The sequence below is a fragment of the Haliaeetus leucocephalus genome, unplaced genomic scaffold (genome assembly GCF_000737465.1).
Source record: "Haliaeetus leucocephalus isolate CR32 unplaced genomic scaffold, Haliaeetus_leucocephalus-4.0 Scaffold206, whole genome shotgun sequence".
NCBI lineage: Eukaryota > Metazoa > Chordata > Aves > Accipitriformes > Accipitridae > Haliaeetus > Haliaeetus leucocephalus.
In genome coordinates this window covers 6,910,274-6,966,467 of record NW_010972642.1, presented here as the reverse complement: position 1 = coordinate 6,966,467, position 56,194 = coordinate 6,910,274, and the positions used below count along the sequence as shown (strand labels likewise).

Below are 56,194 nucleotides of genomic sequence, written 5' to 3'. Positions count from 1 at the left end.
GATTCTAGGTGGAAGCAGAGTGGCAAGATGTAGGAGCTGGAGTATTTGTGTGAACCTGTTTGCACATAGACTCAAATGTGATCCCACCACTTGCTTCAGTAAAAAGACAGCACAAGTAATTTATGGACACACCAGTCAGATATGTACTTGCCACCTGAGAAGTTTAAATTAGAAACAACATACTGAGAACCAGCAATAACCAGGCTGGCAGGAGAGAAGGGATGTGAGCTGGGTAGTTACAGAAATGGAAGACCAGGAGGTGAATTTGGTATGTCAAACAAACATGTCCTCTCTTTTCCAGCAGGTTGCATGTCACAGGCAGGGACTGAGGGCATGGACAGAGGTCTGTGGGGTAAAGCTAATGCTTTCATCTTTCCCCTGCTATATTGCTCCTGCCAATCCCATTGTTTCTAAGGAAGGATTCTTTTGGAGAATGCATTGGAAGCCAAGGAAGCAGAAGAACTAAGCAGTTTGTTATATTAAGCTATCTGGGACGCCACAAGGAGGTGGCTGGGAACAGTATCATCATTGTCTGTAATTTAGCTATCTTTGTGGCCATGTCTGTCATATTTTGCAAAAGACAAAGGTGATAAGCTTCACATTTCAGAGTGACGGAAAGTGTGGCAGGGCCTTTGGAAGAATCTGAAACACTATGACAAGTCAGGAGACTTAGCTTTACTGCTTATGTCTGGTTTAGAAGCTGCAAAAATATTTTTAAAAGGAGATGATCCCGTTTGAGCCCTGGGTCTCTGCAGCAGCACTGAGAACAGACCTCTAAGTGCTGTTCCACGGACTTGGAGACAGAGTGATTTTATGCCATCTGAGGATTCAGCCTGCTTTACCTCCCCCGCTCTTCTTCTCCTGTTTTTGTCTTCTTTTCCATTCCCCTAGTGCTTTCCCCCCTTGACACTGTGTCTCTTTTTAGTGACTCCTTTTCATTGATGAAGGTCAGTGTGTTCAAAATTGGCTGTTGATTTGTGCTACCTATGACAAGTCAAGGGCCTCCCTAGAGGTATCTTAAAAGGATATAATTTTCAGAGGTGCTGAGCAGCTCTTACTGGGTTCCAATGCTGTGTTAAGTGCACAACACCCCTGAAAACCAGGCTCCTTACAAATGTTTCTAGGCAAGGGACCCAAGAACAAGTCACTCAAGATTAGTGAGCAGTTTTGGAAGTTTGATCTAGGATTTCTTCTTTTGGATGAATTCTTTTGCCTTTCTTATCTAATAAACACATTTTTAGCCTTTTGTTTTCCTGTTTTGCTCAGGTTTGTTGCTTCTTATGGTTTTGGTTTTCTTTGCTGTGATTTCTTCCTCTCATCATGATCTCAGCCTCCCTACTTGTGCTTGTCTTGTCAGTTTTCCGCTACTCTTTCTGGTAATGCCCAGTGCTGATGTGCTGAGGCCATTTCTGTGCTCTAGAGAGGTTTCAGGAGAAATGTCTGCAGAGTTAATTTAGCCACTGTCAACAAAAAATCAACTTCTTTGCATTACAATGTATAGAAAACATATCTAAGGAAACACGTCTAAGGAGGTGTTTCTGTCCCAAAAGAAATAAAAGTTAAGAGACAGGCAAACGTGTTTTTCCTTAGATGTATGGGATCATGAGACAGATATTGATAGAAGGAAAACTTTTTATTTGGGTGCTTTTGTCCCCTTCTCTAGCTTGACATCAGCAGCAGGACAGGTAAGGTAGGGGAATAGAATTGTCAGCCCCCTTCTCTCCTGCTGCCCACCACCTCGGAGTGCAAAACGTTCATGTAATAATCAGATTTCTCTTTCAGCATCACTGGAAGTCACTTTTCCCTTGGAACAGCCCTGGGAAAGGCATTCTCCCTTGAGATTTCCGCTGAGTGAGCTGAACACTGACCTGCTTGGTTTGTTTTTTCTTACAGGAATGAAACTGTTTTACACCAGTTCTGTTGCCCAGCAGCTGATGCAGAGCAGAAGCCTTCATCTCCAGACTCCTCACCAAGGTGGGAAATTGCTGCCAGAAAGACCTTTTCTTTTCCATCCCCTATTTCCTTATCATCCATCATTCAACTTACTGCCCCAGAAAAAGCTCATATATTATACACACCCATCCTCCTCCATTCTCCCTTATATCCCATGTCCCCAGCACAGCTGTCCCTCTTTTCCCTCCCAGAGATTACTGTTCATACTGTTGTGTAATTACTCACAAACCCCCTCTGGCCTCCACTCACACACACCCATGCACCTCTAAAAACATATTTTCAGGCTCTCTTCAAACAACTACTTCTATCAATCCACATTCACACTTGTACCTTTTTTTACCCTTCTGTATCACTTTGACACTGACATGCTTCACTCTTCTCCTTCAAATTAGTTATCCCACTTTATAAGGTGCCTGGACACACACCAGTGTAGACCCATAACCTTTAAGCTACAGCAGAAGTCATCAAACAAACTCCGGGTTCAGTCCCACACCCTGAGACAGGGTGTGGGGCACAGTTTTACATGTGTTGAAATGGTCTGAGCTTGCCAATGAAGGAGAGTTCTAGACAGGTACTATTAACTATTACCAACTTGTATCCAGTGCAGCCAGGTGTGGGTACACCGGCAATTGTCATAGCTCTCCCTCATCAGTAAATGACATCAGTGCCAAGACCAAGGGGTCCAAGGAACTTCAAAAATACTTGAGATGCACATACTGCGTATAGCTTCCATGCTCGGCCTTGTCCTTCTGTTCTTGCTATCTCCTTCTCTCACAAATTCATACACCTCCATCTCACAGACCTACTCCATTTTCTCACACCTCATCACCCTTCTGTCAACAGCAAATAGGTTTCTCTTTAAAGATTTCCCTCATCACACTGCTAGACTTTTACATCTGACCTTTGGCATCTGTATAAGAAGCTTGAGTTACTAGGGAGGGCTCTGGACAGAATTGGGCAGCTGAATTGCAGTAGTAAGGCTACAGCATTTTTAAAATTATAGTTCCTTTGTTTGTTCTACTCACTGGAGCAGACTGTGGTTTCTGATTTCCTTCCAAGGAAAAATGTGAGTGCTGGACAACTGTGAAGAGAACGTGGAGGGAGTGTGTGTGTATGTTCAAAAGTAGGGTTCAGCCACACTTGGAAACAGGGTAAAGAAGCAGGACCCCTCCTGCCCATTTGTATATGAAGATGGAAGGGTTAACCCCCATGATGTCTGTGCTGAGGGCTTTCAAGTATTGGTAAAGTTTGCTTGACAGCCCAGTGGAATATCTGCAGTGCACCTCCATGGCAGATGGGGAGATGCTGCAAGGAAGAGGAGGAGACAGCAGAGGTTTCTGTGGTAGGGACAGCCACCTCTCCCTTGCATTTCTGGAGAGAGAGAGTTTTGGTTATGTGCTATATTTTGTCTGAACCAAGGCTTAATTTTTCCATAGTGTTCTATCTTCATACCCTGATCCTTGACCCTGCCCCATTCTTGTCCCAGCCTCCATCTTATTTCTGATCAGTTCCCTTAGTTTCTAGCATTTTCTTATCCTACAAGGCTGTCACTCCTACAGTGTCTTAAGCTCTAGGGTCGTTTTTGTCATGATCTTTGTCAGGCCTTGTCAGGCCTTCCTTTTGTCCCAGTGACCCCCAAAGGCCCTATCCATCCCTTGAGCCTCAGTTTACCTGTCCTCCTTGTGCTGGGAACCACCAAATTTCTCACCTGGGGTTTGGCAAGTAAAGTGAAGAGGAAGCAATCATTTGTTTTAGTAGTTTAGCAGCTTTGGCAAGTTGCATCCAAAGATGAGTCTGAGCCAGGAAAGTCAGAAGTGGGGATGAATGACAATGACCCCTACAGCATGTTACATCTGGGCTTCTTCTCATACTGATCTATGCCTGTCCATTTTATGTCTTTTGTAGCCTGTCCCACTCTGCAGGCATTCTGCTTTCCTTACTTTTTCCCCAAGGCTTTCTCTTGTCCTCTCCATTTCTAATGCCCCCAGACCCCCAATAGCAGTCTTGAATCTGTCTGTGTGTGACACAGTATTCTATGTAGAGATAGAGATGGTTGAAGCCACCATGGCTATTTGAAGGTGAGAAACAGGCACACAGAAATTTTGCTTATTGAAACAGAGCAGCTTTTATATGTGATCTCTCTATGTGACTGATTTAGGTGAGAAAAGCATCCCTACTTCCCACACTGTGCCAGAAGAAAGGCAGAGCACATGCAGGACTATTAAACTCATTGGTCAGCTTTATGGTGACCAGAAGACACCTCCTAGCCTCTGCCAGGTCCTGCAGTCAGCCATGGGCTTCCTTCATATCTGAAGTTGCATATACAATGCAGTGAGGAGGGCAAAAAAATGACAGAGGGAAAAACACGGTCACCGTGGAGCTATGTCTATAGCTAATAGCTATGCTGCTCTGGAATGGCTCAATACACTGCTGGGAGATGCTCATCAGATCATTTACAGAGCCTGTCACCCTGCTCAAACCATGAACAGGCTCCCCATTGAACCAAAGCAGAACAAAAGTCAATCAAGACTGAAATGTGTGGGTCAGACAGCCTGAATAGGCAATCAGTTCCTGGGTGAGCCAGACATATCCCTAAATAAGCTCATCAGGGCTTCTGATGGGAGAGCCTGGGACACAGGGGCTCCCTGTGCAGCTCTCCTGAGCCCTGCTGAATGGACAGCCAGTCATAAGTGGTGCTGTGGTGAATTTGATAAAACCAGCTTGGGTTTATTCTTTCTTTTCTCCCTCCATGATCAGGCATTTCCCTAAATGAGATAAATCCTGTCAGAACTGATGCCACTAATAACCATCAGCCGTCTAGTTTTAATTAGAGTTTGCTTCATTAATGCCCCAACTCCTCTCTGCGCAGCAGATTAAATAATGTACTTGCAGCTCATTTACACAAACCCCCAAACTGCAGGGCTGAGCTGCAATCCTTTAATTAAACAGCCCGGCTGATCCCTACCGCTGCCTCGGCTCATCAGTCTAAGCCGATTAAAGAGAATAGGGACTAATAAAGAGCATAAACAGGGAAGTGACTCTCATCTCTTCAAGGGACTTGGAGACTCCAGTGGTGATCAACTGCTTTCTCCTCCTCTACCAGGAAACTTACCTCAGCCTACATCACTGCATTCTGGGACCTGCAAGAAAGGTCCTGCTTTCAGCAGGAAACCAGCCTTATCTTGTGGGACAGAAATCCTTTGGGAAACTGAGGGAACATGGGCAGCAGGAGGCTGATGCAGCAGAGAAGGTGAAGGTAAAGAGGGGCATCAAGGCAGTAAGAAGAGTGACTGCCTGACTGCAGGAAAGACCAGCAAGAGCAGCCATATAGCTCAAGTGTGGGGCAGCAGGAGAAGGAAACGAAGAGTGTAACAGTAGGAGGTTGGCTGTTAGGAACAGTCTAGGACAAAAGTTTGTCTCTGCTTGTGGTTTGTGATGGCCATTGTTGCTTTTGTGTCGTCTCCCCTAATGTTTGTCCTGCAAGATTTCTGACTCTTTCTTTGCTACCTGTCCAGCTAAAAATGCCCTGGCTTTACCTAGGTGAGAATGATTAGGAACATGTCAGTGTCTAACCACTCAACAGAAGCCAACTTGATGAGGTGGTTGCGATTATTCCCACTTGTATTGTTCTGCTTTGCTTCACTGACTGCCACAAGCAATGTTAGCCCCCTTCTCTCCTCCAGCATGTGAATTCCTTGTGGGGGGGTTACAGCTCCATGTGTTTAGCAATGTGAATTTCCCACCTGGCTGCTTAGCTGGGTTGCACCAGCAATCAGCAAGACTGGTGCTGTAGGCCATGAATATTAGGAGACAGATTTGATCCCAGCATCTGCCCCCAATTAGCTCAGAGCCGAAGTACAGTATGAGGTGATGGCAGCAGCAGGCAAATTTCTGTTGCTGAACTCTTAGGGCGTCCCCATTTCAAAGTACAGTGTAAATCCTCGACATGGACCACCATTGCCTCCATGGGACTTGTAAACCACTGGCTTCATGACCAGAACTCATCCTGCAAGTTGGGCGTCCACTGGGGATGCCAAAGATCAGGTTGAGGGGAATGATGAAGTACCATGGATGGCAGTAGGAGCTAACCCTGCTCCTTTACTGAGGTGCTGATTAGAATCTGATTTAGCCAAACCCTGTAATTTCATAGAGCAACTGCTCTTTTTCTTGCTGGCTTCTGTCTGTTAACAGCAGGGTTTCATTCTAGGGATTTGAATAGCCTAGTAATTGCATTTCCCACTTCTCCCAGTCTCACACAGTGGAGACTGGCATCCCAGAACAATGACCTTAAAATGTGTCCAGCAGCAGCCCAGCTCTAACAGGATTACATACCATTTTCCTTTGTGTGAGGTAATAGGGCTGAGATGAGAAAGATTTGTTTCTATTAGAGTAATGAGAGGAAATGATGGAGTCACAATTGGAGGGAACAGTATATTCATTCAGTTGCCTTTCATAGACTTTTTGGAGCCTGCCTCTGGCTCGCCTGCAGTGCTGAATAGGAAATCAGCAGAAAATCACCTCTGCTCCAGTGATGGGAAAAGTTCTAAATAAAACTTTAAGCGCCTGGGGCAGGTCCACTTTGGCAATGGACATGGGGATAGCACTGGAGGGCTGAAGGATCATGTCACAAAGGAGACTGGATGGGATCTGGGTACATTTGTGTGAAGGACAGGATCAGATAGCCCTTTGGGAAAGGAGGATGTTCCACCTGCATTTGTGTGAGAGAGAAGGTCCTTCCTATCTGGAAGAAGTGCAAATGAGACCTGACCTGGTTTTAAGGCAAAGGAGGCAAAGAGTCCTCCCAGGAAGAGGAGAGGTTGGGGATCTGAACACAGTCTTCCGGAAGGGCTTGGATGTGTACTGAGCAGAATGGCTAGGGTCTGAAACATCTGTGGAAACATCTATGGAAGAATAGGGCAAACTCTGCTCATATTTTCCCATAATATTTTCTCAATTTTCAGTAGGGAGGCTGCTGCTTAGATCAGGGTTGAAACACGCTTAGTGCAACTGGAAAGTGTTTACTTCATGATTATGGACCAATTAAATTGTAACTCAATATAGTTTAGACTTCAAACAGCTGTGTACTCATTTCTAAAGTGCCTGATGGATTAGTCACCATCACAGATTGGTTACTGCCTGGCATCACAGCACCAATTAGTGGTGAGGAGACATGTAAGCCATTGGCTACATCTCCAAGCCAGCCTTCCTTGCAGTTTTGGTGAAATTCCCTCTTGCCCCACTTCTGCCTTACCAGAATACTCAAATAGAAATATGTGTTCTTGCTAGAAGAGGTCCTTTGTGCTTGTTGCTCCATTTTTGTATGTGGAAGGGTGAAAAGCGGATGGACAGATTTTGGACAGTTCTTTGAAATCAAACCTTCAAAGCATTTGACACTGTCCCACATTACATCCTTGTCTCTAAATTGGAAAGACATGGATTTGACAGATGGAGCACTCAGTGGATAAGGAATTGGCTGGATGGTTGCCTTCAGAGAATTGCAGTCAATGGCTTGATGTCCAAGTGGAGAGCAGTGATGAGTGGCATTCCTCAGGGGTCAGTATTGGGACCGGCACTGTTTAACATCTTTGTTGGCGACATGGGCAGTGGGATTGAGTGTACCCTCAGCAAGTTTGCTGACAACACCAAGCTGTGCGGTGTGGTCAACACAGATGCCATCCAGAGGGACCTTGACAGGCTTGAGAGGTGGGCCTCTGCGAACCTCATGAAGTTCAACAAGGCCAAGTGCAAGGTCCTGCACATGGGTTGGGGCAATCCCCAGTACAAATACAGGCTGGGTAGAGAATGGATTGAGAGCAGCCCTGAGGAGAAGGACTTGGGGGTGTTGGTTGATGAGAAGCTCAACATGACCTGGCAATGTGTGCTTGCAGCCCAGAAAGCCAACTATATCCTGGGCTGCATCAAAAGAAGCATGACAAGCAGGTCAAGGGAGGTGATTCTCCCCCTCTACTCCACTCTCTTGAGATCCCACCTGGAGTACTGTGTTCAGCTCTGGGGCCCCCAACATAAGAAGGACATGGACCTGTTGGAGTGAGTCCAGAGGAGGACCACCAAGATGATCAGAGGGCTGGAGCACCTGTCCTATGAAAACAGGCTGAGAGACTTGGGGTTGTTCAGCCTGGAGAAGAGAAGGCTCTGGGGGGACCTTACAGCGGCCTTCCAGTACCTAAAGGGGGCCTACAAGAAAGCTGGAGAGGGACTTTTTACAAGGGCATGTAGTGACAGGACAAGGGGTAATGGCTTTAAACTGAAAGAGTGTAAATTTAGATCATATGTAAGGAAGAAGTTCTTTGCTGTGAGGGTGGTGAGGCACTGGAAGATGTTGCCCAGAGAAGTTGTGGATGCCCCATACCTGGAAGTGTTCAAGGCCAGGCTGGATGGGGCTTTGAGCAATCTGGTCTAGTGGAAGGTGTCCCTGTCCATAGCAGTGGGGGTGGAACTAGATGATCTTTGAGGTCCCTTCCAACCCAAACTATTCTGTGATTCTATGATCTTTCTTCCCAGCTCTCTGAGCTGCATAAAAGTATGCTACACCCTAAGCAGCACATGGTTAAAAAACAAAATCTGATTTAATTTACCTCTGGAGGTGTTCTGTCTCTGACTCTCCATGTCTCTTTACCTGAACTCTCTGTTTCCATTGAACATGCATTTGTTCATTGTTTATGAAGTCATGCGGGAAGACATTGGCACAAAAGAGCCATGAATATTATTCACTGCACAGTCACAGCATCATGTCCCTCTTTGGCTCCTCACTGCTGTAGCGCAGGAGCATCCCTCCTCCCAGTACAGCTCTCACTTTGCCCTTGGGTCACTCTAGGTCCTCTGACAGTTAGATCCTCCTGAGAAATTCACAAGACTTTGTTTGGATTGTGAATGCAATACCCTTTAAGGCTGAGGTCTGTGAAGTTGATGAGAACTGAACCGCTCTCTAAGTTGATTCTCCTTTTAGATACCACTGAAGCATCTTGATAAGCAGGTGGGGAATGATGATTTTCCACCAGTATCCATTACTCTAAGCATTACAGAAAAACAACTAAGCTACCCAGCATTTTGTCTGAACTTGTAAAAGATTGACCTTGCCTGACAGAAAGAATGCAAATCTAGTTTATGAAATGGGAAATTAGCCCTTCTGGTTTAGGATTGCTGACAGGATACTGGATATATAATCTGGAGGTCAGTGCTTCCTCTCAGCTCAGAGGTACTCAGTGGCTCTGGCCCAGGTGTGAAACATGATAATGATTCTAGTCTGTATCAAATCAGATCTATAACCTACCACACAAAACAGCATAACAACTCTGACTAATTGGCCCCCAGCTGGCAGTGTCAAGTGCAAGCTCCTACAATTAGTGGACCATGGAGGCTGAATTCTTCTCTGATTCTTAATGGAGAACACTCCAGGTCAGGCTTACAGCGCCTGGACATGCCAGTGCAAATCAAGCTTCTACGCTCATGGTCTGTGCCTTGTGTGCTCTAAGGGTGAACGACTTCATATACAAAGCTCTTCAGTCTGACTTTCATTTGTGCTGAAGTCCTCCACAGGACTGTTTTTGAAAACACACAGAAGTTTGAGCAACATTTCTGCTTTGTTAGCACATCCTGTTTGTACTTCTTTTCTAATTTCTTTTCCTTATTGAGGTCACAGGCATGAAGAGAGGATTTCTTCTGCTTCTTACAGCTCATCTACTTCTTATTCTTTCCTCCCTGTAGACTTAATAATCCTGTTCAAGGTATTACAATTGGAGGTTGTGGGGATGCTGCAAACAGGCAGGGATGGGTCAGCAAAGTTCACATAAATATTCCTCAGGCTCACAGTTGTCAGAGTTTTGATTTTAGTCTGACACAGAGATGTGGGCGAGGAGTAATGTCTAGACCCAGATTTGAACTCTTCCTAAACTTGGGAGTGAGTGGATTCCTTGCTTTTTATGGGTGTTTTGTACAGTCAGGACTAGCAGCTTTCATTGCTTTGCAGGAGCCTAGGTCCAGAACCACGAAGGTACTTAGTGCATGTAGATTTAGGGGAAATATGGGAACACTTACAATTATAAGCAAAAAATGTTTAGAGAACATCCTTAACATCATAGTTACCAACAACCTTGGGAATCTCTTGCAGGGAGGTATAGTTGGCAATTCTTCTGGTACTAGGACCTGGGAGGAATGGCTCTTTCTGGAAGCATCCAAAGAAACAGGAGGTGAGTTTCAGATGCAGTGTCTCAGTCCTGTAAAGGAGATCCACCAGGACATTTTGGCACTATCATCTCCCACACAGGCATTTCTCTGCTCCTTCTCTCCAACAGCTGGTGCAGCCACTTTCAGGCAAGTTTGGAGAACGTGAAGGTGTGGAAGTAAAGCAAGGAATAGATGGAAGCTATTCCTCTTCAACAGGATTTCTGGCAGAAACTGGAGTCTCCCTGTCACATTGGTTGCTTTGCCTCTATCAACACCTTTCTTCAGGAAGGCAGAAGATGGCTGGAGAGAAAGGCCAAAGAAAACCTGTCTGAAGTATTCTCTTTTGAAACTGCAAAGATACCCATCAGACATGTGTTTTCTGAGAGCCTGAAGCTGTATCCAGCCATTGCCTGGCCACATGTTCTTCCAGTCCTTCCTTTTCCCCTGTTGTTTCTGTTGCTTACATGGGTCCTGCCCTAGAGGAATTTGGACTTGGATTCAGGTACTCTTCTCCCACATGTGACAGTGCTTGCCATTTCTTGGGCTACAGCAACGCTAATGTCAGTGAAAGAGAATTGATCATAGCCAACCTTATAGTTGTGAGAACCACTTTCAACATCTATTGAGATCAGTTAGTTGCTTTAATACTAGGTAATTCCCTCATGGCTTGCAGATGATCCCCATGATCTCTCTCCTATATTGCAAAGAATTTCCTGCCCATAACATGCCAACTTCTTGGTACCAGTGGAATGCAACATTAACACCTGCTGTATCCTGTGTTTTCTGTGTGAGGTGCATGAGAAGAGGCTATGACAATTTTGGAAATAGTCCTGTATCTAGCACTGGAAAACAGGCACAGACTGTTAATAAAGTAATAGCAGATGGACTGTGTGGAGCTCACACCATTCATTCTAATCGTCTGCTGATATCATCTGACCTGATCTGCATCAGTCAAGATGCACCCACCCCCAAAATTGGGCCATTCCAGATCTTTTGTACACTAAGGTGTGTTCTGTTGAACTTGACAGATAGTTTCTGTGGACCCTCTGTCCACACACTTGTTCATGGCTTACAAGGCAGAGACAGATGAGGCAAAGAGATGGAAAAAAAAGCCAGTGAGAAAGAAAGAGATGCAGACTCACCCCAACAAATATAACAGTGCTACTGCAAGGAAAATGGATGGCAAACATGCTATACAGAGAAGAATGACAGGAGGGAAGGAGAAGGAAAAGCAGGAAGTTAAAAAATAGTATAAATGAAAGAAGAAACTGGAGGGAACAAGAACATAAGAATGGGAGATAAATGAGCAGGTCCCTTGGCTGGAATATTCCTGTTCATGCATGCATTCTTTGGCAGTGACAGCAATGAGGCTGTGGCCTTTTATTACACATTTTCTTGTAGTGTGATGTCAATCCAAATGCTTTTGTCTTTTCTGTGCGCTGCAACACTAACTCACTCCTATGTAGGTTTATCTTCTCACCACCCCCATGGGGCAGGCTCTGTATTCAAATGTAATAAGCTCTCCTTTTGGAAAAACATATCTGCTCCAAAGTTCCTTCTTCTGCATGTGGCCCTGGCAGGCTTTCATATGTTCCAGGAAGAACTGAAGAGTCTGAGATACTGAAGAGGAGCACACTGTACAGCTGCTCAGGCCACTCTATTTGGGCTCTGCAAACAGCTAGATAGCTGAGGCAGAGGGGTAAAAAAGTTGGAGATTTTTGGGACTGTCACCTGGCCTGTTAAAAAATGGCAGAAGAGCTGGAGATCACTCCGTCTTCTGTGAGGAAACATCATCATGAAGAAAAGCATCAAGACAGGAGCTGAGTTCAGTGAGATTTTTCTTTTGAGACTGAGGAACCTAACTCTGGCCACACCATTTGGAAGTGTGTTCTAATAGCTTTTAACCATCTCTGGTTGGCACCTTGGTTCTTTCCACACACAGATTGTACCATCATCCCACCAGGAACTGTATTTGCCTAGGGACTAGAGCCATGTGTCACCTTTGTCATGTCCCACACTGGTATGTTGCTGCTTTCCTGTAAACAGGTTATGATGCTGTAATTATTGCCTGCGTATCTGGGTTGACTGCAATCTGTCTCATTCCATCTTTTGGGGAAAGAGGGAAGATGGGGATAGGCTACCCTATGTGCACGTTGCTGGTACTTTTTTGCACATGTCTTCTGTGGTGACTGGCAAAATATAACAGGTGCCTGTCATTTCCCAGAATACACTAATATGAGAGTGGTAGGTCAAGATGCACAAAAATGGGTGGTGCAGAATGGCGTTGTGAAAAGGATTGCTGTGCTGTTACAGCACAACTGGCTCTGATAAGCATGTTACAGATTGTCTTAAAATACAGCATATTGGGCTAGATCCTCCACTGACTTTGGTGCAATCCACTGGCATAATGCCATTTAGCACCAGCCATAGTTCTGCTCAACATCACAGTAGGATTGGTTGTGTCAAAGCAAACTCCTATTTTTCTTAATGATCTTGCCCCAAAAGGTCTGTGTCTGAGTACAAAGTGTAGGGATGGGAATCATTTTCACTCCTCATAGGGAAGAAAAGTTTAAGTGGCCCTAGGGGAATACGAGCTTGTATGACCAAGTGTGTAAGCTGCTAAGTCATCCCATTTTTCAAAAGGGAATGAAGGGAAATAGAAAAGGGAATAAGGCCTCAGGGATGAGAAGTGACATGAAGTGGATCAGAGTGTGAGTGAAGCAGCAGTGACAAAATAGGTTAGAACTTGGAAAAGTGGAGCTTTGTGCCTGCTGCATAAGGCCATGGGGGTGGTCACTAGGTTGGGGAAAGGAGGAAGGGATGCTAACCATGCTGTTTCTGTCTTGGTCTTCAGCCATAGGCCAACCCAAACCCCTCAATCTGAACACACTGGCAAAGTTAAAATCTGGATCATATCTGATTTCCTATAGCTGGTGAATGGTGTTTGGACTGTCTGTAACACTGGCTGTGTTACTCTTTACGTTGACCGGGCTTCCTTCACCTTGGTTTGACACAAGCAGTGGCCTTCTACTGGGCTGCAGTGATCACAAGAGACGAAATAGCTGAGGTACTTGAGAACAGAAATAAAATTTATCATCTGGGTTATACAAAGATCTTCCTGTGAAGCGGCTCACTCACTGCCTTCAGAAATCAGTTACCCTGATCCTTTAGGAAGGAACCCAGAGGTGGCAGTCCAACCTAGGGTCTGTCACAATGGGTGGAAAAAGAAGACCACAGAAGCCCTTGCCTAGGTCTATAAACACCAAGAGTTGCGTCCCTCACCCAGCTCACAGGCAGCTGGAATAGGAGAGCAACGGGCTGAGGGATATGCAAGGTTTCCTTGCCTTGTAGAGGCTCTGCTGCCTCCCAGCCCTGAATTCATCTCATTTTAGCAGTGAAATTCTATCATCTTCTGCATGATTGCACCGGCAGGCTTTTGTCAGCGAATTTGGTGATGTTCAAACCTGCCTCAGGGCTGAGGAGCCAAGAGATCTGAGTCGAAGTGGCAGAAAGACTGCTGCTGAGAAGCCAAGTTTCTCTTTCCTGGGGTGCTGAGCGGGCAGTTACACTAATGCAGGATGCCATCTGTTTTTTCCTTCTCTAAAAGGTCGTGTTTACCAAACATTGCAGAGGCAAGAGAGGTCTGGGGTTAAAGTAAAAGAAATTAAACCCTGCAGAGCAGGGACCCCCTACGCCTTCACTGTCCACTTGGTGCTTTTCACACCTCAGTGATAAGCACAGGTGCCCTGTTTGACACAGCCACAAGTAACCCCCTCTTCAGTGACAGGGTGTGGGACCTCCTCCTAGTTTAACCTGCAGAGATGGCACAGCAACGAGCCTTCGGCATCAAGCACAGAGGTGTGACGGGCAGCTGAGAAAGGGGCTGTACTTCCTAAGCTGAGCCCTGTGCTCCTGCAGCTGGTGAAACAGGAGGCATGGCTGGGAAGGGAGGAGGAAAGAGAGTTACAGCAGAGAGGTGGCCCAAGTGTCAGTCTGAGGTGTCACGCAGACACATAATAGGAACTAAAAAAAAAACTGCATGCCAGCCACACCACCCAGAACAGCCAGCCTTGCACCATAAACACCACTTCTCATACAGTGGGAGCTGTCTTAGCTGTTCCAAGTAGCCTTCTGGAAGAGCCTGTCTGTCTCCATGAAAAAGCAGAGATCCTAGTCCTCAGGTGACTGAAGTTAGTCATTGAGAGCTGGCCCTCAGACAGGCAGCCAGCCCAGACTGACACCTGGACAATCATCTTTGTACCCACAAGAGCATGGGGTGCATCAGAAAAGTTTAGCTCCTGCAATGCTATTCAGTAACAAAAGGCACAACAGTACAACAAGATGGGAATTACACAGCACATGGGGATCATGTTTAAATATGAAATCTGAAATGGAGCCCCCGACTTTGGCATGTTGGACCCTGTGGGACATGAGGTATTTGCTAGTATGATTACATTTTCTGTCTGCTTAATATACATCTCACCGAAACCACTTTAAGCAATGTTGAAAAGATGTTGCCTGGTTCAGTCTGTGCTAAAAGATGTTAAATTTAATTGATTTCCAATATATTTGCCATACTGTACTGTCAAATCTATTTTACAGGTGTGTGTGCCAGCCTTTTTATGAAAAAAGTAATATATTCTGGGATGGGTAATAAGCTTGGCTAATTATCATTAATTCCTCTTGGGTAAAACTAGCGTGAGAAGATGGCTTGATGCCACTACTTTGCAAGGTGTTATGTGAATGTAGACAAAATCAGAATCTTGTTCCTATATTTGTCTGTGTTGGGGGAGACTGTCTGAGAAAGCTGCAGCTTGGCTGGCAGGGGATGATTTGCCAAGATCAAGTTCCAAGTTCCCTGCCTCTCTGGCAGGAGAGACTTTTGCCTTCCATCATTTTCAGCATGCTCCCAGAGAGCATTGCCTCCAAGTCACCCTAAAACCTGAACTTAAAAGCAAATCAGAAGCAATTTTTTTGCACTCAGACCCCCAGCATGTCAGAAATCTCTGAACTTTGAAAAGATCCCATAATATATTACCAAGACTGTCTCAGCCATTTTTTTCACTGAATTCTGATCAATCCACTCACCATATGTTATGGGTGTCCTCAGGGAACACTGAAATGAAATAAACTGAAAAGGCACTTTGGACCCTGCTAACTCAGCAATTTATTTTTATATTTCTGACCAAGGAGAGGTGAGAGGACAGGGGAAATGCTGAAATGTCTTAAGACAGAGTGAGCACAGGTTCTTGCAGACTTGGGGTCTGGACTCTGTTCTTTTGGCATTAGCTAGTGACCTCTTTTTCTAATTCTCCATATGGCACTTTGTAAGGGTTTTTTATTCTGACATCTCTGAAGCTTTGAAGTCTCATATGGCTCTCAGGCCATGATAATACTAATCGCTTACAGCACTTCAGAGCAGCATATATACAATAACCAACTGATCCTCATAAGGAGCTCTGTGAAATGGATTCATAAATTTTTGTGGTCCTTCACAACTAGTCCATGTAGTCTTTGCTTCAGTTACAGGTCACAATTCTGCACATTGACCTTTAGTACCACAAAGAAGGTGTTTGGTAAGTTACACACGGGAAACAGCAGTGTGGTATTCTCCTGGAGTGACAGAGGGACACAAAGAGGAGGTGAGATCAGTGTCCATTGTACTTTTGTAACACCTCACACCCATAGCTTCCTCCTGTCCAATTAGCTAGATCTTTTTTGCATAACCACTATACCTGCCAACAGGGCATCTGAGCATCCTCTTCTTGAGTGACTGGTTTCTTACACTGCTGTCCAAGTCCAGAAGAGCCATTGTTATTTTTGTTACTCTGTTATTGCCCTTATTTATCTGCAATAATTTTTCTTCTTGTAGGAGAGGAGCAAAGAAAGAGATGAGTTTTGTGTCTTGACCACCTGGGAGCTGTGTAGCTCTGGAGTCATCAGTGAGAAAGCTCAGTTTTAATTTCTTACAGGACTAACATTACCATCCTTGAGAAGAGTAGCTCTCCTGTCCCTAGAGCCCTGTTTAGTCACCCAGCTACCCTGTAAACACCTTTCTGAGAGCTCTGAAAATTACTCTTAGGCCATCAACTGTTTCTGGTATTTGACAGTGGTGCAACGGAATGTAGCGTCTGGAGCATCCAACTTCTGTGTTCCTGCCTACAGGTCTAGATTGAAATGGTCTTGAAATATTTGGGGGGAATGGGCTGCATGTTCTTCCTCAAGTCATCAGGTATGGGAAAGTTGAAGCCTGACAGTCAAGATCCAACAGATAACCATGGTTCAGCTCCACAGCTGGCAGTTAGAAGCACAGATCCTTGCCAAGCTGGAATGTGTTTCCAGCAGCAAGGAGGTGGTGGGGAGTATGCAAGGAAGTGCACTATCCTGATGCTGTAGGAACTGAAAAGCAGTCAAGTCTCTCCCAGGACAGAGTATGATGCAACAGCTCTGTACAGACATGGGGAGCTGATTCTACTAGGAATGGGCAGATGGGCTTCTCTGGTTTGATAATTTAGTATCACTGATTTGGGCTTTAGGTTTCCAAAATACCAGGATGGGAGAAAAAAGGAAGTCATAAAAAAACCTCTACATAATACCATTTTTCCTCTATCATCTCCCTACGTCCTTCCTTCGGTGTACTCCTTATAGAAAATCTTCCTGAGAAATCTCCACATAGAAGCTAAATATCATAAGTCTTGGTTACCTGTGCTAGACAAAAATATTTAAGGGTGCCCAGATGAATTGACTCAGTGAGAGGTTTTTCACCATCCTGCTTTCTTGAAACAAATACCAGAACCCTGATATCCCTGTTTTGAAATGCTAGACTAGCTATAGTATTTCATAAAAGCCCTGAGTCAGATTGTCTGCAGTCACCATCTTTGTTAACAAAACTGGTTTCTGTATGCAGTGGGCATATACAAGTCAGCAGTGCAAAAGTAGCAGGAGATACCTGAAAAATGAAAGCTGTTTTCTACAGCAGATGAAATCTATTTGTAATAATGACTAAGCTAGTTGCTGTGGGTCATAAAAGTCATGTAGGAACATCGAGGAAGAACAGAACAGCTGAATTTGTAGTCTTCCTTTTTTATCTGATTGCAGGTGATTTACATTAATATTACAATTTTCAATCAAACAGAATTCAAAGACATTACAAACCTTCCCTACCTGATTGCATGACTAGCAGAAAATTGCTTCAATTATCATGCAAGAGTAGCTATAAAAACTGTGAAAGATAGTGGTATATGATACTTCAGGACAGCAAGTAAAGAACACTGATTACAGTTGAAACTGCAGGGGTGATGCTGGGATACAGAACTAAATTAACCTAGTTGGAGTTTGGCCAGGACATTGGGATTCACACCTTAGACTCTGCATGGGACTTTTAATTATTACAAGTGGTTAGAAAAATTTTCTCATCCAAGAAACAGAATATGCAATAGCTCCATTCCCTTCCTTCATCCCACAGCCAGCGAGGCTGATTGCTCACTGGCCAAGGGAAAGCAAGTAGATCCCCATAATGTACTTAATATTTTTTCCCCAGAGATCTTCCATGGTGTAGTGTCTATCCTTGCCCTGCTTACTTTTCTTACTGTTGGGGTCTTTTGTTACTATGATTATAATAGCTCCTGAGCCTTCACTTACTAACAAAAACTGTGCTCTATCAATGCAATCAACTGTGTAACTCAGGACAGAGGTAAAAAATCAGGATTGTTAAGGTTTTAGCCTATATTTCACTGCAGCATCAGTTTAGATCTTTAGCAGTGTGTTTTGTCTCTCATATGGGGGGTTCATCAGTCACTGCTACTGGACAACAGAGAATAGGCCTCTCCACAACACTTCCTCAGAAACAGGTTCAAGATGGGAGTAAACCTGGGAGGAATACAGGGTGGTAAGTGGAACCATAAGGCTGCAAGGCTAACATTCAGGCTACTAAACAAACTCTGTCTTTACCCCTTTTTTCCATTGCTTATAAGTCACTGAAGTTTACCAGCTGAAGCTGAAATTTCCCAGGTTTGATCTCTTGCCCAAAGGTGAAGTAGGTTTGTCTTTTTGGGGGGAGAGATTTTTTTTCCCACTAAGTAAAAGTGATTCAGCCTTTTTTTTTCCACCAAAGAACATATAGAAACTATTCCCACTTCGGCAAGAGTATTTGCTATTGCTTTCTGAACAGCCCAACAGCCAAACCAGCAGGGGGTTAAAAATTTTATATTTAGCATAAAAACATCTAGCTGAAAAATGCCTTTGAGTGCTTCAGTGGAATCTGATTTTGATTTGACCGAGTTTTGACCCTCAGAAAATTCCACGCATAAGCACAATACATTCTGTATGGGTGTATTCACTGGGCTCAGAGCATGCATGGAGGAGGAAGGCAAGGTTATACATGTAGTTAGCTTACGTCCTTATCCTACAACAGTGTCTTTAGGGGCTTCAGTTATGCACTGTGAGCAGGAGCACTGAGCTTGGTGGTGCTTCTCACACATCTGCGACTGAATACGTGCACTCAGTGCTCAGTCTTAGGGCCCTCCTGTGTCTTTAGTAATAACCTAAATGCCTAATGAGGTTAAAGGGGGCTTCTGAGCATTTTGGGTTGGTCCAATGCCCTCTGCCTCATTGGCCAGGGTAGGAATCAGGTCCAGTGATGGTACCTAGGGTCAGACACAGCCCAGTCATCAATGAGTAGGTCCATGGTGATGAGGCAGGTCCAAGGTCAAGCTGGGGAGTCAGTCTGCACGTCAGAGTCCAGCCCAAGTGGGTTCATGGCCATGGAAAGGCGAAGGCTGTATCAGAACTGGAGATCAGCACTCTTAAAGTGTTGCTGGGGCAGTGACTGACTGCACCGGGCTGGGCTGAAAAGGGACAAGTGTGCAGGGGATATTTGAGGAGGCCCCCGGTGAGGCTGGTCAGGCCGTTAAGGTCTACTAGAGCACTAAGGGCCCTGACGAGGCTCTCCAGAGAGCCTGGGGAATCTTCATGTCTGGAGATACTCAAGAGTTGACTGGAGAAGGCCCAGATCAACCTTCTCTGTCTTTGAAAACAGCCCTGCTTTAAGCAGAGAGTTGGAATAGAGACCTCCAGCCATCCCTCGCTGCCTAGCTTATTCTGTGATTCTACAAAGCCTGCTGGTTTTTCTTCTACATTAGCACTGCATGCAGGATATCCTGTCACTATGAATGTTACTCACTCAGACTCTAAACTGTGTGAGACAGAAAACCAAATAGGTAGCATACACTAGAGATGATGTACAGCCTTACAGAGCAATGGGCCCGAATGCTGCAAACTCTTATGCACACACTTCACGTTCTACCACGAGCAGTCAGTGGAGGTCCTCAGAAAAATAGAGTTAAGCATATGTGAGAGTGTTTAGAGGACCATCACGTCAGGGAATATTTGCTGGCATTTAGAGTCCATTCATGCTCCAAGGGAAGTCAACTAGCTCTCTGGTCTACTGCCTCGGGCCCTGATCTGCCCTAAAGAAAGTCTGCATAGCACACTGTGCACTGTGGCCTTGACTCAGCAGAGCAATTTGGGATACGTGTCTTGCTGAATCAGATCTTAGCATCTAGCTGAAATTGCTTTATTGGGGACAGTCCGGTTCCCACTGAAATACTTGTGAGGCTTTTGGCACACACTTCAATGAAAACGTGATCGAATCTATGTTCACCTAGTCATCCCTTGAGCTGAGGATAAAAATTACTGCTCTGCTGGTTAAAATGAGAATGGATAGAACAGAGGCTACCAATAAAAATGTTACAGTGAGAGCTGTAAGGGAAAAGCCTTTTATTAATGTTTCCTGCAATGTGGATGGACAGAGAACAGAAGCAGTTAAAATGGGTACATACTTTACATGTACATCTTTAGGTGTAGAAAAAGAGTGTTCAATTATATAGTATCAGGAATAGAACAAGGAAAGATTTTATAAGGTGTACAACCTAAAAGGACAGTTTTATGCCTCATTTTAATGGTGGTATTTCCCGATTGATGAATATGCAGATATGTCATTTTAATATGCTTTGCCAAAGTTGGTTATATAGCGTTTATATAAGAGACTGGTTTCTTCTGTGAATTTATTTTTTAAGTCTAACTGGTGACTACATGCATGAGTATAAAAGAAGAAAGTTTCTACCTTTAAATCCTTCATCCTTAGTTCTGAAGTTGTGGTACTGTCTTTGGCTCATCAGATTTGGAGCCCTTTTAGAAACTGTGGGAATATTTCTAAATTTGATTGTTAAATCTACTGAACAGAAGAGCTGCCATTGGAGAGAATAAACTTCCTTCTAAAGCACTAGTAAGTATGCAAAAGTGCTCCGAGGCTTAGGAGGCAAAGTCTATTTACAGTTAGAAGACTTGGGCTCTTAAGTGCTTACAGCACTTTTGAAAATGAGACTTAAATGCTTCTAAGTAATTTGGGCACTACAGAAAATCATATCTAATTTCCCTGATTTTGCTCTGACATCAACACCAATCATAAAATGATTTGTTATCTAGATGACAGCAGAACTGGTCGTATGTGGAGCAAATCCAAGAGAAAGAAATACGATTCAGAAGTGAATTAAATAATTTAATGGTGTTTAAATATGGGAGGCAGTACACATCCTTGGTTTCAATGGAATTAAATGCATTGGTTCTGTAGTAATTATTTCTAAACTAGATGTTGCTCTCAGCTAAATACTTGTCCCCTGGAAACCAGTGGAGCTGATGTACAGCTGATGTGCAGTAGAACCCAGAGTTCATGTGGACTGGCCTGCACACTCCTGGAAATCATAAATTATTCCTCTGTAGCCACTGGAAGGAGACTAATGTAGCAACAAACAAACACTCTCATGGTTCAAACAGTCCCCCAGAATACCAAAACCTTGTTTGAATTTGGATGATTTTGGAAAATATTTGGGAAGAGAGGTTAACAATAGACTTCCTCAGTACTTCAATGGATCAGACATATGCTAATCCCCCCCTGTCTGGAGCAACATGTCAGCTCTCTTAGAGTGCACTGTTGTCAGCCCCTGGTTTCACACAATTACTGCTGTGGCTGACAGGAAAAAAGTGTTTCCCTTTCTCCATGAGATCTCAGTGGCACAGCAATCTGTGGGTCAGAAAAAAATGGCTTCTTTCATGGAAGCTCTGCAGTCTGCTATGGCTGTATTGCAGACATGCTTTAAAGAGTCAGGATCTCAAGGCTGGCTGGCTCTGTTGCATCTTTATACTCTCAACTCTCCAAGAGTTCCTCTGGAAACTCTGCAATATGCAGCTGCCCCTGCCCCATTTCCCACATCCCCTTAGAAACTCCAGTGGAAAACTGGATCCTTGGGATCCAGGCTCCATGCCAGATGGGACTCTGGGATGCTGAGCAACAGGCAGCAAGGGCACAGGGGTGACTGCCAGCTGCTAGCTGCTCCAGAGAGCGGTAGAGGTGTCCGTAGGCCATGACACCCTTCTTGGCCCCTCACCTCCAACTGCAGCACCTCAAGCAGAGGCAGCGGGGCAGCTCCAGGAGTCACAGGACTGGTTCATACAGTGTATGCAGCACAGGTGCCTGCTCCTAGGGAGGGAGGGATCAGAGCTTTGGCTGCATCCACCTAAAGTCCTGATTCGTCACTGAGAGAGACCGCTCGCAGCCCAGGCTCCCTAAACACTTAAAATGCAGCTCAGTGAATGAGTATAGCGAACAACGATAAACTTAATCATAAATAAAATATAATAAAAACAAATAAAAAAAGCGAAACGTTGCGTTTTGTTCACAGTGACGATCCCAGCGGTTCCACAAGCAAGAAAGCCGGGTGTGAAACGGAGGATCCGAAGGAGGCCGGCAGACAGAGTGGCCAGGAAGGCAGGTCCGACACCCTGACGCTAAAAGCCCAGCATGCGGAGCTCCAAGAAGAGCAGGCAGCGGGGTGTTCCCCTCTGGTGCAGAAGGCGAGCCTCCACCACACGGGCTCCCCAGTGAGAGTGCAGCGCAGCAAAGGGACGGCCTCGTGTTCCCATGCAGCTGCCTCCGATTATGAGCTCTCCCTTGACCTAAAGAATAAACAGGTACAGAGGCTTCCTCCTCAGGCTGTGGGAGAAGGGGACGGGGTGGGTGGGACTGCATTGGCACTGTGGTGGGACGTCTTGCAGCAAATACTTTAGCCTTTTGTTCACCTGGAGCTTTTGCCCTGCCTGAGCAGGCGTGGCCCTTTGGCTACATGGGGCTGATGGAGGAAGTAGCTTCCCCACCTCTGACTGCAACACCCCTTCACCCAAACCTGCTGGGCTCTGCTCTTTGTTGCCTGGGTTCTGTGGTCCAAAATGGACCCAGATACTCAGTTCTGGCTGTAGGCTTTAGAGTCAGGTTGCAGGCAGCCAAGAGCTGCAGCATCCAGAGATACTGCCTTGCTCACAAGCGTACAGTGCCTGTAGGGCTCGCAGCAGCTGATTGTCCCAAAAGACCTCCCTCATGGGAGAGGTCTCCAAGGGCCATCTTGCCCTCTTGGATCACGCTGGGCAGGCCCCCAGTGCATTTCCACATTAGCCTCTTCAAAGACTGTCCTGCACAGTGCCTACCACGATGGTTGTGTATTGCTACCATCACTGCCTTCAATCCAGCGATGGATGCTGAAGAGTCAGGCAGGTTTACCAGGCTGAGAGAAAATGATTCAGTTCTTGAAGTTGCAAGCTTTGCCTCAGGCTACAGCCTAGCTCCGGAGCACAAGTGTACCCATCTCTAGCTGCATCTCCTGATGGGCTCCCAGCAGGGGATAGCGGGACAGGGGCTAATAGCAGCTGGCCTCCTTACTCAAAAGCAATGAGGTGGAACGTGCCCCCCTCTCCCTATGTCTCTGCAGATTACAGCCCAGGAGAGCTGTTTTGCAAAACAAAACCTAAGGTATCCTTTCTGACTTTTCCCTGGGAGGCAGCTCAACCAGAGGCTGTTTGATATGCAGACCCTGCAGTGTGTGAGATGAGGAGGACAAGCAAACGCTAGTGAGTGTCCAGATCACCTTCAGTGGGAGAATTCAGTGGGAGCTGTGCTATTGCAGGTGAAGGGTCTCAGCTAATGAGGTTCCCACAGAAGAAGCTACTGCTTCTGGGCCATCTCTCTGCCACTTCCCTCAAGGCTTTGCTGGTGTCCCTAAACATACATGTCAGATCAATGGCCCAATAAATTCCTTAGCAGAAAAGAGACCTTGGCTCTTTAGCTCTGTCTTTCTCAAAATACCGCATAGTCAGACAGAATTCTTGCTTCACACCAGGAAAAGAAACAAGAGAGACTAATTAACTGGCTTCACAACATAATGTGACATATCCTCAGGGTGGGCCAGATCTTGGCTGCTATATATGGGCTTAGCCTCCTAGATGTCCTAGAGCTGCTCTGATTTGTCCTGGGGAGTGTCTGTCCTGTGTTATTTTAGCTTTAAGGTCATGTTGTGCTATCGCTGTTCTTGCAGCAGAGGCCAGAGCTGCCCTGGATCCATGTGAGACAGGGAGACATTAGCCACTTGTTCATTCGATTCTGGTGCCTCACAGTACTGACCTTGCAGGGACCTAGCTCATCTCATAGGTGAAACCGCTTTTCTCACAGCAAAGGGGGCTTACAATATGTGTGCTCCTCCACCCTGATGGATGTCCTCAGTGGATTGCCTCCAGTTCTGGAAAGGGAGATTTTTAGGGAGTGAAGAGTATTAATTCTTACAGTCTTGCACTCTAGTATGTGTTCTCGTAGGTATTCCTATCAATTTACTTGTCGGGTAGTTCTCTTGAATGGGAATAAGGGTGATAGGAACCTCACAGCACTGTCCCAGTAGTTCCCTAGTCATAGCACAAATTGTAATACATTAATGGAACTTACTTACAGTAAGAAAAACAGGTGGAAGGAGACATTTTTAGTTTCACAGTGCAGTGGAAGTCACATTTACCTTTTGGGAGAGGACTGAGCGCTGGTAAGAAGGGACAGTAGCGTACAGCCTCCTCTGCAGGGCTTAGAGGTGCAGGTCATCTACCAGGTCGACCATCTGCAGGTCATTGCCCCTCAGCATCATACTACAGGGTTGGTGAGTGGGGTCATGGCTCTCCTTGCTCTCTATCCCATGAAACAGAGCATGCTGACAGTGTGCAGAGCAGAAGTACACTATGCTGGGAGGCTGGAAAGGAAACCCAAGTGCTAAAGTTCCCCTATGTTTAGACTCCATTGTAACATTGGGAAAATGGAGGGGATCACAGGAGAGAGGAACATGCTTTCAGTTGTACATACTCTTCCGCTGTGCTGAAGGGCAGCAGATGTCCTATGGATAAAGGAAAACGTCCCATTAACACATGTCTCTTATAGTAATGTCCTTCCACTGTGAAAGGTTGGTGGGAGGGAGAGGCATTAAGAATGGGTGATAGAGAACGTATGCTCTGTATGTCTTTTTTTTATTTTTTACAATGCATGCATTGACTTGAGTGACTCAGATTCTGTTACTGAGCGTGATTCTCTTCTTGCTAACGTGATGGCATATCCCCATGCTCAGTGGCAACCTGGGTGGAAAACCAGTGCTAACTGAGAATAAGATCAGGCCTGTTCTCCTGGCAGATTTATGAATTTATGCCTATGGGCAACAAAGCCATGGGGTGTGCATCTCAAATGTTTGGCCATATCCAGGCCTGGCACTTTGGCTTGCCTTAGGCTGACCTTGTTAAAGCTCCGTTCATGTGCAATCCCTCATGGCAATGGATATTTCCCAGCATTTCTAATTCAGCCACAAGGCCTGAATTGCTCAGACTGAGTGTTCATATTGAGGCCCAGAAATGTATTAAGCTAATTATTCTTTGAAATCCCCACCAACCCCCCTCCTGCTTTTCCCTTCCTTTGGCGCCGGTTGTCGGATCATTCCCCAGAGAAGAGTAGCTTTAAGTAGGCAATTACTTGTGATTCATAGGGTTTATTAGGAGTGAGAGAAGGCCAATCATGTCTGGCCTTTCTTGCCTCTCAGATGGGAAGAGAAGGTTCCTCCAGCAAGCCAGACATACATCTCCATTACCTGTGACTGCTGTGGTGCTAATGGATGCCCTTTCCTCCTCTTGAGAGGGAGAAAACAGGCCACAGCTGCGTGAAATCCTTAATTCCTCTGAAGTGTCAGTTAGCTTGACCTGATAGCAAATGTGAATGTCTCAGACATCAGTAAACAGTAAATGACTGGGCTACATCAAGGAGAGAGACACAGAGACCCACTCCTACCACGCAAGGGTGGGGACAGCACTTCTCTATGGGGGTGCTGCTTCTGGCTTTGCCAGTCTTCTAAAGCATCCTTTGGACCAGTCCTCGGTCCTTGTTACCCCAGATGCCAGACACTGTAGGACCCCCCTTGCTTTGGGCAGGGCTGGATGGCAGTGGACCACATGCAGAACCTGTCCTTGCACACCTGGTATGAGCTGGAGAACAGACTAGGTTGGGAGTCCTCTCACTTTACATCTTGTTCTGCTCCTTAATGCCTTAGCCCTTTGGGAAGACTGAGATAATGGACTGCAAAAAGCTGGTGATATTTTATCAAGGTACTGACAGCTTGCACCATTCCTTTAAACTTTTAGAAGGATCTCTCCTCTTAGTAGTTGTTAAAGTCAGCCTTTTCGGGAACTGTCCTTGCGTGAGATAAACTGGCCTTTTACTTCAGATGAGCAATGACATTGTGTCTTGGCCTCTAATAAGATCAGAGCATATGAATTTCATGTTTTCAGAATTGCTGTCACCTCCTTGGAAACCTCAGATAATTGTAAGGCTCTTGCTTCTGCCTTATTTTGCATTTTACTATTATTCTGTCCCTCAGATAGCTGTGTCTGTCCCTCCCATGTGTTCCTCTTTCCCTCCCAACACAATTAGCTCTACATTTTCATTAACCAGACCGTTATATTAAGTGCTCATGGTCAGTTGTCAGTAATAACTGTCTGGGTTGGGCCTGTGCAGGTTATTAGTTTAATTTGCATTTATCTGCATGAGCCTTCCTCCTGAAGGGAAAGGCCAAGGGATAGCTCAGTCTCTTTCCAGGGAGGCCAACTTTGAAGAGATGTGGCAGGAGTGCTGGTTTTATGGTGGGATTAAGATGGTCATTTTGGAAAGAAGGACGAAGAACCCCAGCAAAACCCTTCTGCCTGCTACCCAGAATCTCTTTTTGTCCCTATATTCCTCTTTCCTGCCATATCAAACTCTGGGGGTAAGCAGAGACCTTGTTTATCCAAAAAGCCTACTGACAGGTCTTGGGGTGAATGAACCTGAATCCATGGTCATTGTGTGGGTGATTTGTAGCACCAGTTCTGCAGACCCTTTCTGGGAGGGCAGCAGGGCAAGTATTAGGCCAATGTTTTTTAAATCAGGGGTAAGCAGAACTCTGAGGCAGCTGCCTCTACAACTGCAGTGGCCAACCCCATTGCTAAGCAAATTGCTAGTATTTCTCAGTGCTGGGCTTTGATGTTTGCTTTGGACAGATGTGAATTCAAGGGCAAGGCAAACAGAAAACAGAAGCCCACCTTATGTTTGAGCACAAGGCAAAGGGTCCTTACTTCATTTCCAGAGAGGGAAATATGAAAGGATATGCCCCCCTCCGCCTGCTCCCCTGCAGAAATGGCAACCTCCCATCCAGTGCAGCAGGATCCCTAGACCTGTTGCTGCCTGGGGTGCCAGTGGGCAAGGCCTTCCGTACTTAGTCCAGCAGCCAGGATACCAGTGCAGGGACAGAATGGCTGGGGTCATGTTGTTCCTCTCTTCCTGTCATCTCCCCAGGTCATATCGTCTTCCCCTGCTTCCAGAGTAATTAGTATTGGAAAGATGCCAGAGGTGATTTAGACTTCTCACAGCTGTCATTCCAGGCTTTCAGTTGTACCTAGATCCGTTACTGATGGTTTTATCTGCAACTTACGTAGTGTTACAAAAAGGAATAGAAGAAGGAAGCAGATGACATGACATGACTCTGTGAGCTGAGGCTCATGCCTCAGTCTTGCTTTGAATACAAAACCTGTTTGCACTTAAACTCAGATCTTCTGTGAGCTCAGTCCTTCATCCTGTTAGTACTGGGCCAGCAAGGCATGGTGAGGGGCAAGTTGTGTCTGTCTGGGGATAAGGATGCAGTCAGTAAAACTCATCCTTTGGATCTGCTAATAAGCTCATACTCACCACATGAATGATGTAGTGAATCCTCTGTTAATTCAGGACTGATTTTACCAGCTCTCCCAGTCCTGCGCTTCACCTTTTTTTGGCTTTCCCACATGTACAAACACACATATAAACACTACAGTCTGCACTTGCACTCTGCCCTGTGAAATGCTGACAATGTAGAGTTTAGCTTATAGTTCAGCCAAAACCTCAGTGAAAGTAGTTCAAGTTCATCATTTTTTCTTCAATCCCATCATCCACCATCATCTTCACACTATCCCACTTGTCCTCCATCAGTCACTCACTGGAACCAGGTGTTCTAACATTCTCCTGTAGCATGTTAGTCAAGGCCCAGCTGCAGAGGAAGAGTGAGGGGATTACCAGGAAGTATAAATACTAGACTACAGAAAAGAAATTACCATACATACTTGCTTTGTTGAAGCCTGTTGAGATGACACTTAGCTGTGTGTTTATGTATTTACAAGTGTGTTTGTTGTTACCAGCTCAGGAAGGAGTAAATCCTCCTTCTACTTGTTCTTAATACCTTGTCTCAACATTTAAAATCAGAATTTTTTACCTTTCAAAACTGAGAGTCTTTCTTGTCTTGGGTAGTTTTCATTCCACTGCTGGCTGACACCTGAAAAACTCAGGTATCAGGAAGGAAGACACTTTGGGATTCAGAATGCTTTTTAAAAGACACTGAACAAACCCAGCCTCCACTAACTTCTGTGGAACCTGATATTTCTCACTAGCTCCTATGATCAAACCAGCATTTTCTGCATTTAAAAATTAACTTTTCTTTCCTTTTTCTGAAGTGTTTCTCCTTTCCCTGAGAGTATTTCCTAAGGTGACCAAGGAGGGAAGGAGCATTAGTAACACTCTGAGACAAGGGATGATGCTTGACATTACTAGAGCACTGCTGAGCAGGAAGACATATTGCTGGAACACTGTATTTGCTGTGATGAGCTTGCCCTAAAAGTCATCAGAAGTGGGTCTGCAAGGGAAGGGCACACCCGGTTTGTATGGCTGGCACTGTAAGAAGAGGCATGATCATGTTACAGCTGTGTGGAAGCTCACAGTACTGATGCTTCAGCCAGCCATGCCCAAAGGCTGTTGAAATCAACTTCTCTTTGAAATCAGGGGCACGGCAGTGCAGGAAAAAGCTAATTCAGTGTTAGAAGTTCCTCTGACAGTCATTACAGACTAATCAGTGTAGAAACTGGAGTAACAGAAAGCCATCAGAAGTCAATTAGCAAAAGATAACGTCTCCTGTTTCTGTGTCTTTCAGATCGAAATGTTAGAGCACAAATATGGCGGTCACCTGGTATCTCGCAGGGCAGCCTGCACCATCCAGACTGCTTTCCGGCAGTACCAACTCAGCAAGAACTTCGAGAAGATCCGCAACTCACTGCTGGAGAGCCGCATGCCACGCCGCATCTCTCTGAGGAAAGTCCGGGTCCAGAACTCAGAGAGCTTCTCCGCTGAGAAAGCCCTGGTGGAGGGATACAACTTTGTGGGCATCCCATTGGTGAGGTCCCCATCTTTGCCAGCCACCATCAGTGGGGCTCTGACCGAGCTGGAAGACTCCTTCACGGAACAAGTTCAGTCCCTGGCCAAGTCTATTGATGATGCCCTCAGCACCTGGAGCCTGAAGACCATGTGCTCACTGCAAGATGGGGGCTCATACCAGATAAGGGAGACCTTCAGTGCTAGCTCAATGCAGCCAAACCAAGACTTAGAAGCTGAGCTGCAGGACGAGGAGAAGGAGGAAGGGCTCCTGCCAGATACCCTACCCAAGAGCAGCAGCACTCTCATGATGGCTTTTCGAGATGTCACAGTCCAGATTGACAATAAGAACATCTCTGTTTCATCGTCTACCTCGGTGTCCATGGCAAACTGCCTCAGCAGCAATGCCCAGGCTGGGCTCTCTCAAGCTACCAAGGCTGAAGAAAGCCCAGGAGAAGGAGAGGGAGAAGCCAGTGAACCACCGGCTGCCCCAGAGAGCTTACCTGAGTCCAGAGCTTTCCAGAACAGCCACACTTCCACCGAGGTGAATGTCAGTACTAATGGCACGGAAGACAGCGGTGCTGAGCCTGGGCAGATGGCAGTGCAGAAGCTCCAGTTTGATGCTAGCAATGAGACAGGGCAAAGCAAAGGCTCTGAGTCTGAGAATGCAGACAACTCAGAGCAGCTGAGCAGCAGCAGCACCTCCACTTCAGCCAAGTCAGCCTCTGAGGTGTCCTCGAAAGAAGCACTGCAGGCCATGATTCTCAGCCTCCCAAGGTACCACTGCGAGAACCCAGCGAGCTGCAAGTCCCCCACACTTTCCACAGACACCATGAGGAAGCGCCTCTACCGCATTGGGCTGAACCTCTTTAATATGTAAGTGACTTCCTCTTTTGTGTTTCCCAGCCTATTTCATGCCTCACAGGAACAGATGATGGCAGGCTCTTGGTCTAGATCCATCTCTCGCGAAGTTCTTTCTTATTCAAGGGCATCTGGGTATGCAATGCAGACCACAGGTTGGCTGCCCAGAAGCTTTTTCCCTAAAGTCCCCCAAGTGCTGTCCTGATCTTCTGCCCAACAGAGGAACAAGCGCAGTGCCCCATGAGTAGTGCCCACACTCTGCTGAATTCTAAACCTTCAGTCCCAGTTGCTGTCCATTTGGCATTCACCAGCTGACCCTGCAAACTAGGCTCCTGCTCTACTCTGTTGCAAAGGAACAAGCATAGCTGGGATTGTAAACCCAGCCCTGGTTACTTAACATGGGGCATTTCCAAGTAAAGAGAGAGGTATAGTTGAGCTTAGCTAGCCCAGTGTGAGAGCTCTGGCTGTCATTTTCCTTCTGGTATTTGGGTGGATATTCACCTGACAGACCAGGTTTAGTCATCTCAGTCTCTCACACATCTGAGTGATATCCTATGAAAAGGCTGTAGGTATGAAAGCAAAAGCAGAGCAGCCCAGAGATTACCATCAGAAGAGGTTAACTCAAGGGGTGACACATAGTCTATTTTGGATTGGCAGAAAGCAGCTGAGCTCCTGTAAGGAGCTTTAGATTTGCTCGTTGCCTTTCGATGAGAGTTTTCTCATCAAAACAAGCCATGAGAAATACTGGTTTTTGCTCCATCATAACACTCTCATCTTATGCTGTCTTGGTTTCCATTTGAGTCCCCTGATGAAGATGCTGGGGATATAATGCACCCATACTAGATGAATGTTTTGCCACACATTGGCATAGGCCTTCTGGTCAGAGCAAGGACTAAAGATTGTGCAGTCCTAGGCAGAAGCTTTGCACAGACAAGGGGGCAATGCACATGATTTAGATATGTGTAGTATGGAGGCTGTGGACTTCAGGAGCAGGAACCTAGAAGAGGGGTTTTCAGGGCTTGGCTCAGAGCACATCCAGAACTGAAGTGATGTTAGAGCAGAGAGATTTGGGACTCTTACAGAGCTGAGGAGGCCATTTTACTAGCTTTGAGATCAGGCTGTGAACAGGCGAGTCCATGTGTACATATCAAAGTCAGGTTCTGGGCACACGCAGATTTGCCTGATGAACACAGGCAGGCTGGAATGGGAGAAGGTAGGCACCAGACACGGGTGGGGGGTGATTATGGTAGAGATAGCTCCAGGTCCACACGGGTATTCTGGTGTTTGTGTTGGGATAGGTGTACTTCTGGAGGGGGACGTGGGGCTCACGTCTCTGCTACTAAGTGTTTCAGTATTCTCAGCCATGCTTGGCAGGAGTCCCTCCACCCAATGTAGTTTCCTTTGGTTCCTGCACAGTCGACATGAGCACTGATGTGAAAATAAAGCAGGAGGGAAAATGCTTTTTCACAGTCTCTCCTCGTCCCCCAATCTGCCTGGCACACATTCATATGACATATTAGCAGCGCCAGGTCTGTTTTGGGGAAGCAGCTCTGCTGTCCTCCTTCATTCAGTGACCTGGGTTCACTGCATCTTGCAGTACCCTGTGGGATAGAAGACTTTCTGTGGAGCTCTGAAAGACAACTTTCTAGCCAGGCCTCCCCTGCTCCCTTGAAAGTAGCTGCTGAAATAATGTGTGGTAACCTGTAAGGCTCAGTTTTCTTGACAAAACGTTGGAGGACAGGGAGGGAGGGAGGGAACTAATGTGTTAGCTCTGGGGAGTGAAACCTTTTTTTTTATGCTCTGAGTGGGACCTAAGGGACACCTGGCTCCCCTTGTGACACTGTAGCGCACCTCCATCCAAGGGGCTGGGAAGGCCATTCAGCTTTCTGGAGTTATTTGGTTGTTGGTTTCCCTGCCAATTTCTAGCAAGGAGCCAGTTTACCATTGTAGGATTTACAATGTGGGCACCAATCCATAGGGCATGGAGCTGAGGCCATGTGTGTGTGCATCCTTTTTGCTGACCGGTCCCCTGGACCGAGAGCTGAAAGCCTGCAGTTGCTAGCAGCACCTGCCATAGTCTATCTGGCCTTGCACTGTGTTTTCAGAAAGCAGCGCTCTGGCTTGGAGCAGGCCCCTGGGAACACACTGATGCTGCGCTGCTGTGGCACTTTCCCCATCCCCACTCCACAGTGAGGGGGTGGAATCCCTGGAACGGAGAATGCTTCATTATGCAGCGCTGCTGTAATAACTCAGTGTGTGTGGGCAGCTGGCTGCGTGGGCAGAGGGAAAGCCAGCAGGACGTGAGGAATCCCGCAGCATTTGCTGGCCGTGCTTAACACCCCTGCAACACTAAAGAAAATAGCAGGGACCAGGCTCAGGAGAGATGGAAGCGAAGTTGTCTGCTGCACATCTGGGTAAAAGCTGTATGCTGCAGTACATGGGATGTGCAGGCGTTCAGTGGCAGAAATGCTGTACTGCTAATCAGGATTTTGTGAAGAACAAATTGAATCTCAGGAAAAACTGATGAAAGGCTGCTGTTCATGGAAGAATAGTGTGTGCAAGTATATTTGCGTTATAGTCTAGGCAGTGCAGGAGGGCTGTCACAGCTGGACTGTTTTATCCTACATCCTCTTGCATTGTGTGCGCCATCTCTACTGGAATCTGAACATCCATGCCAGTGTGTAAGCTGCATTTTTCTGGCCATATTCAGCTCCCAGCTCCTCTGGAGTGAATCCAAAGTCAGTGCAGTGGTTTTGGAGTCACACCAGTGTAGCTGAGATCATACTCGTGCTCTGAACATCATACTGTCCCTTGCCAAATACCAAAGTGTGCAGGTGGAGGTGCATTTTATGAATCTCTGTTGCTTAGCTTGACTTTAGTCCTGACCATATGACCTTTGCACTTAGCAGAGAACTTTGCCTGTGCTCTTCAAAGGTGAACCAGGAGATCTGTGTGATAATACAGAAGGTGCACTGTTGCTTTTCCCCAAAGAAGGCTCGTGTTTTTCAATATCAGATCTTTCAGCTTTCCAGTTCATAAATTTCATGGGCTGACTTGTTCTCCCAGCCACTCTCTCCAGGGATGCCACACTGCCCAGGATATTTAGTTTGTGACATTACAGAGTAAGCAGAACTGTTTCAAGCCTATCTCCTTTTTGTATACCCATGAGGGCCCTGTAAGGAGCAGGCCGTTCTCCTGAATGCTGATCCCCTTATAGCTAGACATATGTTGCTCACCCACATGCTTCACCAGCTGACAGTGTCACAGTCTGTGCCTGTGCATATCATGCATTCACGTGCTCTGAAATCTCATCCTATCTTTTCCTCACCCCAGGAAACTGCCTGAGCAAATTCACTCCTTGAGCTTTGACAAAGATCTCTGAATTTGGGTTAATGATGGAAGCATAACATCCTTTCATGAAGAAACTACCCTCTTACCTCTCCCCACTCACCAGCTCAGAGAACCAAAGGAATGTGGAAATCTTCCTGGCACTGCACTAATTCCTTTCAGCAGGAGTGCATCATGACAGACACCCTTCAGTGGGGCAGACTGAAATATAGAAAGAAAACCTCCTGCACAATACACATATACACACTCATTCCTGTCACCACATAGGCTCACAGCCGCTCCCAGGATACATAGAAGCACGTGTGCTTATAAGAGACATGAGGAGAAAGCCAAAATATGCAGACACATGGGCTCTGATGAGCATATATGGTGCAAGAGAAATCTGCATGTACAGGACATGGACACACACAAACGTGTGCTTGTTGAGACATGCGCTATCCCCAAGAGCTGCGTATGTGGGCACAGACACTGGCACACTAACAAGCAGAAAATCACTCCCACCACCAGGCAGTCAGGCCCACTCAGCACCAGACCTGTTCTCAGAGAGGCACTCACAGCCACAGAGGGAGAAAAACCCTCCGTCTGGGAGCTGCACACAGCTCTCCCAGCTCTGACAAGGCATTCTCCAGGTGTGTGCTCTCATCCACCCACACACAGAGATTTCTGCCTGAGGGGGTAAATCAGCAGAGGAGGGAAGAACAGCACAGCTAAGGGTGGGGAAAGCGGAGGAAGAGATAGGCAAATCTGAGCATGGGATTTCTGTTCAGGCAGCCAGCACTAGGCTCAGGTGAGGAAGGTAGAAAGTGTGACTCAACACTGAGCACTAAAAATGTGTGAAAAAGAGAACTATTTTTTTCACAGAAAAAGTGCCCACCTTTGGTTACCCCCCTTTGTGTCTTGAGCCTCATTTGCCCATAGACTGTGGCAGCAATGTCTCCTAGTCTCTTCACAGTCACGTTTTTTCCCTTTGCCTTTGTCTGCCCTACAGAGGGTGCAACCCCAGCTCCCCCAGAGTAAGGGCCATGTGCCCAGCTCTCACTGCCGGTCCTTGGGGACAGCTCTCTGTGGGTTGCATTTGGAGCAGCTGAACGTACTAATATTTCCTGTGCTGTCTGTGTGGGACACACAGTCTAATCGTGTCCTCACAGGGACCCTAAACAAACCAAGCTGGGGCAGGGAGGATACAAAAGCCTTTGACCCTGGAGCAGAGGGATGGCATAAGAGAGTCACTGGTGGGGCTGTTGTGGTGCAGCAGGATCCTTTGCGGCAGTGGGATGGCACTTGTGATCGCCAGGTGACAGCAGGTGCTGCAAGTGACACAGCAGGTCCCATGCCATCCTTTTGTCCTCAGTGGCAACTGGGGGGGACTCCTCCAAGTCGCTTTTCCTGGCCCTCACCAGTCCATCCCCGCCACACACGTGAACTCATAGGAGCCCATGCACATACCGAGGGCTGCGTTGCTGCAAGCCATGAGGTGGGACAGAGGCAATAATGCCTCAGAGAGATCATGCAAACTCATCGTGTCTCTGTCCTTCCCTTTCAGAAACCCAGACAAAGGGATCCAGTTCCTGATCTCCCGAGGCTTCATCCCGGACACCCCCATCGGGGTGGCACACTTCCTGCTCCAGCGAAAGGGCCTCAGCCGCCAGATGATCGGGGAGTTCCTGGGCAACAGCAAGAAGCAGTTCAACAGGGACGTCCTGGAGTAAGTGTGGAAACCTCTTCCCCTCCTCCCTGCTCTGTAAAAGGGTTGCCAGCCCCCTCTGCCCCTGACCGCACCAGCAAGCACCCCGTCCTCCATGCCCCTCCATCCGCACTCTGCAGGAACTTCACCATTCCCACTCCCTGTCTGGCACCTCTCAGTACACTTCCCAGCAACGTGTTTCCCCCTTAATGTCAGCAGCCCTTTCATTTCAGTCTCTCCTCAGAGGGCCTGTGATCATCTAGCAGGAGCTCAGCACCATCGGGTGGTAGAACTAGTGACGCTGGGAGGTTTTGTGGCTGGGAAACTCTGTGACTGGGGTCTTGCCCCATCCAGATAAAGCACCTCTGATGCTTTGTGGGAAGTACTAAAAGAAGCAGAGGAGGAAAAATAGCTGCTCCTTGCTGCAAGACCAGCAGGGAGCAGTGAATCCTGTCTCCACACCTGGTTCTCTTTCTGTCCAGTTTTGAGATGGGTGGACTTTTCAGTTTGTCCAACTGCGCTATGGGGATAATAAGAGGCGAGTTGGTCCTGTTTGTGGTAATGAAGAGGCCTGCATGAGGAAGCATGCTACTAAAGGTTTATCGTTACCACTGCAGTCACAGAGCACTGAGGAACATCCCCACTCCAAAAACTTCAATGGGCTGAGCTGCCTCTTTTCTGAACAAGATCTCAGGTTTCCTCCCTGCTTCTGTTCAGTGGCTGCCTTTGCTGGATTGCTCCCTTGAATTCTCTCACCATGACCCTCTCCTGGTCACACAAGCTATGTATCTCTCAGCAAACACCTCTCTTCTCTTTCAAGTCTTGCAGTTTGGGCTGCAAAATCCTGTGAATGTATCTATACTACCTCAGTGCCTGCCTGTTGCTCTGCCTTCCACATAGTAACCATTGCTAACCTGTCAGCCCCCAGCATCTCAGGAGCAGGGTCTGTAGTGTTGGGAAGAAAAGCATCTTACCTGCTGTTCTGAGCGTTGTCCAAGATGACAGGCTTTCTGCAAAGATAGGCCTGGGGAACTGAGATGAGCCTTTGTTTCCTGCTTGGTCCTGATCTACTTCAGATGAGGGAAAAGGAGAAAGCGCAGCTCTCTGTATGATAAAAAGGGGACATCAGGAACAGAGGACACCACCTCTCCCACCCTGAGAACCGCTAGAGTGAAAGCAGAGCAAGTTTGCACCAGAGCGTGAATGTGAGGGCTGCCATGCAGGGTGATATGACCTGTGTAGTTGGGGGCAACAAGCTCATTCAGAGACCCGTTTCAAGGGATGACCAGCACTCAGCTGGGTCTTTCTTTTATTAGGCAGAAGCACAGTTCTTAGTGAGAGCTGCCTTTCCATTAAGCAGGAAGTCCTTTGCACTGGATCCTTTATTATATTCTCCCATTCTCCAAAATGTTCTCTATATGCCTTGAATTTTGCAGTGCTTTCTCTTGAACCAAGCCAAACAGAAACCCTAAATCCAATACACACACCACTTCTACTACAGGGAAAGACTGGAGGATGCCAGTTCAAGCGACAAATCTGGGCCCAGATTTCAAAATTCATTCCTGCTGCACTTGCTGCTGCTTATTGCTGCAGGTACCTGACCTTTGGTCCAGCTCTTTTTTTAATATACTGTATGGGTATTGATTTGGCCAGCAACAAGACACATGTTCTCTCCAGTCTCTTCATGCTGAGAGATACAATTAAAAGTAATTGCCTCTTTTTCTTCAGCAAGCGATGTGTGGGCTGCTTCCCCTGACAGATACTCTGCTGAAGTCCAAACCTAGCCTCTACACAGACAGGGAAATATTGCAATAGCAATAGGCTGGCACTTCCTTCTAGTCCTAAATTTGGCATCGTCCTTGCAAATGAGCATGTTCTTCTGCCTCACATGTGACTACAAACTCTGTGTCAGCAGCTCCTGGGAACAGGCCTTATTGCAAAGCTTGGTGTCTGCCTCCCAGCTTCAATGCCCAGGAGCTGCTATGTTGTGGTTGCCTGTCTTGTCTCTGCATGTTGCAGGAGGGCCATTAAAGCAGGTGGCCTTACTCCATCATGCTGATTACTCTCAGTTTCCACTGCACCTCTCAATATAGTGCTCCAAATGTTCAATGAAGGAGTGACCCTGCCATCCTATTCACAGATATATAAAGCAAGGCTCAAGATGGGAACTGAGCTGTTGAAGCTATGTGTACGTGGACATCTTAGACATGGACTGTGTGTACATGGACATATATCAAGCAACTGAGTCTAAATTCCAGGTTCAAACCTGTGTCTGATCTCTCCAGGCAACAGATGATGTTCTTGCACTAACAATCTGTGCTGCCATCCCCCCTTCACAATAAATTGCTGATTCGTCTTCCTTAAAGGCAAAGATAAAAGTAAACATAAAATATACACAAAATGTTCTGAAACAGGAACAAAAAAGCACACACATTCAGCTGGTTGTATCTGTGCAGTTTGGAGGTACTTTCACTCTCCTCTTGTGTCAGTTCTGCGCTTGGGGATAGCAATGGTTAGTGGGTTTTGCAAGCAAATTTTCATCAGCTGCTTGTGAGAGCTGGCTGGGCAATGGCTGCACACCCAGCAGTGTGACATACATGGAAACAAGGCATTGCCAGGAGAAATTGTGGCCCAGGATTATCATCCTGGACATTTTTCCTGTCCATGCTGCAGGAAGAAGAGGGCTGGCGGTGTAGTACAGTATGCTGGCTTTTCCAGTGCACTATAGCTCAAGGGCTGGTCACAACTTCTGAGCTGTTTGTGTGGGAGCAAGAGACAGCTCAAAGACCTTTTGGCATTTTAGAGCTGTCTAAGGCCTAGTCTGGTTCTCATTCCTGATCCAACGCCAATCAAAATAGCTCGGGAACATGGGCACCGGTTCGGAGAATGGACTCTGCAAGGGCTATCTCGCAGTCCCCACATCTACACACACCTAGCAAGCCAGTGTTAGGGTACATGGTATTCCCTGGAGAGCAGGTGGCAGACAGGATAGCTCCTACAGTAGCTTCTGCACAATTTGCCCAGTGCCACAGTCATTTTTGTGACCCAAGTGCGCAGAAGAAGAATAGGCACTGCTAGTCCTGGCAAGCTCAAATGCCCAGGCAGGATGGCCATGAGCAGGCAGTAGTTGTTGGACAGACTCTGACCACCTGCAGTGAGCAGGACCATATGCAGGCAGAGATGTGTCTGCTCTTTCACATCCCAGACTTGGCCCTGGAGCCTTCCTGGCCCATCCTCTCCCTCCTGAAAGCAATTTCAATTATTGATGCCACTTGCTGTGTTAGTTTAGCTTTTGCTCGATGTTAAAACTTGTGTTAGAATTGTGTATTGTAAGCATTGTTTCTATTGCAGCCAGGTTGAATTAACCCAACTGCATGAATAAATAATAGGACAGCTTTTAAAACATCTGCAAAAGTGTCAGCCTCCCTTGTGCGTTTGGAGGTGGGGCAGAGCTGCCCAGGTTACACGCTAGCCAGAGGAACAAGGGAGTGAGCAGGGGATTTTCAACAGTATTTGACTATAATTGGCACACATCCTTTGGTAACACTAAACTGCTCAGGCCTGTCTGTTTAGGGAGATGCAGTACATCATTTTCTCTTGCAGAAAAGGCTTCAATCTTTAAAAGTAGGATTTATCTCACCTATTGTTAGCCACCACCAAGTTTAGTGTCTTCTATAAATTTATGAATTCCTTTAGTCAATGGAGAGACACAGGTCCCTCAAGAGTATTGTTTTTCTCAATGTGCTAGGCTGGACATCTAGCTTTTAGGCATTTTATGGTACATGGAATAAATCCCATCTGTAACCAATTTTGAGCATCCCATAGTAACAACCACTCAAAATGATCCAGCACCCCCCAGTAAGATCCAGCCTCTTCTGCTGGGAATCTGCTTCCACAACCTGCCCTGCAGCCAGCTCGAGGAGTTACTGGGGACCTACCCCAGAGTTTCAATGTTTACCAGTCCAGGGAATACAGCTGTAAAGAGGTGGCCTGGGCCATTAAAACACTGATCTGGTGCTGAGCAGTTTTGTAGAAAAATCATTTTGTTACTTTGAAAAAGTCAGACCCAAGGCATTAACACATATTTTTATAGGAGACACATAGACACATCATCATTCTTGCATCCTTTCTTAATTCCTTTCTTTTGTATTACATGCTCAGATGTATTGTTTATTTCTTTTTGTGCACTCTTCATTCTGTGTTTATTTGTTGCTTTTGTTCTCTTTCATTCTTATGTCCCTTCCTTTTAGTTAATTCTTCCCCTCTACCTGTTTCTGACTCAGGAATTGCTTCCATTTACAGTTCATTCATGAACAAGATAATGTGAGCAATGCCATGAATGGAGTTGGCTGTGCTGCTGGTACTGGATAGTTTGTGTTCAGGTCACAGGACTTGGAAGTGCAGAAGTGGCTGTCCGGGTGCATTTGCTGCCAGAGGAGAAAGGGGCAGGGATTCAAGCAGAGGAGACATTGTGCTGAGTCAGGGGCTGGTTGGTGTTAGACTGTAAATTGTTGTTAGACACACTGTCCCTGTGGGTGAGCAGCTCTTCTGTCTGTCAAGCGTGTATTGTCTTCTCTTTCTCTCATGGGAAGTCAGGGAAAGAAAAGCTGCTCTTAGGAGTGTAAGTGCAGAGCAGGGAGCCCAGCGAAGAGGCTGTCTCTCAAAGAAGTGTCCTCTTGGACTAGCAGAGTGAACTTGACAGGTTAGCCCAAACTAGCCTCCTTTTGCCTTCTCACTGAGGACATTACAGAAGATCAATAGGGGTCTTGCATTACAGGAGGGTTTGAGCAGCACAGTGCTGCAGCTTGTGCTGTGGAGCAACAGATAATGATGTGATGGAAACAGGACAGAGGGAAGAATGTGTTAGGCAGTTCTGACCTGCTGCAAGCAGAGCTGTGGCACAGATCAAACTTGTGAACAAGAGCAGCTTCTCCATGCGAGGCTTGCAAAGACTGAAGGTGCAGCTTGAACCTACTTATGTGCCCATGGAAACAGTGGTTTCCTTTGTCCCTTGGGGGACAAGGGTTCCCAGCGTCCCTTGGAGGGGAAGATGAATGCTGGACAGAACGCTCCCCTGCATGGCCAACGTGCCTAGAGTGGGAACAGCTCTCCACCTTGCAAGGCAGCTCTGGTGCAAGGCATGGTACACTAGGCAATTTCTTGCTTAGGAAGGAGTGGATGCCTAAGTGAGTAGCCATGTAACCTGCCAACGACCCTGGGAGGACAAGTAGGCATGATTCAGCCCCAGAAAAAAACAGGCAATACACATAGTGCAGCATTCCCCAGAAAGGGAAGACTGGAGTGGGCCATGGTCTCCATTGTAGAGGCTACCCTTGCACAAAGAGAGCATAGAGGGCAGGATTGAACCATATGCCTGTGCCCACTGGTGCAAGGAATCAGTAAGTCCTGCTCACTCTTGTTTCTGTGAGCCTCAGTTAACGTGCAGGGCAGCCTCCTCCCAGGGAGCTGAGCTCTTCCTCTGCAGTCCACCCTAAGCCTTGTTCATCTTCAGAAAGCTTGTAGGGTTAGGGAAGCTGAGATGAGGGATGTTTTTTATTAATATCTTTGTGCCTTGTGGTTTTAAACTTTCCACCTGGCTGCCTCCCCCCTTGCTCCCTCCCTGAGCATGGGCTGCAGGTTCATTACAGACGCTTCTAGTTGCAGCCCAGCTCCTGCTGCATTGTCACCTGAGTGGAAAAGCTGGAAAATAGGTCATTATGCTTGGGTGAACAGATCCCAGCCCCACACGATACAGCTGCTTCTTGCCTTCACTGAACCCTTTCACCGCAAGGCTTTTTTGCCATGCTTAGCCCTGTGCTAAATCCTCACAGCTCTGATGCCACTATGTCCACCCCCTTTTGGGGGGATCTATGCCCTGCAGCCTAGGAGGCAGTACGGCCACCACAGAGGTAATAGCTGAGCACAATGACCCAACTAGGAGCCCACCCTTTGGTCCTGGCACCTGGCATGCAATTCTTTGTAGTTGTCAGGTGCCTGTCTGCCAAGTGCCTCGGGACAGACCAAGCTCCCCATGTATACAGGTGGCACAAGAGCCTGCAAAGTCCACCACCTTGTTTATGAGGCAGGGTGTCCGCACTTTTCCTGCTAACTTCAGCAACATGATCCAAACATCCAAAGCCCTGTCCCTGCGGGTGCTGGGCTAAATGCATCTCTGGATGCACTGTGAGCTCAATTCAGTGGCTTGGTACAAGTCTGTGAGAAGGAAGGAGTGAAACAGGAGAGGTTTTTATAAGGTCATTACTCTGCCCCTGCTTCATTATCCTTCAGACATGCTGGTGGTCCTGGAATAGGCATCTCACAAGCATTCTGCTGTTTGTGGAAAAATGAACTCAGCACTGGTTTTGGCACATGCACATAAGCTGCTGGTTTATTCCTTGGATGCAGAGAGCCTTCCGCTCTCAGCTCAACCTTTGTCTTTACATTGGCTAATCCAGTTCTGGGGAGAGACACTCCCCTTATGCATGCAGTTACACTGCCTTTCACATTGCAGCTCTGCAGGCTGATGAGATCAATGTACTTTTTGCAGTATACTTGACAAGCTATCTTATGTCAGCTTCCAGGGTCTCTACCTTGCAAAGAAAAGACTTCCTTGCTCTGTTTTCACAAAGAAAAGTTGCATTGCATTTCAGAGGAGATCTGACATAGGCACCACCGTGCATTTGGAAAGTTAATGGGAGTCTGTACAGGAATCTGAGGTCAGGCAAGACAGCAAAACTTGTAGCCACCTAGAAGAGGAGCAGGAACATGGCAGCCCCATGGCACAAAGCTCTTTGGCTCTTTGAATGGACTTTGCTGTGTCAAATTTACTCACAAAAAATATCAGACAGCTACGATCCGCCATTCTTTCTGTCTGTCTAGCAGCAGAAAGTAGCAGCGTACCTGATGGCTCCTCTAGGAGCTATTCCTCAGGCCTTTGGCACAGGCTTTGTCAGATAAGTCAAATGCAAGCTCAGGCTGACTTTGCTTGAGTCAAACTTTCTTCCTAACCTGTCCTTTCTGCCTGGTCAACTTTTCTCAGTAAGCGGGACAGGGAGCACCCTTCTTTGGGCTGAGAGACAAATGGAAGGGAGTCCCAGGAGTTCATCTTAGAATTTACAAAGTAAACCTGCATCTGTCAGTCCATGAAAGAAACTCTCAAAGGAGAAGCTGAGCATAACTCATGTAGCAATGCCTGTTTGAGTTTGAAAAGAGCTATAAACAGCTGCCTTGTCCTACTTGTGCTAATAAAGACTTGATGCTTTCTGTATTAAGGGCATTGACTTTATTATTTGAGATTTGTACACAAAGGGGAGGATGTGTTAGAGCAGCCTGTGTGGAGGGGAAAGGATTGATCAATGAGGGAGGGAGCAAAAGATACATGATTTAATGCTGGTGGATTGGGGTTACTAGGGTGACCTCAGCAGGTCTCACTAGTGTGTGCAAGGACTCTGCTTTCATATGTCTGGAAGCAGACAATAGCAGCAAAATCACTGGGGTCAGTGCTGAGAAACATCACACATTGGAAAGGATTAAAAAATAATAACAGAAGTCCAACTGCAGAGGTGGTTGCAGCTGTGAACACAGTAATGACCAACCAGAGAAAAACTTTTCTTACTATCAAAGATAAATTCCAAGAAGTAGAATGCCTTGATGTCAACGCAAGGGATATGTGAGTATAAGTATGAGAAAAATAAAAATAACAAAGGAAAGAGGCAGTGGAGGAAGTTTTTGCTGTTGCCAGAAACCATTTGTGAGTGTTTCTGCAGTCCACCTCCTGGAGAGGAAAAAAAAGGTTTCATGTAAGACTTTCTATGAGAGCAGCCCTATTGATTCTCTGCCCTTGCTCCTCACCAGTTGTTCCTACATTTTGATTATATGGAGTTTGTGCGGGGAAAGAGCCCACATTTCCTAGTTGAGGTTGTAACGACTCCAGCCTTTGAAGGTACTGAACACTATGGTCAGCCAGAGCTCTTGGTAAATTATTCTGTGGGATTCACTCCAGTTAAGCAGTGATATCTCAACTCTTGAATCAATAGGGGAATGGAGGAATGGAGAGACGTCTTTGAGCATTTGAACCCTGTCCCTCACCCATTTGAGACATCCTGCAATAGATTTTTATTGTAGCAAGGCTGCACATGGCATTCAACAGCCTAGCTCACAAAACACCTCCCAACAGCCTACAGCAAACTGCTGCACTGTAGAAAATGCCAACAGACACATCTCCAGTTTATCACAGAAAGGAAGAAGAAACTGATGACAGTACATCCCTTTATTAACAGAGGTTTGTTTGGTAAAATTTCCAGATAATCCTAGGAAATGGAAGGATCCAGAAGAGAGCTAATCCCCTCCTCCTCTATTTTCCTCATACAGTCCCAGACAACCTGTCTTGGGGAAAATTTCCTCCTAACCTTAAATTTGGGGTCAGTTTATCCTTTACAACATGAGAAAGCAAACAAAACACAATACAGAGGATGAAATAAAAGTGGGGGGAGAGATAGAATTAGCATCCAAGGTATATAAATATGAAGTCCTTGAATTTTTAATATACTTGTAATGTCAAGGTGGTGCCATGTGACTGAAGATGAGCAAATTAGTAACTTTGTATTTAAGAAAGGCTTAAAGAAAATGGGATTTTGGCACCTGTGAATTTCTTGGTCTGTCAGATAGAATGTCAGCTTTGAGAATTTATTTATGGGAAAGAATAATGGCAGACAGGAAGGTAAGTGGTACATACCAAAGCCAGCAGAGAGTAGATTAATTCGGTGTCTGTCTTTGTTAAAATAACTGGTTTTCTAGACAAGGCACATGCAGAAGGTAATTCTAGACTTCAACAAAGCATTTGACATGAGAAATTGTTACTTGAGAATGGAGAAATTAGCAGAGGAATCATAAATGGGGGAGAGAATTGGCTGATGCAGACATTAGTGCCTACATACTCTGCTGAAATGGGAAGTTGGGCCTAAGGGAGGTTATGAGCGGTTTTCTGAGTCTAGTCTTGTGATTAATGCTTGCAGTAATGACCTGGACACAAAAGGTAGGAATATGCTAGCAAAATATGCTGAAGCCACATGGGGAAGGTGGTGTCATTACAAATGACTGAAATAGCATGTAGTAAGAATAACTAGATTATTTGACTAATGCAGACAGCAAGAACTGCAGTAGTAGGTTTTGGAGACTAACAGTAGGACTTTCATAAGCTAAAAATGCTTCAGCAGGAAACAAGAGAGGTGGCATCCCCTTCTGTGGGTATCTAAATTGGCTATGAATTACCAGTGTGCAATGCATCACTGTGAAAGGAAAAGTGATACCAGATGTATGAGGTGAAGGATTTCCAGCAGATAACAGGGAAGCATGGCAGTGAAGTATGGTGGAAATGGAAAAGATTGTGTGGAATGGGTAGAAGTGTATAAAGTGAATAGGGGTTTGGACAGAGTGAATTGTTGGGGACTCCTGGTGTTTGTCTGCATGGGCAGAGTTTTACCCAGCCTTGATGCTACAAGCCAGCTGATGTTGCAATGTTAATTCTGTGCAACAGCTTCCATTTCCTATTTTCTCTGAGCTGGGTCTGGTCTTTAAAGACATAATGAACGTTGTTGCTGCAGTGGTTGAGTGGAAGTGAAGAGTGGTGAAGAATGGGGATGTATACTGGACAGAATGGAAGGTGAGGAGAGGACAAGTGCAGGAACAGCCCAGTGAATAGAGCTAAGAGAAGGATGGATAAGGGGGTAGTGAACAAGTGGATATGCTGAGAGAGAGGGAGGAATGGACAATATGTGAAGGATTACCACATGATAGGAAAGGCAGAAATAGATGGATCTGTATCTATATTGATATTGGTTTGATAGAGGTGTCTAAATATCTATGTCAATATAGATGTCTAGATATCTGTATCTGTATAGGTACAGATAAATATCAATACATGTATATTTTTTCTCTGTATGTGTATATGTAAACATATATGCTGTATATGGTATGATATGATGTGTATATATGTCATGGTGTATATACATAGACACACACATATATATATATGGTTAGGCACAAGAATTACTCATCTGCTGTAGAATGCAGGAATCACTTGTCTGAAATTACTGCCCATTTTAAGTATAATCTGGGCAGCTGTAGTGATGTCTCAGGGCATCTCCCATGGCATTTCCCTTGGGGACTGAGCCTTGGCACCGCAGTGAAGGAGCCTGCCTGGTGTCCTCCACAGTGGGAGGTGCTGATGAAGGCTGTGTCCCCCTCCCACAGCTGCGTGGTGGACGAGATGGACTTCTCAGGCATGGAGCTGGATGAAGCCCTGCGGAAATTCCAGGCCCACATCCGCGTGCAGGGGGAGGCGCAGAAGGTCGAGCGGCTAATTGAGGCTTTCAGGTAAGAGAATGAGCCCTGCAGCCCCGCTGCTGCAACCAGGTGGAAGCAGAGAACACACCCAAGGCAGAAAACATGCAGCAGCCATGGAGTGAATGGCCAGGGACCTCCCTTCCAAAGAAGGTGATCATGGTGGGGCTTCTGAAGCACAGAGTCCTCTGTGTCACTGCTGCGGCAGAGCCATGTTCTCGTCAGATGTTCAGTGGCATGAAGAGTACCAAGGGCCAGAGTGAGGCCAGTCCTGACATGTCTGCCAGCAAGGGACTCCCTGTTCATTGGTGACTCACGGGAAGAGGAGCACTGGGGATTGCAGGGGTGCTGGGTTGCTCCTTTGGTGCATCCAGAGGAGTGCTTTGCCCTCAGGAAGGCAGGCTGGAGTAGACACCTCCTATATTACCTTTACATAGTGACACCAGCCTGAGTAGTCCTCTAGTCTCACTTGCTCTTTGGGTTCTTGAGGACAAGAAGGCTGAAGTTTCAGTGGTCTACTTCAGCCATTGGTGGGTAAATTTGCCTTCAGAGAGCAGTCAGTTCCTTCTCATTTGTGTGAGAGGTGGAGTTAAAGGAGGAATTTGATCCATTTGTGATGAAGCCATTGCCACCCTGGAGCAGAGGACTCCCATGTTCCATGTTAAGTGTGTGCATCCCTCCTGCTGCAGCCAGAGGTACTGCATGTGTAACCCAGATGTGGTCCAGCAGTTTCACAACCCGGACACCATCTTCATCTTGGCCTTTGCAATCATCCTCCTCAATACGGACATGTACAGCCCCAACATCAAGCCTGACAGGAAGATGATGCTGGAGGACTTCATTCGCAATCTGAGAGGTGAGGGTCCTGCTTTGATTTTTTTTGCCCTCTTTCTGCTCTAAATTCTGCCTAGGTGAAGGCAGCAAAAACCTAGTGGAGCTGCCTTTCTCCGGGGTTGCTGTTGCTGCCTGTGAGCCAGACATGGAGGGCCCTTTGAGGTGTCTTCTAGGATGCTGGGGAAGGGGAAAATTTAAGCTTTGTCTTCTGCAGAAATTTGTCCAGCCTTCTCAGAAACCAACCATTTTCCTTGAGAGATGGTTTCATCTTTTAATAGATCTAGCTGCTTGGAAGCAATCCATTGTATTACATTTTCCTGTTGTTCAGCTCCATCCTTCTTAGACCCTGCTGGATTGTGCTAAACAAGCTCTTCCCCTCCTTGCTGCTTTGAATACATGAACACATTTTCCTTCTGTTCAGGCTAAATCTTCCCCTTCTTAATTGCTTGCAATTACTTATAGTAACGGTAGGTGTGACAGAGTTCATGCATACATTACCTCTTCGCAATTTCTGATACATCAGTTCCCCAAATCAATTTTCTTCTGTTTTTCAAGGTCAGTCCTTCCCATCTTGGTAATAGGTTGCTAAAAGCACTTTTTCAGATGTGGTCACAACATACTCATATATAGAGCCGCTGCCTCCTCCTTATTTTCAGATCTGCTAATGCAGTTTGGTATTGTTTGGCCTTTTCGACATCATATCTAGACAAATCCTTGTCTAATTTCCAAGCCGTGTTCACTCCTAAGGTCATCCAAGGTCAGCCATCTTCCAAGTGTCTCTTACTGCATATCTGCAATTCAGATGAAGCTCCCTCAAAGTTTTTCCCGTGTAAATCCCTGTCTAGATTTTGAACTTTTGTGGGTTCCTTTGACTTGTTTCTTTGTCCTGACTGCTGTTGAGAAAGTGTCATCTCAGCCTCCCACACCTTCCCCAATTTGTCATCCACTTCAGACTGGTATAATGTGACACTGAGGCCCTCTTTCAAGTTATTTCCTGAGATACTGAATGGGGCTGATACCTGCCATCATCCCCTTTTGTATTACAGATGATAGCACTAACTCAAAAGTTTTTTTTATGTTAACTTACACTTAGAGTTGCTTGAAAATCTGCCAGTTCACATCACAATGAATTTGGCCAACGTGAGGATCACTCAACCCCTGTGTGTAACACATCACAACTCACTAGAGTGAGTGAATGTCACCCCATTACAGACAAGGGGAGACAGTTCATTCCAGACTCACCTGCAGGCCAGTGCCCAGGTCAGTAGCTTCACCAGCCTGTGTTTGAAAAAAGACAGAGTATTCAGGCTACATTTGCAAGGACTTGAATGAGGGAGCCAGGAGATGACAATGCCTCTCCACGCCTCAGCAGTTCCTCACCTGCATCACTCAGGGTAGTACATCTCAGACCAGGGAGCTGGAGGGAAAGCAGAGAAAATCAATATAAAATGACTGAAGGAATTCAAGAAAGAGGAAAGACTGGCAGTTTAATTTGTGGTGTTTGGCTTAGGGAAGGGTGAAACAAAACTTTTCTGCCTGGCTCTGCAAGGGTCAGACAGCAAAATTTGGAGAGTTATCTAAGAAGATGTAAAAGAGGAAAGGGACAGGGCCAAGACAGAGGTATTGCAGACAGAGTAATAGGAAAGTATTACTCCTAGGAGACATCACAGAAGGAAAATGGAGGAGACCACCAGGCAAAAAGGAGAGCTGACGCTTGTATTGGCAGGAGGAGCAGCTGAATCCCATCATAGATCTCCTCCACATCTAGCACTTCTGATGATATGAAATCAATGCAGGGGTTGCTGCTGAGTGGCCCAAGATATATGAATATGAAATTGTGGCTATAAAACCTTAGGGAACACATGGAAAGGAGCCACCATGCAGAGCAATGGAATAATGAAATCTTCTGCATTGGCCTCAGAAATGTCAGTCTCTTCTGCTGGTGCATTAGGTATGTTAGAGCAAGAAAGAAGACAGCCTAAAGTAAAGCATTACTTTTTCCCTTCAGCCTTCCCAGCACTGCACAATGCAGAGGCAGTAGTTGCCTATCAGGGACCCCAGTTCTTCCCTTTCTTTTTCTCCCTGCCTAGCCTGCCCAACGTTTTCTGTGTTTGGCAGGGGTGGATGACGGTGCTGACATCCCACGGGAGCTGGTGGTGGGGATCTACGAGAGGATCCAGCAGAAAGAACTAAAATCCAATGAGGACCATGTGACTTATGTCACCAAAGTGGAGAAGTCCATAGTTGGAATGAAAACGGTGAGCACCCATAACCCCGCTGCCATCCACTCACCCCTCTCACCCCCACCTCCCTCACTGCCCTCTTTTCAGCCTTTTTGCTCTATGCCCCTCCTCCTCTTCTGTAATACTTTCCTTGCTTGTCTTGATGGATTCACTCCTTTTTCTCCAAACATTTTCTTCCTTGCTATCATCTCATTCATTCCTAATTTTGGGGGATCTTGGCCGGAGTTTACAGTATCTAGTGCGGTAATTGTTTGCCCAAGAATCATATCGCAGGTTCTGCCTGCCAATGCAAGTCCTGCCTGCCAATGCTCCGGTGATAGCTCTGCAGTGTTTCAAACTTTCAGAACTTGTGAGGGCATAGGAAGTGGAAGGCAAAGTGATAGAGAACAATTTCACCCATCTGTCTCTAATGAGTTCCCTAAGGATTGCTGGCGTTAAGAGACCCCCAAATGCAGAGACAGCTTCTTTAGCAGTAACCAATTTGTAATGCAAAAACATATATACTGTTTACCCAAAATGAGCAGAAGAATTTCTCAAAGCCCAGGAAACCTGCAGATGTCCAGTGGCATAAGAGAGGATGAGCAGTCACCCAGTGATTGGAAGCCAGAGGTTTATGAAGATAGGATGTGTGAGCAAGAGCGTTGCCTATAGCCTGTCCCACTCCTCTGGTTTGTCCAGGTCACAGAGGCATAGCTCGCTCTGCTATTGCACCAGGACGAAAAGTGATGGTGAGGAGACAATTTGAGTGGGCAGAGCGGGCAGAATTGGCATGTGCTACTGTCACTGGGCAGGGCTGTGCAGACTGAGTGTGGGGGAGACCCACACTGGCACCTCCCTCAGCCTCTGCATGCTCTTATCGGTCTTCTGCAGGTTCTGTCCGTGCCCCATCGCCGTCTGGTCTGCTGCAGCCGCTTGTACGAAGTGACTGATGTGAACAAAGTGCAGAAGCAGGCAGCTCACCAGAGGGAAGTTTTTCTCTTCAATGACCTGCTGGTGGTGAGTATGCTCTGGCAATTAGGCACTGCAATGATAAAACTTGCCCTGATTTCTTTATAGAAATCTAAAACCAATCCACAACATCCATTTCCCCCCTGTCCTAAGGACAGACCATCTCCTGGTCCGTCAACATTGTAAGTAACAGCTCTGGATCCTTCACTGTTAAAAACCTACCAAATCTAAAACTCCTCTAACCCTTGAAAAAACAAACTGTCACATCCTACAGTCATCCAAGTAATGTCATTGCTCTCTCTCATGCCTTTGCCAGCAGGGAGGTTCATCTCATGAAAGGCAGGTTCATTTCTTTGTCTGTTTGTACTATAATAGACAGTGGCCTCCCATGCACTTTAAATCTTTCCTGCCAGACACTTTAAAACCACTGCCTTCTAACATTGCAAAGGCTGTAGGAGAGTAGGTATTACTCACTGGAGCCCCATATGTGTGTAGCACTTTTAAAAGTGTTCTGCCCTGGCAACCTTGCAACTGGGTTCAGACAGGTACAAGGGAAGGCAGAGATGCACTGAGACTGGGAGGAGGCCAAACAAGATGGAAGTTCTGCTGAATTTAATGGCAAAATGAAACTGTGGATGTTGCAAAGGTAAGGCTAAAACCAAATCCTTTGTAGGAGCAGAGGACAAGGGCTTTCCCCACCAATTCCTCTGCACCCATTTGTACAGTTGTGAACCTGGGGAGAGGTTCTGCTCCTTGCTACCCTTCTACTCCATGGGATAAATCAGATCTATAAGAACTAGTGCTGATGGAGTGAGGGCAGCACAGCATTCATATATACTCTTGTTCCCAGCTCTGAGGTATTTCTGACAGGCTTCCCTTTGCCTTTTGATCTGGCCGTCAGTGAAGAGAATTGCGAAGTCAGAAATGTGGGCATCAAAAAGCCAGCACCCCTGGGAGACAGGGAGCTGAGTGGGCCCCAGGGCTATGCATACAGAATTTCAGAATTGTTGTTACAAGTGCAGCATGCCAGGCAGCTTTCTGGGCAAAGAGCCTGTCAGTCACCAAGAGTTACTCCCATGTACAATTAACAGAGCTTGCAAAAAGCTTTTTTGCTTTGAGCAGTTTGCATTGTTCTTGCCTCACTGTTCTGCAGCACCCTGCACAATGATGCATCTCTCCCTCCAACAGATCCTCAAGCTTTGCCCCAAGAAGAAAAGCTCCTCAACGTACACATTTTGCAAGTCAGTCGGCCTGCTAGGGATGCAGTTCCATCTCTTTGAGAATGAATGTAAGTTCATTGCTCCTTGGTTGCCTGGAGGGGTTTGGCAGGGAAAAGGAGGAGGGAGGGGGCTGTGTCACCCAGCGTGAGTTTGCATCAGAAGAGAGATTCCATCAGGGTTACAAGTGTAGGGGAGAAAACAGAGGCTTGGTGCTGAGGAGATCACTGTGCGGTTACAGTGTGATGAAAAGAGGCTCCTTGTACCTCTTGCTAGGTCTGAGCACCTGCAGAAGGGCTGAACTTAAGCTCATTGAAGGATGTGGCTTGTCATGGTGGCAGAGAGAGCACTAGTGGGGAGGAATGAGGGAATCAATCCCTGGATACATCTCACTGAGCCCTCAGGAGCCAACTGTAGGTGGAGAACCTTGTTGACAAAACTGCTGCTGCCAGCTTTAGCCCCTCTCCCCTCATGCCCAAAGTCACAATTCACACCTCTACCTTTGACATTGATAAAGCCTCAGGTGCTGCTGCTGCCTCCCTGCACTCTGCCATGCTGTGCTGTGCTGAAAGCTTCCCAAGACAGAAGCAGAGCCCTTGGAACAGCACCCACCAAAGCATGGCAAAAGGCCAGCCCTAGCCAGCCTGACCTTGATGGTCTGGGAATAGAGCCATGATGTGTCATGATTGAGGCTGGTTGTGCGGTGGAGGAGTTCCAGAAACAGGCAGGCTTCCTGCTGGTGCAGGCAGAGGGGCTGCACAGCAGTCCCAGGCAAGCATGGCTGATGCCCACTGGGGTTTTTGTGAGCACCTGCAGAACATGCTGCAAGGAAGGACGACTGTAGCAGCATTGTGGCTATACTAAGTTTTTTACATCCTCCCTCTACCCTATCGGCAGCATGAGTCTCTCTTTCAATACCCTACCCTCTGCAGCATGCAGAGGCTTTCACATCCCTGTATGTACAAAAGAGTCATTCATAACTGAGCATCCCCAGGAGGCACCATCAGAGCTGGGATCAGCTTTCAGGGGTATCGTGACTATCCTGTGAGTGCCCAAGGATCTTCTGGCAAAGGCATCCTGTTGTGTATCCCCTGCAGAGACAGAAAAGCAGATGTCCTAAAAGGCTTGTGATCTGAACAGATGAGACAGACACAGGGTGGGAAAAGGGGCCTAGGACACAAACGGGGGAGCTGAGGGCTGGCAGCAAATAGCAAGTTGGTCCTTTGACTTGTTTGGTAAAGATTGATAAAGGAAGCGGATGGGGAAGGCAGGCAGATGCAAAAGCAATGGAGGAGAATAGAAAGCAGGACAGCGGAAGAGAGAAATTAAATGTAGAGGAAGGTGAAGTGGAAGGAGAAAAGGGATTGAAACCACTGGCCATTGAGCAAAAGGTAGAGACAGTCCAGTCACAAGTGTAGCAAGTTCTCTGCACGCTCTTGTTCTCCTGCTTCTGTTGGCTGAATCTCCAGCCACCACCCCTTGCACCCAACCTGATCTTTAAAACACAAAGCCTTTTGTTGTGATATGTTCACTCTCTGGGCATGTCCTTTCATTTACATTCCTGTGTGTTTTGCCTGTTGGGGAGTACTAAGCAGAGACCTACAAACCTACATCTTTCTCTTTGTAGTTCTCTCTGCACAGCACAATGAGCTCCCCACCCATGCTGTGCTAACACCCCTGCGATGTTCTCTGCTGATGGACGTAGAGACTGGGGAGAAGTCCTGCCACTGTGGATGTTAATGGCTGTTCTGGCTTTGACTCCAGGAGCCAATCTCTCCTGCTGCATCTCCCACAGGAGAAAAAGTGATGTTGGCCTCCTGTATATACTGTTTACTCCTCCACAGGTGCAGAAGGGCTTTACAGTCCTACCTCTGTGCTCAGGTTCCCAGAGGCAATGTTGCACTAAGTGTAACTAAGAGCTAGAGTTTTCTGGTTTTGGCAGCGCTGTGGTGCTGGTGGCACTTGGCTTGCTGCTGCAGCTTGGCTATTCTGTTCCCTTGGAGGGCTACAATGCTGCAGGTCCCCACAGTTTGCAGTGTGACAAACTCTAGGCATGCCATTCCTTTGGACTCATGTTGGATACTCTCTGTCCTGCAGAGGTACTAATGCGGCTAACTACTCCAGCATGAATGCCTAATGCCTCTTTATTTTGTTGACATATCTTCTTTACAGATTACCCCCATGGCATCACCCTGGTGACTCCAGTTTCAGGCTCAGAGAAGAAACAAGTACTACACTTCTGTGCTCTGGGTGCTGAGGAAATGCAGAAGTTTGTGGAAGATCTGAAAGAGTCAATAGCAGAAGTGACAGAGCTGGAACAGATACGAATTGAATGTAAGGGCCTCTAATGCAATTCACACTCCAATGCCATCGTACTGCATGTGTCTACAAGGGAGAAAGGGTAAAGGAAATGGGTTCTTCAGGAACAGGGTGAAAGAGGATGAGTAGCCCAAGTCTGCACAGGATTGTTCTTGTGTTCACCAATAGGGTGAAAAAGCAGTCAGGCTCTGTGACCACCTGCCAGCAGGAGAAATGGAAGAACTTAACTACTTACGATGTTTATGAAACAGGGTGTATGATACAGTGGCCTGGAATAGTGAAGCTTAGACTGGCAGACCCAGAAGACTCTTTTCCATCCCACACTCCTTCGACTATGCAAATATGATCTGTAGATAGCTGGGAAGTACAAGACAGGTCTGGTAGCCTTAGCAGAGTTGTCCTTCGCGCCAGGAATCTCTAGGGGACAAGCAGTATGTACTGTGTCCCTCTGTGGCCTGTCTTACACATATTAGATATCCATGTAGCCTTTGATGGCCTTTCTGTGTGTAAACTGATGAGCCAAAGTAGCTCAGCATCAGTGGTTCCTTCCTGTGCAGCAATAGCCTGTATAAATGCAGGTCATACATAGAAGGTCATGTGGAGATATGCAAGTTCCTCCATATGTCAAGTCCTCTCCAGTTTCTGTTTTTTTCTTGGCTGTTCCTCTCTCCCTCCCTTCTTGATACTCTTTTGTCATTATCTTGCATTAATTCTCCTTGCTGACTTCCCATATTGCTCCTTCAACGTGCTGGTGTCCCTCCCTCCGTCCCTCTCCTCATTCACTTCCATCTGTCCATCTTGCAGGGGAACTAGAGAAACAACAAGGGGCAAAGACTCTCTCATTAAGGACCAATGGAGCCCAGATGGAACTGCAGTCTAAGCAAGGCTCTCCAACAGGTAAGAGGACACCCAACTTCTCTTGGTCAAGCAGTGCTGCCTTTGCAAATGCGTTCTTATTGATTCCTGTGAGAATAACTGCAAAAAGAAATGTTCGGGTTTGTATCCATTAGCCTTGGGCAAATACTGGAAATATGAGAACATATGCATTCTTCGAATACCCTAGAAAAGCCATAAAAGTCTCATTATGCAGTCTGTAGCTGTAACATCTAGCAAAGAGATGTTACTGATGGAGCATAGGTAACTGCTGGAAAACCTGGCCCACTTTTTCTTCCCTGAACTGATGCAACACAGTAACTGCCCTTTTAACTTCCTCCAGCCTCCTCACCAACACTTTGGACCAGCCTCTTTGTATGAAAGGCTTTGTGTCCATTCATGCCTTGGCTTGTATGCCAGCAAAAATCAAGCACAGATGTGAGTGGCTACCAACTCACTGAGTTGTGAGAATGGCACTGAGTTCAAGACCTAAGGATAGGACCCCAAAGGGGCCTCCTCCTACCCCACTAAGCAGCTATCATCAGGTTGGAAGAAGGTCTGGATTTGTTCTTGCAGTCAAGAGTCTTGTTTGGACCTACACCCCTCCCTTTAGCTTTCCAGTCCACAGTATGAGAGCCAGCTCTTGACTAGAGGTACAGACTTCATGAGTGAGACCTTTCATTTTATTTCAAAGGCAAGAAGGATTTGGGAGAGAAGGTCTCAGACAGCACAGTGGAGGTAAGTAGAGTGCAGAGCAGCTGAGGTAAGTAATTCTCTCTCACTTCAGCTCTTCTCACATTCTCTGTTGTTTCTTTTCTCAGGTTTTAATCAATGCCTCCCCAGCCAGACTGACAATTTTACCAATTTCCAGAGATACAATTAAAAGTTACTGCTAGGACGGGTAATACAACTTTCAAATCCAAACTAAACTTCAAAGCATTTTCAATCCGTTTTTATAACTGTAACATCCCTCATGGACCAAGCTCCCAAACGCTGTAGACTAACCCACCCCACTGCTTATGGGGAGACTGAGAACCCCACTAAAGACTTCCCTGACATGCTAACTCCATGCAGCATCACATGCAGATTCCCCGCAGCCCAGCTTTCCTGCACAATCTCTGCAGCTCTGTCTCTCCATCCCCCCTTGAAGGGGATTAAGCATGGCCTTTGTATATCAGAGACTTTCCCTAGAGCTTCACCTTTCTAGGCAGGGAGCTTGGCTGTCCTGTGTACGTCTATCTTTTCAGGGATGTCTAGCATCCAGTGGGTTGCCTGTTTCTTCACAGACACCCATACTCCCACTGCCTGTGAGGAAACAGGAAAATGCAATCTTCACACTGAAAATCTTATCTACTACTTCCTACTCTCTCCCTGTCTGGAATATGACAATTGTCCTGAATTTGCCCTTTTCCAGGGTAGTTCCTTCCCCTCTTGTCATAGTGTATTTACTTGAAGAGTTCAGCTTCTCTGTGGGGAGTGGGTGCTGCTTCTTTTCCCTGAAGACCACCCCATTTCCCTGCAGACACCCCCTTCCTGGGGAAGGTGTCTCTCCCAGCCAATTTCCCACTCCTGTTGGGAGGAGTGTTTCCTTGCGGAGAATGGCTTCCATGTATCCTAATGTCATTAGCACTTCATGGCCCAGCAACCAGTTTTTCCCATGGGATGTTCCACTGCCTGAATAAATATTGACACAATATTATGTCCTGCTGTGCAGTGAGTCTGAGCAACCTCCATGCTTGAGTAGGGACAGGCAGGTCATCCTTGTTCCAGCATGGTGGGAAACTTGGCCACTCCACAGCTTTTCCTTCCCAGTTGCTGGCGCTGCTGCCCAACATGCCAGACCCAGTCCCATCTGCCCATCTGTACCACAGCCTAGCTAGAAGTGCCATGCCAACCTGCAAGCACTTGTTTCCTACCCAGGGTTTGTTACTTGACTGACATTCTGTTTTGAGCCGGCAGCTTTGCTCTGGTTTGGGGTCTCCATTAGCCCGTGACCTTGCCAGGAGGAACTATAACTTCATCCACCATTCGGGAAGCACCATTTTCCTGCTGCATTTCCCCTCTAGGGACCTCCAGTCCAGGACAGCTCCTCCTTTTCAAACTGGACTCAGTGAGCTCCCTTATTTGACTCCATTATCAGCATCTCTATGGGAACCCTGATGACCTCCTGCTTCCCTTCCCCCTCTCAGCTGCCCAAGTAATACTCTGCCAGCAGAGGAGCATTTCCATTTCTTTGAGATTATCTAATCTGCTGCCATTTCATCATGAATTTCTTTTATCATTGTATGAGCTAGACGGGCATTTTTTCTTTCTTTTTTCTTTTTTTGAAAATCATTTCCTTTCACTGACAAACCATCAAATGGATCAGAGGGAGCTGCCTTTTGCTAGAGTATGTCAGATTTCTGCTTTTTCCTTTGTAAACAGATTAGCCAGTCATGTGGTATACCTTCCTACTCAGAAAGGCAGGGAGCTGGGAAAGGCTTGAGTCTCTCTGTCTCTCTCTATCTCAGATTCAGCTACTGTCATTTTGCTGAAATGTACAATCTCGATTATCTGAAACCTTGCTGTCTGGTTCCCCTCTCCTTTTTGCTGGTGGGGACAAGGGCATGACCTCCAAGGTCTGTTTGTTACCATGAGAATTCATGGATGCCTCCGCTCCTAGGTTGATTTGCGTTCCCTGTGCCGTTTGGATAATCAAAGTCGCACTGCATTTGGGAACGCTGGCCCTGCCGCCTTTTATGTGATGGAAAGGACAGGGGCACTTAGGCCTAGATGGGGACGATGGGGC

The 56,194-nt window shown here is 46.5% G+C and overlaps 1 protein-coding gene across 1 annotated transcript; it reads left to right on the top strand.

The window, feature by feature from the left end:
* Nucleotides 1–28,526: 28,526 nt before the first annotated feature.
* IQSEC3 (IQ motif and Sec7 domain 3) lies at nt 28,527–54,302 on the top strand. Its single transcript, XM_010566212.1, has 11 exons — nt 28,527–29,614; nt 34,491–34,652; nt 44,883–45,005; nt 45,662–45,828; nt 47,925–48,064; nt 48,920–49,045; nt 50,186–50,285; nt 52,387–52,548; nt 53,338–53,430; nt 54,101–54,144; nt 54,228–54,302. The coding sequence occupies exons 1-11, from the start codon at nt 28,527–28,529 to the stop codon at nt 54,300–54,302; spliced, it is 2,280 nt and encodes a 759-aa protein (XP_010564514.1).
* The last annotated feature ends 1,892 nt before the right edge of the window (nt 54,303–56,194 follow it).

Bases quoted from the DNA above. Each gene is read 5' to 3' on its own strand.
- IQSEC3 (XM_010566212.1), top strand. From the start codon at position 28,527: ATGTTAGAGCACAAATATGGCGGTCACCTGGTATCTCGCAGGGCAGCC. The intron at 48,065-48,919 runs GTGAGCACCCAT...GGTCTTCTGCAG, and splicing joins CCATAGTTGGAATGAAAACG to GTTCTGTCCGTGCCCCATCG. The intron at 49,046-50,185 runs GTGAGTATGCTC...TCCCTCCAACAG, and splicing joins TCTTCAATGACCTGCTGGTG to ATCCTCAAGCTTTGCCCCAA.